This window comes from Papaver somniferum, unplaced genomic scaffold (genome assembly GCF_003573695.1).
Source record: "Papaver somniferum cultivar HN1 unplaced genomic scaffold, ASM357369v1 unplaced-scaffold_148, whole genome shotgun sequence".
In the NCBI taxonomy this organism is placed as follows: domain Eukaryota; kingdom Viridiplantae; phylum Streptophyta; class Magnoliopsida; order Ranunculales; family Papaveraceae; genus Papaver; species Papaver somniferum.
Window position 1 is genome coordinate 154,848 of NW_020624154.1, and position 72,089 is coordinate 226,936.

Consider the following 72,089-nt stretch of genomic DNA (forward strand, 5'->3'; position numbering starts at 1 on the left):
GGATGCAAACGACGTGCTTCTTCATTTTCCAGAATTTCAGACTTCAGGACAAACCATTTTTGCACAGGGATGGGATGTTGGGATACCGACACTATACTGCAGACTCCTTCCTAAACTATTGTCTTCCTATATTTAGTATTCTGCTAGTTATTTCCTTATTAAGTTTGGTTCCTTTTTTTAGCTAGGACTCTTGCACTATATAAACTCATGTTGTGGAACTAAGTATTCATTCAATTCAATCAATATAATTTAAGGTTGCTTAACTAGATGACTAATCCCCAATTCAAAGAATTTTTATCGTTCTTTGCTATTGTTTGGGTATACAACCCAACAATTTGATTCACGGATAGTTATTAAAAGATTTTTTCATTCTTTAATCATAGTTTAAAACTGTAACGTGCTTTTGTTTGAAAACCCATAATGCGTTTAAATTTAAAAATCATTTATGAATTTACAGAAAAATCTCTACGAAGAAGAGCATATACATAAGAAAATGGTCAATTTATCAATTTATTTGATTTGGTTAAGCTTGTTGTTCAAGAGATGCAAAGTTCTGCATACTTCTTCATTCATTTATTGACATCTTAGATCAATAGTTCATGGACTTTGTTGAATTTTCCATGACAATCATCAATACATTACATGATTCTTCAGAAAAAGCAAAACGAAAAACTTATACTTATGGGTCTAAGATAGATTGTTTACGGAATTAATGGCATTAATAATCATCAATACGTTACATGATTCTTAGGGAAAAAAGAAACCTATTTGGCTGACTGTTAAGGAGGCCTTCTATAGGGTGACTCCATTGGATTTTGTCCGTCACACTTCATGGTCCTCAAAATTGAATTTTAAGGAAAAGAAAAAAGACATTGAAATTGATCGTTTCCGGATCGTTTTTTTTTCCAGATTTTTTGCAGTGGAGCGCTATTAATCATTATATCTCTCGTAAATTGAAATTGATTTCGAAAAATATCATCCATGATCGAAGAGTTTCAATATCGAAAATTCAATAAAGAAAAAAAGTTTTCTTAAAATTTCAATTTTTCGATTTTGATCAATTTCTGATCGTTGTTCTTCAAATTTATTCCACTTTATGGTTAAATATGGCTATAATTTATATGGGTTGAAAGAAATTCCGAGAATTTTGATCAATTGTCGAAGATTTTTGATCTGAAATTTAACCCAGAAAAAACAGGTCACAGTCGGGTCAGATCGCGGGCGAAGAAGAAGGAGTCCATGGATCGATTTGCAACACTTATAAGGTTGTTATACAGTGACAGTGATGACCGTTATTAGAAACTTTAGTAACATTTTCCACTGTTTGTAACATTTATAATAATTGCTATTTGGTGACAGTGGTACTTCTGGAGCTTTTTCCTGCTAAGAGTATGAACTTTAATATCAACAAATAGTAACATATATATATATATCTAAATTTTATTTCCGTCTCAAAATGAAAGATAATTAAAATTTATTTCGAACAAATTGCTTCGGATTTTCGGTCGGTCAGCCACACCCATTGCTGCAGCAGTAATCTAGTGCTACCTTATGGGTCCAAAATAGATTGTTAATGAAATCAAAGGGCATTGATAATCTAGAAAATGAGTAGACAATGGTCACACAATCACGTAATCAGGATTTTGTGCTTCTTTTTATTTGTTGTTATTGGAATTATAGCCACAGTCTAACGACGTCAGATGAGCTGAAAAAGAAAGACGACGCTCTATTGTTGGAGGGCACAAAGGAACAAAATATTATTGGAACAAAGGATCCTAAGAGATTCCCCAAAAGGATGTGTGTGAGGATAAATATCCAAGTCCACATAGGATACACACCCATATTTTAAAATCTTTCTCAAATCCTGATGTCTTAAACCAATATATAGATGACTTTGGGTAGATATGCTAAAGTGAATGTCTAGATTTAGATATTCGCCTTGACAATGTCTCTAGACATTCACTTTAGCAATGTCTACCCATCATAGTCAGTTTTTATTTAATTAAATTGACTTTTATAAATTAAATAATTATTTTTAGCTTTAATCAAATTTAATAAAACCTAAAGTTATTGAAAATAAAATTTATATTAATAAAAAAAGATGTTAAATGCAATACCGTTGTAGATAGGATTTTTTTCTCCGTAATTTTAAGAAAAAATAAGATGGAAGATGTTTTGTTTCTGTTGCTACGTAGGAAATGCACATAATAACCAATGGAGTAGCTATTTCACAAGAGTACTCCAAGTTCATGATGGCAATAATGATACCCAATTAGGAAAAAATAAATGATTTGAATTTCTCTTTCACACAAAACCTTCAGAAAGCATCACCACTGTCCGTACAATTGTTGACGATGAAAATTGAAGTTGTAAATTATAAAGAATTTATAAATCTATAAGAAGAAAAAAATCTACAAGATAAAAATGATAACTAAACTTAAGAGGAAAGATGAATAAGGAATCTTAAAAAGATGTAAAATACATGACTAACGGATACAAAAATATAGAGAATAAAATATACACTAAAAAAGTATATCTTCCAAAATAAAGAGAGAAAAGAAATATAAAATTATATATTGCTAATCATGAGAATAACTAACAAAAAGAGTAACGAAAGGAAGAATCAAACTCTTTTACCGAGATTTGCATATTTAGACATGAATAAAAATCTTTACACGAATCATAAAAATCTGACTAGAAGTTGAAGCTAAGGTTATTTAATAATTGATGATATCCCGTAAATGACCAGTATTTTAGTTTGGTAAAACCATGATGAACCTTGAACAAAGGTGTCGTGCAGAATATTGTCACACCAACGGAAAAGACTTCCAATTTGGAAGTTGTTTTAGGATTTTAAGAGGATTTCCAAATATAATCAAATATTTATGTTTCAGTTTCTTAATTGTCAACTTAAGTCTAAGTATTAAGTTTTAATTTTGGTCTTATTTTATTATCTTAAATTAAAATGTAACTCTAATTAAGTTGTAAGACTGAATTAAGAATAAATTATAAGATTAATTTTCAACAGTACGAATCAAATTTTCAAATTCATTAAACTTCGAATTTTTCATTAATAGTCATTTACAAGACATAAAAGTAGACAATAATAATTTAAAATACAGATTTTAAAAATAAAAATCTGGGACAATGTTCATCATCTTGTTTGTCTTTTTCATTTCACATAACTTCCGACCAATGCGTTCATGAATGGAGTTTCCTTTCTTTATCTTCTTCTTTACCTTTAAATTAATTTTTCTTGATTTTCCTTGCCTTGAACTTTTCTTTTCCTTTTCTTAGCTGCAAATTTGAGTTGGTTAATATCCAAAAGTGGAAGACTTCTTTGTTTTTTACCTAATTCTTTATAACTATCACACATCTTCTTAAAAGCACCTTCAAGCACTACTCCAGAAAAATCAAGTTGTGTTGCCAAATCCAATTGGGTTTGAAATTCTTCAATTTGATAAATTTTGAAATAATTTAGATCGAGAAAGAGAGAAATAGAGAAAAAATTTGTGTAAATATTTTGGTGTCAAAAATTAGTTTTAAAATTAACTATTTATAGGAGAGAAAGAAGTAGTTGTTGGCGCTAGTCATTACAGCGAGCGATATAATGAATATATCCAGCGATATACTCTTTATCGCTGGCATCTTAGTTAATGTCGCTCGCTAGGGATTCTATCGCTCAGTTGTTTTCCCATAGGGGCGTAACTGATTTGCCATGCCACTTGGTATGTCAAACATTGTTTTTTAACCATGTGCATAGGAATAGGCCTAAGGGATTATATCTAGGCTAAAGATTGCATGTTAAAGTCTCTTTTTGTTTTTGAAGCATGTAGATAAATAAAAGGAGTTAGGTTACAATTTGTCGTGGGTATGTGATACCCAAAAAATCATGAAATAAAATTTGACTAATAAAAGATGGGATTTCCTTGTCTCATATTTTAGTTGATAAATTCCCCGTTTGACTTCCATCTGCTGCATGATTGACTAACCCGTCTGCCGCTTGATTTGCTTCCATGTAGTTGTGTTGAATAGCCGCCTGCGGGATTTGTCGAAATTTTATTTTTATTTCCTCTCTCATTACCGATAGGTACCAAGGTGGTGGGTAGAGGAAGTGATGAATCACAGAAGGTTCTCTGAATCGGTTTCAAAGAGAACTTCTAGCCATTGCCTTTCTATTGATGTTCTTGATTCTAATAGCAGAGCCCAGGTTTCTGCAGTTAAGGCAGTCGTGATTCCTAGTGGTTGATATAGATCCATTACACTTCGTGCGTCAGAATCTATGCATATGAATCCTGCCCTCGCAAATCCCGGGTGACCTCTAGCCGCTTCATCTGTATTAATCTTAATCCAATTGATGTGTGGGATAGACCATCCTATCGATATTGTTGATACTATATTGTCTCTCGTTGGATGGTTAAATAGTTGTGCATCTTTTGGTATGATTGGTGGCGAAGAGTGTAGTACTCCGTAGAATTCTTGTTGTAGTTTTTGTGCCCATGCTAGGATTTCTTTCGAAGTTGTTTGCTTTTTTTGGTATATTAAGTTATTCCTAGCTATCCATAAGGTCCTGAATAGAAAACAGAAATAGGAGATTACAAAAGTTGATGCAGGTTGTTGCAGGATTTGTGAAATTGTCGTCTGAGGCGTAATGGTGAAAGTGGAGGTGGGATTGGATTTTGATGAAATTGATAGTTGAGTGAGTAAGTTGTTCCAAGAGGTAGTTGCCGTTGGATAGTGAATTAGAAGATGACTTGCTAATTCTAGATCAGTGTTGTATCTGGGACATATGTCTGAGTTGGTCAAATGGATGTGATGTAAGAGAGAGAAGGTTGGTAATCCTTCATTGATGGCTTTCCACAAGAAAAGACAAATTTTTGGTGTACATGGTAAAGTCCATAAGAATTTGGTGGGTGGTAGAGGAGTGTGAGTTGGTTGATCATGGGTTAGACATTTGTATCCCGATGAGGTTGTGTAGTTTCCATATTTTGAGTGTGGCCAGATAATTTTTTCCTGAGGGGGATTTTGTGGTAGGTGGATGTTCATTATTTTTTTAGTTATGGTATTGGGAAGGGATCTTAATTTTTCGTGATTCCATGAGTGGAAAATTGGGTTTATGATATCTGCTACCATTCGGATTGGGTAGCATTGAGATTGGTCTAGATTTGTTGAATGTGGAATCCAATTGGATTCTATCGGAGTTGATAATACATTAACAATATGATGGAATATCGAGTGTTGTATGGTAGGGACGATTGCTGCTAGTTGTCTCCATTGAGGACCGGAGGATGATGGTATGGATTTAATGCCCTGTAGGATTGGTTGTTGGTTGAGATATTTTGCACTGGAGAGGCTTCCGCAGACAGACTCAGGTTGTTCATGTAGATTCTAGATTCTCTTCATGAGTAATGCCTTATTATGATCACTGCTCTTCCTTATTCCTAATCCTCCTTCGGAAATTGGTTTTGTTACTTTATCACATCCTATAGGGTGAAGATTTTTAATGGTTGAGTCATGTCCCCAGAAAAAATTTCTGGTGACACGGTCTATTTGTTTATGAATATTGCTGGGAGGATTTTGTGTTTGCATAATGTAGTTTGAGGTGGGAATTAGGGAGGTTTTGATGAGAGTGAGTCTTCCGGATGGAGTTAAGAACTTTTTCATCCATTCTTTGGCTTTTCGGGCTAATCTTTATAGTAGGGGAGCGAAGGTTTGGTTGGATTCCCTTCCTTGTTTGAATTGGACTCCTAGATAAACTAGAGGTTTTGAAGTAGCTGGCATATTAAAGAATTATTGAAGTTCGTTTACTTTTGTCGGGTCTAGATTTCGGTGATGGATGATTACTGATTTAGAAGTATTAATTATCTACCCCGCAGATGTGCTATAGGAGTGCAGAAGGGTTTAAAGGTTTTGGTTACTCTGACTGGAAGCTTTGTATATGATTAGTAAGTCATCCACATACATTAAATGAATAATGGGTGGTGCTTTTTTTGATATGTTAAGTCCTGGAACTGACTTTTGGTTTTGTAGGTTTCTCAGATTTGTAGATAATATTTCAGCGCATATAATGAAAATATAGGAAGATAGCTGGTCTCCTTGTCTGATACCTCGAGTTGGGGTGATGTAGCCATGGGGTGTACCATTGATGTTGATTGAGTATGTAACTTTTGTGAAGCATAGCATAATGTAGTCTATAAAGGCTGATGGAAATCCAAGTTTTGTAAAGGAGGTTTTGATGAATCCCCAATCTAAGCTATCATAGACTTTCTGGATACAAGTTGAGAGATATTTTTGGATCTTTGGTTATGTTATAGGTTTTGATATGTTGGAAGAGTTCTCCAGCAATCGCTATGTTACCGTGTATTGATCTTTGTGGGACAAAAACACTTTGGTAAGGGCTTATTAAGAATGGGAGAAGTGGTCTAATTCGGTTGACTAGAATTTTTGAAATAATTTTATAAGTGACGTTACAGAGTGCTATAGGTCTGAACTGAGATGGTTTTGATGGATGGTCGATTTTAGGTATTAGTGTTATGTTTGTGTGATTCACGAGAGGGTAAATATTTAGGTTATTAAGAAAACTTTGAACCATTGCTATCAATTGGTGATGAGTTGTTTCCCAGAAAACTTTGAAAAACTTACTTGTACGTGTAGCCATCTGCACCTGGAACACTTTCTGAATTTATGGAGAAGAGGGCTTGTTTGATTTCCATTTTAGTTACTTCTTTTCTGAGTAGGTCTGATTGTCTGGGAGTTAATCTTGGTCCGATATTTGTGAAAATGTCTTCATTAATCATTGTAGGCGGAGTTGTATATTGCTGAGCATAGTGATCTAGAATGAGTTGAATAACGTCTTCCTTCTTGTTAATCCAATTGTTTTGCGGGCCTTGTAATTGTTGAAAAGTCGAGGGTACCCAAATATACCTCAAGCTAAAACTTTTCCTACCTATAAGTCCTTTCTCCGAAAGTGATTGTCTATGGACTGAGTCGAGACAATACAACTAATCGGTTCACATTTCGTGTGATCGTATATGGATACGAGATCAAGACAATACAACAACGAAGTATGTTTACTTGATGCAAAGGTTCGGACTTAACCAAACACAATAGGATTGCTTATCAAGTAAATAGGAATTAACGTTTGTGCGATTTACTTTAATTATAATAAAACAATTATAATGCGGAAATATAAAGTAAATGACGCAGCAAGATTTTGTTAACGAGGAAACCGCAAATGCATAAAAACCCGGGGACCTTGTCCAGAATTGAATACTCTCAGGATTAATCCGCTACACAAAATTACACCAACTTCGTATAGTTAAGACCAAGCAACTAAACCTATAGTTCACCTAGTTCCGTCTGTATTCCCACGCCTCCAACTTATAAATAAGTCACATAATTGGAACAATTCCTTTGGTTCGTATTCCAAACAGTAAAGGAACAACAAATCAGTTTGGTATCAACTCTATTCAACCAAGTGATATGAGTCGGACAAAGGCTCTTACGTTTATCTTAACATAAACTCCTTCGTAAGGTCCTTAGATCTATCTTATGTTCAATTACCGAAGTAATCATTTAAGATTAAGCCAACAACACTCTTAATCCAAAGAATTGTGTTGATGCCGATCTACTCAATTAATCAATCCAATCTACCATAAGGATAAACCGATTATTAATTGGATCCTCTTTTACTAAAACAAGTATTGAGCACACCAAAGATTATAAAACCCAAGTCAGATCTTCAATATCTTCTTTGTCTTCAAATATTCTTAAATCTTCAATAAAGACCTGCACACAATCACTTGAATCTCTTGTGATCAATCATGCACATAATGGAGTCTGTTAACAATGGATTATCACAAGATCGTATTTAGAATTCACAACAGTCTAAAGATCCATGTCGAAACTCTGAACTAGTTCGAGTGAATCTTATATCAGAAGAGAAGATTCTCAAGAATAAAGAAACTAGGTGCAATCAGATTTCAACCACCGTTAGTCAATTAAATCAATCGAAAACAAAAGATAAACCGAAATTATCTAGTTTCCCACCAACGGTACACGCTAGAGCTTCTCAATCCCAAAGAAGACTTTAATTTGAGCGGACGTAAGAGATTTCGCCTAATTAGGTTACTCTCCTCTCCGAATAGGCGGCTACACCAGTAACAACAACAAAAGAGGAAGTCTGTTGTTACGAAGGATTAGTTTGCTAGAAAGGCAAATATCAAGTATTTCTAGACAAGGAAGTTTGGACACCAAGGAATTTCCAAAATCGAAAATATTCTCAAGATATTCGTTAAAGCACAAATTCGATTTTCATAATTCCTGGAAATGTTCTGTCCAAAAATAATGATCGAAATCTCTCGTAAAATCTAATTAATAAATGCACATTACTAATTCTGGAATTTCCCTAAAAAATGAAATTAATAACCTTAATTAGAAGATTCTTAACTTACTTATGTTTCGATCCTAGGATTCTCTTCCCTTAGCCGTTAAGGAATATCTTTGAACAATTAAAGAAATAAACATTCACAGCACATGTTCAAAGTATGTCGGCATCCTTACTTTGTAAGTTCTCTTTCACAGTTACAACCTTGAAACCGATTTGCCACACTTCCAAACAAGTTTAGAATTGGTTCATCTGACTTTCAAGAACTATGTGATTGATCAAACCAACATTCAATCACAATCATGGGTTTAACGGTTCTACCAAAAAAAGTTTCGGTTCTACCTCCATGTGAGTATTGTGCATAGTCACACTAGCTTTCCAAAATTCGGTTGACGTACTAGGATCGGTTCCCCAAATATATATGGTATCTAACTTATATGTGTTGCACATGTCCTTATGATCGGTTCCCCTTTGCCTAAAAACGTGTTGCATATGTCCATAGGATTGGTTCCCCTTTCTGCTATAAACCTTGATGCACCCCATACAAGGATCGGTTTCCCTTTGTGATGTACTGCACCTCTTGCTAGGATCAGTTCCCCTTTCCCATATTTGGTCAGACAAAACACAAACCCGATCATACCATCTCAGGTGCTTACTTAAGATCGTTTCACTAACAAAAGTCATACCAATACATAAGTCAGGCATTTGTGAATAGTTCTACCAAGAACACAAACAAGTTGTGAGCGGGTATACTCAATAACACATATTGGTTGTTCATAAGATATGCAATGAATAACAAAACCAGTAACACCTGGCAATTTCCTTTTCGGTTCACAAACAAGTTTATGAACTTACTTCCTTAGAACACATGTAAACATTGTTCCTTAGGATGAAATCCTCACCTCATAATCACAATAGCATTCAAATGATTATGGCGATGTCTTATCTACAAAGTTTAATGGTTAAGCAATAAACCTCGTATTGTATTTCTTAATACTATGTCTATGTAGAGTTCAAATATGCTTCGCACTTATGTTTTCAATATGCACGACTTGAAAGAACGTTACAGAATGAAACAGTTCAAGTCATATATCACTAACCTCAAGTGGAAGGATAATTGTTGTCGTTGTAGCTCCTTGCTTCTTCACATCTTCAAGTCTTCGCAATACTTGTAATGTCTCATATCCTAATACTTTCAAGCTAACCTATACGAAGTTGACTCTAGTACATAATCAAGCGACTCTTAACATGAGTTTTGATTCACTAAAAAAAAACAACCAAACTTGACATACCAACGTTTGGTGGGTTCAACCGATCCATTCTCTAACAATCTCCCCCTTTGTCAATTTTAGTGACAAAACTCTTACATCATATGGATAAACAAATTACAAGAATTCATTACACATCCGCTTGATTCCCGATTCAACAACACAGTAAAACTGCTTACATTCAATCGTTGAAAATGTCGCTGTTGACATTATAATAACAAAGTTATTACTCCCCCTAAGGAAGATACGTAAATATTCAATCCGAACGTCTTTGTTATACCAATTCATATGACATGTTACTCCCCCTTAGTCTGTGTTTTCACTCTTTCGTTAGATAAGCGTTCAAGCACCATTGTTCTTTTCCTTAGCGATACCAATCAATATAAAATCAATGCCAGTATCACCTGTTTACTCCATATATTTCTCCCCCTTTTTGTCATAAAAATGACAAAGAAACGAAAAAAATAAAGGACAACACGAAAATAATCTTACAAATCTCAAAATAGACTTGACAACCTGTAGAGTTAGGCACGAGGGTTCCACACATCATGTTCTGATAACCAATATCAAAACTGAAACTACAAGTAGTTTTATTTTGATATGTTACCAAGGAAAAAATTGTCCAAATTTTTTTTTCCAATTTATTTTAGCAAACCAAAAAATCAACTAAGCACTTTAGTCCCTTTGCTAAACCGATTGTTCAAAAACAACCGCTTAATTCGATAAGACCAAAATAAAGATAAACTCTATTTTTCTCATCCGGTTATAATTATCCATAAACTTAGACCTTTCAATTTTAAACTAGATAAGTACTAGGTTAGTTAACTAGCATTTCTTGTTAAGGCATTCGATTAGACTTGAATAACTGAAACCTCACTTCGATAAGTCTAACTAAGATCAGAATTAACTTAGTTTCTCTTATTCGGAATCGAATTGGATTAAACAACTCATCCCGTACACTTTTTGTTTTGTTAATCCATAAATAATTCATACAAACCAAAATAAACCAACTTGCATAATTATTCACCTCAACCTGAAGCAATTGAAACAACATAGACATTAAAAGCACCACAATTGCACCGAAATTTTGTAAGCCTAAACAATTGATACCATACAAAAGCAAGATAACAATAATTTTTCTTAACCAGAACCAATTGAATCACACATCCACACACATATCATGGAATAAACATCAATTGTACCGAAATTTTGTTAATCCAAAGCAACAAATATATATAATATAAACTCAGGCTTTTCTTAAACATGAATACAATTAACTAACAAGATTTTTACTTCAAATTTCGCAACCACTTCTCCAATATGTTTGCATCTTCGTCCAGGGAGAATTGATATCGAAATATCATCACGTTGTCATCCTTATGCATAAACAAAAGAATAACAACAACCCTCAACCTTAACCAGAGAAAGGTTGAACACCGGTTTTAACAATTGCAAGCAAGAGTTGAAAACCGTCGAAAACCATATGCTTTTATGCTAAACCAAAACCGATTCTACATATTGTGACTTTTTCACATATTGTTTCTACCAGAACCCCTCATGATTCTTTGATAAATCCTACCAACATGGGCTAGAACTTAATCCTGCTAAACCAAAAAGTCACCCAACCCATAAGGGTTCACAACATATGAGATCGAATATTAAGGTAGTAAAACTGAAATCAAACATCCCATAAACATACATAGCAATAAGATAAAATCATTCAAGCACAGGCTATGTAAACCGAAAACTATCACAAGAAAAATTACCAATCAAATAATTTTATTCATAATGAAGATAGTTTTATACGTAATAGACTTTATTGAAATAAATCAAAAACTACTGTCTATTTATCCTTTCTTTTTCTTTTATATAACTTAATCATTGCGAAGAACATTCCTTTGAACCAAGTGCCTTTTGTCGCTCTTCTTCAATTTTTGATTCTTGGTCCCAAAACTCTGATTCAAATTTTCGAATCCCTTTAAGAGTTTTTATGTCTTTTCGAGCAGCAAAGCCCAGCTGTTTCTGAAAACAGTCAAGTTGTTTACCTAAACTTTCAAGGTGAACAAGAAGAGTCTTCTTTGGAGAAATTCTTCTAACAACGTCATAGTGGGTTTATACCCCAATCATTTGACTTATTGTCTTATGAGTCACAGCATTAATGCTCATCATTTTGTCAAAATCTTCTCCTCCGACTGGTTCACAGATTTTGGTAATTGTGCACGGAAAACCGAGATGCCTCTTGATACCAGAAGATGAGATATAATCTGATATCTTGATCATTTGGCTGACAATGATACCGCAAAGATCTATTTCAGTATCCTTTTTTAACAAAAAATAGACAAATTCTGCAAACGTCTTATCCCAGACTGATTTTTCTCTTGTACTTGCAAATATGGTTGCTAAATCAAGTTTACCAAAAACCCTAAGATGAAAGGGTATATTCGTTGTTGGTAATATATCATTTTTCCATGCAACCTTCTTTCCAATGAGACATGTTGAAATGATATTGTGTTAAATTTCAACTCCGGTAATCAGGTGATTACTTTCCTCACTGTACTTAATAGCATTAGAAATGGTTTTACGATCAGTATAATATATACATCGACCAACAAAAGTCACAAAACTAAGTTTTTTGTGATCAACATTGTGTATATTGGCATAGAACACTCTTACCAGGTCAGGTGAATATTCTTCAAGATTAAAAGGATTCCCCCAGTTTCGATGTTGAACGAAATTCACATAATCCTTATTTTGGACATCTGGATCAAACTTCTTTTCGGAGGTAAAACCCATTCCTTTAAGTGCTTCGTATTTCCTGAAGCAGGAACTATCAACGAAACGTGCAGATTCATGCTTGTTGTCAACACTGTTAGGAAAACTGATTTCATCCATGTTTTCAATTCTGATCCGTTTATTAGCGGATTTAGTTCTTGATTTCCCCTTTTTCATACTTGCGAAAATATGAAAAACCCTAGTTACAGTTCTGAGCAACCTTCCGCAATATGTTTGAAAACATAGCAAGAGATTATTTTTATAGGAAGACTTGACATCAATGACCGGAAATAACTAGTTTTAGAAAACACACTCAAAATCGGAAACCGTGGCTTGTGGGGAAACACTTCCGATTTTGTGTCTAGATTTTTCTTTCAGAAAACAGGTTTTCTATGGACTGGATATTTATTTCGGGTTGATTCCATATTTTTATCCAATAGTTTGTGTACTCTTTTATTACCAGAATGTGATAATATCACTTGAAATTTATTCAATAATTTACTAGAGTATGCAGAGAAAAAATTGAACAAAATATGATATTTGATAAAAATACCATCAGAATCATAAACCATGTAAAATCTCAAAAGATCACTTGCTTCATTAAAACAGTTATGAGGTGCATGAAGCAATCCATTGTTAATAAGATTATTAACTGAAAACTTATTCCTTGTAGGAATACATATTTTCCAAAAACGCATTCTAGAACACGGAACATTGAGAATCGTTGATCTGAAAATGTACATGCGTATACTTTGGTAGGCCATCCAAAATATATTTAAGATTCCTAATTTTGCTGGAACACAATAGCCGATGTTCATAAAAATCTTAAGCAGAATCTCATGCATTTTCAAGATATGACTTGCCTCATTGGCCATTGTACCATTGTTACTTACCATAATGGTATACAATCCTACGATAACCAGAGGATAATGTAAGTCACTCAAGACATACATAAGCATAATTCCTAACATGTTTAGGAATAAGAGTATTACATACTTCATACGTGATTTCCACCACGATCTTATAAAGTAATCAAATCCTGCAACTATGTCAAATGAATCGAACATTAGATTCAATCTTATAGGTTGGATCGCACCAAACACAGATTGTTAGATCTTTTCGTGTTTTCCTGCTCTGATACCAATTGAAAAGGCGAGGGTACCCAAATATACCTCAAGCTAAAACTTTTCCTACCTATAAGTCCTTTCTATGAAAGTGATTGTATATGGACTGAATCGAGACAATATAACTAATCGGTTCACACTTCGTGTGATCGTCTATGGATACGAGATCGAGACAATACAACAACGAAGTATGTTTACTTGATACATAGGTTCAGACTTAACCAAACACAATAGAATTGCTTATCAAGTAAATATGAATTAACGTTTGTGCGATTTACTTTAATTATAATAAAACAATTATAATGCAGAAATATAAAATAAATAACACAACAAGATTTTGTTAACGAGGAAACCGCAAATGCAGAAAAACCCCAGGACCTTGTCCAGAATTGAATACTCTCAGGATTAAGCCGCTACACAAATTACACCAACTTCGTACATTTGATACCAAGCAACTAAACCTATAGTTCACATAGTTCCGTTTGTATTCCCACGCCTCCAACTTATAAATAAGTCACGTACTTGGAACAATTTCCTTGGTTCGTATTCCAAACAGTAAAGGAACAACAAATCTGTTTGGTATCAACTCTATTCAACCAAGTGATATGAGTCGGACAAAGACTCTTCCGTTTATCTTAACATAAACTCCTTCGTCAGGTTCTTAGATCTATCTTATGTTCAATTACCGAAATAATCGTTTAAGATTAAGCCAACAACACTCTTAATCAAAGAATTGTGTTGATGCCGATCTACTCAATTAATCAATCCAATCTACCACAAGGATAAACCGATTATTGATTGGATCCTCTTTTACCAAAACAAGTATTGTGCACACCAAAGATTATAAAACCGAAGTCATATCTTCAATATCTCTTTATCTTCAAATCTTCTTAAATCTTGAATAAAAACCTGCACACAATCACTTGAATCTCTTGTGATCAATCACGCACAGAACGGAGTCTGTTAACAATGGATTATCACAAGATCGTCTTTAGATTTCACAACAGTCTAAAGATCCCTGTCGAAACTCTGAACTAGTTTGAGTGAATCTTATATCAGAAGAGAAGATTCTCAAGAATAAACAAACTAGGTGCAATCAGATTTCAACCACCGTTAGTCAATCAAATCAATCAAAAACAAAAGATAAACCGCAATTATCTAGTTTCCCACCAACGGTACACGCTAGAGATTCTCAATCCCAAAGAAGACTTTAAACTGAGCGGACGTAAGAGATTTCTCTTAATTAGGTTACTCTCCTATCCGAATAGGCGGCTACACCAGTAACAACAACAAAAGAGGAAGTTTGTTGTTACGAAGGATTAATTTGCTAGAAAGGAAAACTTCAAGTATTTATAAACAAGGAAGTTTGGACACCAAGGAATTTCCAAAACCGAAAATATTCTCAAGATATTCATTAAAGCACAAATTCGGTTTTCATAATTCCTGGAAATGCTATGTCCAAAAATAATGATCGAAATCTCTCGGAAAATCTAATTAGTAAATGCACATTACTAATTCTGGAATTTCCCTACAAAATGAAATTAATAACCTTAATTAAAATATTCTTAACTTACTTATGTTTCGATTCTGGGGTTCTCTTCCCTTAGCCGTTAAGGAATATCTTTGAACAGTTAAAGAAATAAACATTCACAACACATGTTCAAAGTATGTCGACATCCCTACTTTGTAAGTTCTCTTTCACACTTAGAACCTTGAAACCGATTTTCCACACTTCCAAACAAGTTTATAATTGGTTCATCTGACTTTCAAGAACTATGTGATTGATAAAACCAACATTCAATCACAATCATGGGTTTAACGGTTCTACCAAAACAAGTTTCGGTTCTACCTCCATGTGAGTACTGTGCATAGTCACACTAGCTTCCAAAATTCGGTTGACTAGGTACTAGGATCAGTTCCCCACATATATATGGTATCTAACTTATATGTGTTGCACATGTCTATAGGATCGGTTCCCCTTTGCCTAAAAATGTGTTGCACATGTCTATAGGATCGGTTCCCCTTTATGCTATAAACCTTGCTGCACCCCATACAAGGATCGATTCCCCTTTGTGATGTACTACACCTCTTACTAGTATCGATTCCCCTTTCCCATATTTGGTCAGACAAAACACAAACCCGGTCGTACCATCTCAGGTGATTACTTAAGATCGGTTTCACTAACAAAAGTCATACCAATACATAAGTCAGGCCTTTGTGAATAGTTCTACCAAGAACACAAACAAGTTGTGAGCAGTTATACTCAATCACACATATTGTGTTCATAAGATATGCAATGAATAACAAAACCAATAACACCTGGCAATTTCCTTTTCGGTTCACAAACAAGTTTATGAACTTACTTCCTTAGAACACATGTAAACATTGTTCCCTAGGATGAAATTCTCACCTCATAATCACAGTAGCATTCAAATGATTATGCCGATGTCTTATCTACAAAGTTTAATGGTTAAGCAATAAACCTCGTATTGTATTCCTTAATACTATGGCTATATAGAGTTCAAATATGCTTCGCAGTTATGTTTTCAATATGCACGACTTGAAAGATACGTTAGGGAATGAAACAGTTCAAGTCAAATATCACTAACCTCAAGTGGAAGGATGACTGTTGTCGTTGTAGCTCCTTGCTTCTTCACATCTTCAAGACTTGGCAATACTTATAATGTCTCATATCCTAATACTTTCAAGCTAACCTATACTAAGTTGACTCTAGTACATAATCAAGCGACTCTTAACATGAGTTTTGATTCACTAAAATATGACAACCAAACTTGACATACCAACGCTTGGTGGGTTCAACCGAGCCATGCTCTAACAATTGTTGTATATTGTTACATGCTCTGTGGATGGTAGCTTTAGTATGGAAGAAGGTTGTGTTGAGATTCCCAGATTGTAACCATTTAAATCTAGATCTTTGCCAGTATGTCGCAAGGCATTGTAAGTGTTCTACATGATTTATTCCTAGCTGTTTTTCTTGATGTAGCCAGAATTACAGGTCAGAGATAGATTGGGTTGCACATTTATGTTGTGCGTGTTTTATCTTGGTTGTTTATTTTTTGATCATAGTTGGTAGGTGGCTAAAGGTGTGTTTGTTTCATTCTAAGAGGGTTTGTCCAGTTGTTATGAGTTTTAGTTGGAGGTCGAGGGTAGGTTCACTATCTTGTTGTTGCTCCCATGCTGATTCAAATATTTGTTTAAGTTGGGGCCGTAAGTGTTCAAATTTGTAGTTTTTTGTTCCTTACCAATCTATTGCTTTTCTTTGTAGTAGTATTGGGGCGTGATCGGATGTTATTCTTGGAAGATGAGTAACTGCCGCATGAGGATTTTCCGTTCGCTAAAGTTGGGTTGCTAAAGCTCTATCTAATCTTTCTAGAATGTTATCCTGCCCCATGTGGTTGTTTGTCTAGGTGTAAGGGTCTCCTCGGAATCCCATATCTATCAAACCCATTTGATCCATGAGAGTGAGTAGAGGTTGAGATTGAGCATATGTTACTTGTCTTCCTCCTTTTTTCCGATTGATCTAGGACGTCATTTAAGTCTCCTAGAAATAGCCAAGGAATGGAAGGATTGATGTTGCTAAAGATTGTTGGGAATTCCTGCCGCAGATTTTTCCTTGTATCCGGATGCGGATGCCCATAGATACTCGTGCAGAACCACGGTTGCTCGGGGAGTGGAGGTGTAACTTTTGTATGAATATAATTTTGAGAGTGAAATAGAATTTGGATATTTAGGTTGTCTTTCCACATCATACATAGTCCGCCTCGCCTTCCAATTTTTGGGATCGAGAAATAATTATTGAACTGGAGGGTTTGTGATAATTTCCTCATATGTTGGTCATTAGCTAATGTTTCAGAGAGAAACAATATGCTAGGTTTACAAAGAGAGACCAACCCTTTTAAATGTTGAATTGAGGATGGGAGGTTTATGCCTTGACAATTCCAAGCTAGAATAGTCATTTTGAGGATTAAATATACTGGTTTAATTGGGTTTTGATGTAGGAGGTTAAATGAGAAGATTGAGAGGGAAAGGGTGAATAAGGTTTTAATGGGCTTTCAAGGATGGAAATGCCTGCAAAATGAGAAAATCAAGTGAAAGGTTTCTGTTGCTAAGAAGGAAAAAGGAAGAAATATATAAGAAATTTTTGAGTTCACAACAAAAGCAAGGTAAGCATAGAAGAGAAGGATTTGAAAGAAGTTTTTAATTTCACTTCAGAAATAATGAGCAAGAAAAAAGAAAAATTTTAGAAGAGACAATGAGAATATTTAGAAGTCAACAGGATCATACGAAGGGAGAAAAATAGTGAGGTATTGTAAAAAAATAAAGAATAGAGAATTGCTAAGAAGTAAATATGGGAGCAAAACAAAAGTTACAGAGCTTGAATTTAGATTGCAATAGATTGCAGGAAATGAAAAAGAGAAGAGGGGGTCTAAAGGAATTGTTCAAATTTTCTGTTCCTTGGAGCAGAAACATCTCCTACTAACATTGAAAAGTAGAGGAAGTTTAACTAGACTAAATATGACATAAAGCAGAACCAGTGCAGAAAAAGAGAGCAGACACAAACAATTTACAAGTAATAGTTTAGATTATGAAGTGCTAAAGATGAAAAGGGTTGTTGTTGGCTGTTTGCTGACGCTTTTGTTAGAGCACTGCTCGGTCGAACTCGCATGCGTTGCTATCTCAAGCATATTTGTCAATGTTAGTGATCAAAACTATAAGTCTTGATTTCTAACCTATTTATAGATGTCTCGGACTAGGACATAGATAGTGTAGTTGATCTTAGATTTCACAGAGTTCATAATTTGAAGACGAAGAACTACTAAGGTGGAGCTTGTGGAACTTCTTCGACAAAAGGTATGTGGAGACTTAAACTCATCTATCATTTGGAAAGTCTATTTCTATTATCTTCTTGTTTTGGGTTAAAAACTGATTCTGCTGGTTTTGGTAAAGCCGCCGAGAAACGAATCTAAACCCTAAACAAATGCACTGCACGGGAGTACTTTATATTCGAGAGATCAATCTGTACAATCCTGGTCTAAACCAAAAAATGACCGTTCCAGACTTGCTTCGGTCAAAAAGTGAAGGAGAAGGATTGATCTTAGGAGGGAAGCGAAGAAGGTGTTGAGATCAAAATATTAAATTTTGAGGGTGTGGTTGTTTTATGACTTATATCAGAATTTGGAACTGGCTTGCGGAATGTAAGCTATCAGTTCTTGGTATTTTTTTGGATATTTGTATTGTTGCTAACCAAAAACTGTTTTTTGGTCGAAATCGGTAAAAACCTATTTATACAAGTCATAATGAACGCACCCTGATCTCGTAGGAAGTGGGAGTGATTGAGTGATGAAGAAGTGGGGTAATGTGTAAATGCTAGAAACCACGTCCCCACTATGAAGGAAACAGGATAGTTTACACCCACTACTTCTTGACGCCACTAACTGCCCGCTTTCCTGAAACTTTCTTATAATGGGCGTGTTCCATGCTGCACGTTGTAAACCGCTAGACCAATACCCTGATGAGCATCCCCCAGTTTATGACATGTTTGATGTCTCGAGTATTTTCGTGGAAAATGTGCAGCAGATTGCTGAGTGGGTCTTGTGTGCAAAACCTGGCTATTCTGATTAATCGTACGCCAGCTAAGTGGCGGATAATCATGTGTGGCAAGTTAAGTCATGATACTTGCCGTAGGAAAATGGCGTGTGACGCTATTAGGTTAGTCTTGGTTGGTCACCTGAGACTTGTTATAGGCCGGTTAACTCCGTGGTGAAGTTGGACGACTGAGATTGCAATTTATGAGAGAAGGTGGTCGTTGATTATGGCCACATATTGTTGGCGCCAGTAGTGGCATAATGGCACCTGTCAGTGGCATAGTGGTGCAGTAGCGCCTGCCTAAATTAGGGTTTGGCATGTCGCAACCCTAATTAGTGTGTGGCATGTGTGGTAGCGGCCCTGCCTAAATTAGGGTTTGGCATGCCGCAACCCTAATTAGCGCGTGTGGCATGTGGCGTAGCGGCCCTACCTCAATTAGGGTTTGGCATGTCGCAACCCTAATTTAGCACGTGTGGAATGTGGCCGCGGCACGGTGATGTTTTTTGTGCAGATGGTGTCATGGCCGCGTTAAATTATGGCAGGGCCATAATGTGGGAACGACCACAGGTGCAAGTATAGCCATGGCATGACGCCTTTTTTAGGGTTTTATGGGTCCCGCATGGCTCGTGGCATGTTGTGGGGCCAGAGTGGCGTAATTTGGGCCACGGACAAAAATTAGGGTTTCGACTAATGCCACTAAAGCAAGAATCGTGTTCTGATCGGAATACCCTAACTGGAATCTGTTATGGCGTTGGCCACGAACAAAAAGTGGGTTAGCACGTAGCTGCGCTATTTTTGGCATGTTGGAAAGTTGCTGTGGCGGAGTGCCGTGTTGGCATGTTGCTGTGGAGGAATGGCATGTTGGCATGCCGATTAACATGTTGGCACGGTTTGGCGAATTGTTTAACCAATTGACATGGTGGCCGTTTGGCATAGTTCGGCCTTTTAATGTGTGTGGCGGGTTTAGAGCGACCTGATTGGTCGATAGAAAAGGGGCCGGCCAAACATAGGGTGTGACCATATCTCTAGCGCGTGGCGCATTTAAAGCGACCTGATTGGCCGATAGGAAAGAGGGCCGGCGAGTATGGACCCGACCACATTCCATGTGCATGTGGCGGATTTAGAGCGACCTGATTGGTCGATGGCAAAGAGGAGGGGCGGCAAGCAGCATGGGGGCGTGGCTACATCTCTAGTGCGCGTGGCGGCTTTAGAGCGACCTGATTGGTCGATATGAAAGAGGGTGGCCAGTCAAGCAGCATGGGGCGTGGACGTCTGCGGGTGGTGCCTAAACTGGCCGACCATGTGGCATGGCCACGCCTCCTTTTGTTGCTGCTCCTATTTTCTGCGGATCCTCTTTTATTTCTTGTTTTCTGGTAGGACTTTGCTCCTACTAGCTCCATGGCGGATTAATTTCCTAGCTTGCCTAGGTTTGTCCTCGACCAATAGGGTTCGAGATATTTGCACAGGCGCAAAAGTCCTAATTTTTGCAAATTAATTAGGTCAAAACTTGAATTTTGTGAGTTATCACAAAATTGAACAAATTTAACAAATTCTGTGTGTTGACATAAAATCCTTTTATTCTCAGAGAGTAGTTAGCGCATCTTCTGATTGAGCATTTTCATGCAGACCTTAATTTTGATACTTCGGGAAATTCGTGCTACTCAGCTACGAGTGAACACTAATTTTCATGTCATACCAATACTAAGGGTTCAGCTGGGGAACATAGCATAGGAAAATACTTAATAAACCATAGACTAATGAATAATGTAGGTGAGAGTTTACAAAATGTTTGGGATTGTTGCTATATGCACCATTCTGAATAAATATACTGAATTTCTCAGTACATGTGTGAGTAGAGAGGCCCAGGCACTCATTACTTTAATATGGCTCAGTCTTTTTGCAGACGACGCATTAAATATATGGTTTTACATTTTTAGCCCTGAACTAAAAACCACCATCAACATTAAGTCCCCTGCTTAGTACGTAACAGTGACATTGTTGCGGGGTAAGCATTAGATGGTGACAGACAAAGCTAAAAATCGAAAAGGCAAGCCATGTAGAGGTTACCAGGAAAAGTTCGACCGACCTTTGGCAGAAAGTACGAGCGGCTAGTGATCTTTGTACTGGCGCGCTGCTAGCTTGGCCACGGAGCATTGCAGGTTGAGCGGCTGGTTTGGCTACGGAGCGTTGCAGGTTGATAGGCTGGTGTTCCTCATGTTGGCGCACTGCTGGTTCGGTCATGGAGGTTGGTTCCATGGAGCGTTGGTGCCGAGGGCCCAGCTGCCTTCTTCCGTGCATGGTCCAAAAGGAAAAACCTCCTCTACTCGAATTCCAAAAGTGTTATGCATTTAAAAGGGCGTGCTAACTTCCTCTCCTTTTATTATTCGCTCGTCTGCTTCTTGTGTGTGTTTGCAGCAGCTCGATCATAGGCGTGCCAATCGTTGGTGGCAAGGTAAGTTCATATTCTCTTCGTATTGTAGCTGTGAGTGTAATATCCATGAGTAGTTGATCAAAATTGGACATTTAGCTTGGTGTGAATGACTTTCTTTGTTAGCGGCGTCAACGGAAACAAAGCAATCTCCAATAGTTATAATCAGCAGCAAGGAGAGCTAAGAGAACTCAAGGTAGGTGTTCTTTTCTATTTTTCACATGTAGCCACCCAACAGTACCATCGATCTTCTCCAGAATGTGTACTAAGGTTATGACTCTAGAACAATGAGCATCTAACCTCTCCAGTGGATTTCAAAATTTACCAAACTCCATTGCACTCATGGGATGGACGAATGAAATATATGTTCGGCAATGATCATGTCAGTGCTAATCTTGGAGAGTGTAGCTGCGTTGTTGATCCATCCTTGACTTTAATTTATTTGGTGCTTGGACTGTTGAGCCGGTGTTTGGACTGCTGAGCCGAAATTAAAATGTTCTTTAAACTCCTGAGCATTGACCGAAATGAAATTGTGTTTATTCTGGCTCTTTAGCTTACAGGCTTATTCTTGCCTTTCTGATTGCGATGATAATATGATATGGATGCTTGTATGGTCGAAATCTTCCGGAGCCATTGCGTAAAGAAGACGAGCTGAGAGGCGTTCCGTTGCCGACGTGCTGTTATCAAGTCTGCAAGGACTTCATTCCAAACGGCATCCTTTGAACCATCTTCTGAATCTTGGATTATTGTATTGAATGGGGTGCGATCAGCAGTCCCAGTTACACTTTAGGTCCGATAGCGTGGCCGGATATGTGAGTATCTCTGCGGCGTGCTTTTGGAGTCTTTGATGCACGTGTACAGCTTCATGTTGAGAAATTCCTGTGGCTCGTAAAGCTTCGACAGTGACGATGTTGACATCAGAAATAATCTGGTTGAGGGAAGTGAAGGCATCCCATGCTCCCCATGTGTAATTATCCTGAGCCTATTTTCTCGTGGAAGATGTGCTTCTACTGCATTCGCTGGTAAGGTGGTGACTGCGTTTAAACTTCTAAACCAGAAGGAGGCTTCAGTCCCCAAGTATAGCCTACTTTGATTGTATCACCTTGAATATCCACGCCTCTGGGATTTGATACAAGCTTATTGTACTCCCCTGGATGCGATACTGGGATGCATTGGAACATCACATGGACGAAATATTCTGGATAACGAAGAGGCATAAGGGAGAGAGTTATGTTGTTAATCGTGGCTCCCCATGTTTTTTCAAGAAAACTGTTTCAGCCGCGTCTCTGGGGTTATCTCATGAATCTTTGATTGTTGTCGGGGATGGACTGCGATGAGCAGTCCCCAGTTGCATTTCTCTTTAGTTACTGAAGTTGTTTTCTCTAAGTAGGCTTTGGATCTGTCGCGGCCTCGTGAAGTGTTGCAGACGCCTTCCAGACAGAGAGGCGATGATATCCTTACATTATACCTTTGAAGAGTAGATGACCTTGTCGTGGCTATGACTTTTTGGTTGACCGTGTCTTCTGAGCTTTGACAATGAAGGGATTCCGTGTAGAGCCTCAGTCCCCAAGTGTACATGTTTCTGCCTTGTATGGTCGGTGCGTTGACCATGATAAAGATATCACCATCTTGCATCCGCACTGGTGACTCTATTAATTCTTCCATGTGAAACTAAAATATGGAGAAGTACGGATTACCTTTATGGATGTTGTTGCTATGGTGAAGCTCTGGCTGGTATCAACAAATGAGCAGCAACAGTTCTTGGCAGCAGCTATGATCAGAAGAGACTACATTGTCGTGGGAACAAAATAGGTCGGATGGAATTGCACGGGCGTCCATGGAAGCAAAGGGATTGGCTGGATGTGTAAGCGAGTAAAACTGTCCACGACCACGAGATTTGGCGGGATGAGACAAAAGGTGGCCACAACTACGAACCTTGGTTGGCTGCGATCACGATCCTTGACAGGAAGGAGTGTGGCGTCTACGACATGATATTTGGAAGGAAGAAGTGGCGGCTACAACACGATCCTTGGAAGGAAGAAGTGGCGTTGAAGCGGCTTAGGCTCCTGGAGAGGACGTTGAAGAGGCTTCTGGAGGAACATTGAAGCGGCTTCTGGAGAGAACATTGAAGCGGCTGCTGGGGCGAACGTTGAAGCGGAACGGCTTCTGGAGAGAACGTTGAAGCGGCTCCTAGAGCGAACGTTTAAGCGGCTTCTGGAGAGAAACGTTGAAGCGGAGCGGCTTCTGGAGAGAACGTTGAAGAGGCTCCTGGAGATAACTCCAATGAGGGTGCCATTAGCCCTTGATTTCGAAAAACGAGTTGATACAATATGGCAGATGGGAAGACGGCACATAAATAGTGGTGGTCAGCAAGTCGTGTTTTCTCCTCATGGGAAAGAATAAGCTTCTTCTGTTTGATTTTACCTTGCAACTCTCAGAAGTCTTGACGATTACAATTTTGAAGTCGGAGGCGTTACCGTCATAAAGGAAAATTAAGGAGATGAGTATCTCCTCGGGAGAGGAACTCTTTGCACATTAGGAGGATAAGGAGGTTGATGTTGGTGCATTTCCGCCGGGTTCTCTTTGCCTCAATTTTGGAGAAGTCGTTCCAGATCCTCACGTGTGATGAAATTGGATTGCTGGTTCCTTTCCAAAGGGCGTTCATGAGCAACATGAGCCTCTCCATCTACAAAGGTGCATCCTGCTGAAATGCTAATGCCGGGTATGTTAAAAGTATTCCCTGTCAGCTTCATCTTGGGTTGACGTGACTCTTGCGGTAGCCGCTCCGTTAGTGGCTTGAGGAAAATAAGTATCTCTTTCTGGTTTGTAGCCATGTCTGTCTGAGCCTTAGCGAGAACTTCTTGTATTTCCATGAACTCAACAATGGTAATAGGGGGTTGGATTCCTCTGAAGGAGTGGCAGTAGCTCTGGTAGCAATCGGGGGCGTTACGCTCGAAAAAACATCGGGAAGGGTGGCAGCGGCTCTGGCTCTGGTGATAGGAGGCGTCACGCCGGAAGGAATGTTTCCTACACCTCTGGTGTTGGTACTAGAGGATGTAACGCCATGGGACGTGTTTCCTGCGCTTGTGGACGGTACATTGGTGTTGGCCATTCACTTTTTTTCTCGTCCGATACGGCCCCATACTCTGTTAGCATCGTCGTTGGCGGAGGCACAGGCCTCAGACAAGGATTCAACATTTTTGTGTCATCTCTGAAATTGGTAGCATTCTCCAAGCGAATGTTTTATTGGCTCTTGCCGCAGCCGGTACGCCATACTCTTTAAGAGACAAAACGTCTCATTTTGCAGATTGATAATATCATCTTGATTTGAGACAACATCTTCTAATATTTTTGCCATACCTTCCATGGTGATTGGATTTCGAGCATTGGCGGCTTTGGAAATGTTTGGATGGCCGGGATGCGTCATGAAGTGGAAAGTTGGGTTGGTGATTGGAGTCAATTCTGGTTAATGCTTGAATTTAGACCTAAGATCCACCATCTTGAGTTTGGGAATATTGGAATGAAAATTGAGAAATTAACTTCGCAACCGAGAGATTAATATCCCACTGTGGTCGCCAGTTGTTTTGGGGTAAAAACTGATTCTTCTGGTTTTGGTAAAGCCGCCGAGAAATGAATCTAAACCCTAACAAATGCACTGCACGGGAGTACTTTAGATTCGAGAGATCAATTTGTACAATCCTGTCCTAAACCAAGAATGGTCATTCCAGACTTGCTTCGGTCAAAAGTGAAGGAGAAGGGTTGATCTTAGGGAGGGAAGCGAAGAAGGTGTTGAGATCAAAATATTTAATTTTGAGGGTGTGGTTGTTTTATGACTTGTTTCAGAATTTGGAACTGGCTTGTGGAACGTAAGCTATCTGTTCTTGGTGTTTTTCCGGATACTTGTGTTGTTGCTAACCAAAAACTATTTTTTGGTCGAAATAGGTAGAAACCTATTTATATAAGTCATAATTGAACGCACCCTGATCTCGTAGGAAGTGGGAGTGATTGAGTGATGGAGAAATGGGGGTAATGTGTAAATGCTAGAAACCACGTCCCCACAATGAAGGAAACGGGTTAGTTTACACCCACTACTTCTTGCCTCCACTAACTTCCCGCCTTCCTGACACTTTCTTATAATGGACGTGTTGCACGTCGTACGCTGTAAATCGCCAGACCAATACCCTGATGAGCATCCCCCAGTTTGTAACATGTTTGATGTCTCGAGTATTTTCGTGGAAAAATGTGCAGCAGATTGCTGAGTGGGTGTTTTGTGCAAGACCTGGATATTCTGATTAATCGTACGCCAGATAAGTGGTGGATAATCATGTGTGGAAAGTTAAGTCATGAGACTTGCCGTAGGAAAATGGCTTGTGACGCTATTAGGTTAGTCTTGATTGGTCACCTGAGACTTGTTATAGGCCGGTTAACTCCGTGGCGAAGTTGGACGACTGAGATTGCAATTTATGAGAGAAGGTGGCCGTTGATTATGGACACATCTTGTTGGCGCAAGTAGTGGAATAATGGCGTAATGGCGCCTGTCAGTGGCATAGTGGTGCGGTGGCGCCTGCCTAAATTAGGGTTTGGCATGCCGCAACCCTAATTAGTGTGTGTGGCATGTATCGTAGCGGCCCTGCCTAAATTAGGGTTTGGCATGCCGCAACCCTAATTAGTGCGTGTGGCATGTGGCATAGAGGCCCTGCCTAAATTAAGGTTTGGCATGCCGCAACCCTAATTAGCGCGTGTGGCATGTGGCCGCGGCACGGTAACGTTTTTTGTGCAGATGGTGTCATGGTCGTGTCAAAGGAATTATGGCAGGGCCCATAATGTGGGAACGACCACAGGCGCAAGGATAGCCATGGGTGGCCATGGCATGGCGCCTTTTTTAGGGTTTTATGGGTCCCGCATGGCCCGTGGCATGTTGTGGGGCCAGAGTTGCGTAATTTGGGCCACGACCAAAAATTAGGGTTTCGACTAATTCCACTAAAGCAAGAATGGTGTTCTGATCGGAATACCCTAACTGGAATCTGTTATGGCGTTGACCACGAACAAAAAGTGGGTTAGCACGTAGCTGCGCTGTTTGTGGCACGTTGGCATGTTGCCGCGATGGAGTGGCGTGTTGGCATGTTGTTGCCACAGCATGGCATGTTGGCATGTCGATTAACATGTTGGCACGGTTTGGCGAATTGTTTAACCAATTGACATGGTGGCCGTTTAGCATAGTTCGGCCTTTTAATACGTGTGGCGGGTTTAGAGCGACTTGATTGGTCGATAGAAAAGGGGTCGGCCAAACATAGGGTGTGGCCATATCTCTAGCGTGTGGCGCATTTAAAGCGACCTGATCGGCCGATCGGAAAGAGGGTCGACAAGTATGGGCCCAATCACATTCCATGTGCATGTGACGGATTTAGAACGACCTGATTGGTCGATGGGAAAGAAGAGGGCTGACAAGCAGCATAGGGGCGTGGCCACATCTCTAGTGCGCGTGGCGGATTTAGAGCGACCTGATTGGTAGATATGAAAGAGGGGGGCCTGTCAAGCAGCATGGGGCATGGCCGTCTGCGGGTGGCGCCTAAACTGGTCGACCATGTGACATGGCCACGCCTCCTTTTGTTGCTGCTCCTATTTTCTGCGGATCTTGTTTTATTTCTTGTTATCTGGTAGGACTTTGCTCCTAATGGCTCCATGGCGGATTAGTTTCCTAGCTTGCCTAGGTTTGGCCTCGACCAATAGGGTTCGAGATATTTGCACAGGCGCAAAAAGACCTAATTTTTGCAAATTAATTAGGTCAAAACTTGAATTTTGTGAGTTATCACAAAATTGAACAAATTTTTTGTGTTGACACAAAATCCTTTTATTCTCAGAGAGAAGTTAGCGCATCTTCTAATTGAGCATTTTCATGCAGACTTTAATTTTGATACTTCGGGAAATTTGTGCTACTCAGCTGCGAGTGAACACTAATTGTCATGTCATACCAATACTAAGGGTTCAGCTGGGGAACATAGCATAGGAAAATGCTTAATAAACCAGACATTAATGAATAATGTAGGCGAGAGTTTACAGAATGTTTGGGAACATAGCATAGGAAAATACTTAATAAACCATACACTACTGAGAAAATTGCCGAGTAACATATTTCATGGTATGTGTGATACAATCATTTGATGTAGGCTTGGAATGTTTCGATAATGATTATTTCAATATCTTGAAATTTGCTTTGATGCTAATAGTGTGTGAAAACGGCTATTGTCATGTTTCAATGATTGAAATAAAGAGTTGAGAATGTAACCATGTTTGGATATAAGCATATATAGCGTGTTCGCACATTAGTGTATAAATCCATAAACCGGGAGCCAAGTGTATGCATATGTGTGTATACGAAATTAGTGAAGGAGACAGGAGTTTTGGAACCGAAAATTTCTGTTGAGTTTGGTTTTGACAAACTCATAACTAGTCACCTTAAGTATGCGTACTCGTACGCATATTGGCGAAAGTTTTCGAACAAAATTTTTTTGCTGAGTCTGGAAACTTAACAAACTAAAATCTGTTTGCTTAAGTACGCATACTTAATCGGTCAGTTCATGAACTTAAACATTTCAATCGTAAGGAATTGAATCTTTGCAAACCGTGGCTATAATGTTCATGATTTATTCAAGTGAATCAAACCGATTTGATTTTCAATTGTGTTTTCTATTGCAATTGAACAACTCTTTAACTAGTTTCATTTGAGTCATTTGAATTAGTTATGGTTGAGATGAATAAGGTTGAGATGAGAGTAATCATATGGATAACCTTGGTTAACTATTTGTGAACCAACATGGTGTACACGTTTAGGTACAGTTACATAAACCTAAATGAGGGTACATTTCATTTGTGTGTAACAAGCTAAGTTCGATCTAACGGTTGAATGATATTAGCTTGGTCGAATCAGGTTTTTCATCTAACGGTGAATATTGAATACTTTGTTACCAAGGTAACTTGGATTGCAAACCTTGATTTGAAAACTATATAAAGGGGAACTCTAGCAACTGGGAAACCTAATCCCCACACCTCATGTGTTTTACTAGTTGCATAACTAGAGTGATTCTCCTTTAACCTTAGGTTTCTTCTCGAGATCCTGTAGGTTAACGACTTGAAGACTTCATTGGGATTGTGAAGCTAGACCCAACTATTATCTTTGTAGTTGCGTGATCTGATCTTGTTGTTTCTATCGTGTTGAGTACAATTTAAATAATTGGCTCGAGATTTTATATCTCCGATAGGCAAGATAGAAAAGTAATCACAAACACTTCGTCTCATCGTTTGTGATTCCACAATAACTTGTTTCGCTAGTCGATTAAGTTTATTGTGAGGTGATTGATAATTCTAGGTTGCTTTTCGGGAATATAAGTCCGGGTTATAATGATAGGTTCTTGTTCACCTTGGTTATTTCTGTGGGAGACAGATTTATTCAATCCTATAGACTTTTCTGTGTGAGACAGATTTGTCTATCAAGTCTTCGACTTTGGGTCGTAGCAACTCTTGGTTGTGGGTGAGATCAACTAAGGGAATGAAGTGCGTAGTATCCTGCTGGGATCAGAGACGTAAGGAGCACAATTGTACCTTGAATCAGTGTGAGATTGATTAGGGTTCAACTACAGTTCAATCCGAAGTTAATTGGTAGTAGGTTAGTGTCTGTAGCGGATTAATACAGTGTGGTGTTCAATCCGGACTAGGTCCCGGGGTTTTTTCTGCATTTGCGGTTTCCTCGTTAACAAAATTCTGGTGTCTATGTTATTTCTTTTCCGCATTATATTTTGTTATATAATTGAAATATCACAGGTTGTTTGTTAAGATCAATCAATTAGAATATCCAACCTTGGGTTGTTGATTTACATTGATTGACACTTGAACATTGGTCTTTGGTACCGTTCAAGTTACTCCTCTTATTCAATCGGGCTCGCAGATTTCTATTTGCTGACTGCGGATTGAATTAAGAGTTAGAGATATTAAACTCTTTGATATACTTTACTCTAGGTTGAGTCTGACTGTCTAGTTGATTCTCTAGAAAGTATATTGGAGTAAGTCCTCTCAGATTGCTAAACGAATTGTTGGGTGTGGTTGTTAGACCCCCGCATTTTCAATTGGTAACATAGCAGTCAAACACATTAAAGACCTCATAAGTCTGTGTTTGTAGCGATCTGATATGGACAAAGATGTTATCTCTATAAACGTACCACCAGTCTTCGATGGCTCCAATTACTTGTGGTAGAAAATTTCTACGCGTGCCTTTCTTCGAGCGCGTGATTTTCAATCATGGGTTTATGTAGTTAATGGCTATGATGCTCCCATTGTGGCAGTAGGGAATGCAACCGTTCCAAAGAACATTGGTGAATACAATGCTGCCGAGATACTTGTTGCAAAGCAAAACTCCGACGGTTTGAATGCCATCATACATGCCATTACCCCAGATCTTCAGCACCATGTGACAACGTGCACTAGGTCTAAAGATGATTGGGATATCTTAGAAACCGTATTTTAAAGAAATACCAGTGAAAAGGAAGCAAGGCTCCAAAACCTTAATTCTGATTGGGAAAACCTTCATATGGCAGATGAAGATTCATTTGATGAGTTTAATCACAAAGTGTCTGAAATTGTTAATGCATCTTTTGCATTGGGTAAGACTATTCCTGAAAAGGACATTGTGATGAAAATTCTCAGATCACTGCCATCTAGATACGATTCTAAGAAGCATGCCATCGTTGAAGAAAATAACCTTGATGCTCTCTCCAGAAATACGTTGGTTGGGAAGCTAAAGATCTTTGATCATGAGCATACATCCAAAATAGGAAAGGATGTTGCCTTCAAAGCACAAAGGAACACTACATTACTTGACAAAAGTAAAAGTGTTTATGTCTCTGAGGATGATCTTTCTGAGACCGATTCATCAGATGAAGATCTTGACAAATCAGTCTCTATGATCACAAGACAATTTAGGGATCTTCTATTGAAGATAAGTAAACGGTTTTCCAGAGACAAACCTAGGTCGTCAGTTAAACCTCACAATCGCATTCCTCTTAAAAACATGGATGTTGACGAGGCTCATGACGAGGATATGACAAGGATATGCCTCAGTGCTTTAAGTGTAAAGGTTTTGGTCATTTTGCAAATGAATGTCTGAATCGTAGAAAACACACTGGAAACAAAGGTCTTGCTGCAACTCTTGATGAAATGTCTGATCACTATGATTCCAATGAAGATGAAAAATCGAGTGTTGCACTTCCTTGTGAAGATACTGATTTTGAGAATTGTAGCAATACATATATCAATCTTGATATTCTTCCATAAAAAGACTCAACCAAATCTGGAAGTGAAAATTAACCTTTCTGTTGGAAATTCTATGTCTGATTTTTCAGGTTCCACTCTGTGCCTAGCAGCTTGCACATCTCGTGTGTCTGAATCATCTTATCCAGGGATATGTTCTTATTGTTCACTCAAGGGTCATGAACTTTCTAAGTGTTACAAGTATAAACACAAGATGAGACATGTCAAGAGACTTCAACGAAGAGAAAATCGTCTAGCAAACAAGCTCAAACTTGTTCAAAAAACCGCTGAGGTATGTAAGATTTTATCCTCTTCAAAGAAGTTGGTTTCCAAGGATAGGTCAAGACCACTAGAGAAAAGAGTATGGTATAAACAATTTGATAGACATGGTTCTATGAATTCCTTTTAAAGAGGCTATGGTGGACAAATTGTGGTTCACCGCAGCACAACTTGATTGTGTTGTTTTAGTGCATGTTGTCTCATGTGCCTGATTAAAAGAGACAAGATTTTGCACACCTCAGGCTTAAAGAAAACAAAAAACTTTTAGTTTTTTTCTTCTTAGTTTTGTTGTATGTTTTGGAATTCTTTCATATCTAATTGATATTGGAAGGGACTTCCTTGTGTATTCAATAAAAAGAGGGTTATTCTTGTCAATTCCACTCTCTTTAGGGTCATGATTTGAATTACGTGAACCTATCTGGTTAAAAGGTTCCATAACCCTACATCCTTTTTCCTCTCTGAAACTCTTTTCATATTAAGACTGCCTGTTGAGTTTAAATTGTGATTTCCTCTCACAAACCCATACAAGTAAGGAGACTCCAAGCATCATGTATTCTGATGGAAAAGATGTTAATATGATTGTTAAGCCATCAATCATGAAGGAAAAAGAAAAATCTCTGTTACCTCCAACTTTGAAGAGAAAAAGAAGGAATGTGAGGAAGCCAAGAGTTGTTCCTTCAAATTCTCAGAAGCTTTCTGATGTTCTTGAAGAGTTGAAGGAAGCAAGGAAGGAGATTCAGCAAAAAAAGGCTTTTGTTATGAGAACTCTCGAAATTCAGAAGGCCCTGATTCGACATCATCATCCTAGAAGGTTTGTTGGAATTGACTCCTTTCTCCATGAACCTTATGTTCCCATGGCTGTTGACGGCAAGGAGTTCGGGGACGATAAAGAATTCTTCAGAGATCTCAATAGCTAGTAAATCTTCTCTTTATGTTTTTGGAAGAATAACTAGGGTTTGGAATATCCATTATTGTGAGTACACATAGCTATGTCCAACGATTTTCATCTTCTATATTTTTAGATTTATTTATTTAAATTCTAAGTTTTTGGAAGATGATTTTTGCAATTTTAATCTTTATGATTTTATATATTGCAAACTGTTATGGGATATGTTGTTTATGTCCGTGAACCTGTGATTGTCCCATACTTTCTCAAAAGTTATCTCTATTATGTCGGTATGAATGTATTGATAGAAGATAGAATGAACTTTTGACATTACAAAAGTTAAATCCTTTTATGTCATTATTTGATGGAAGAAAGGAAAAAACTTTTGTTTACATGGATTAAGTCTATTATATGTCATTGTGCAAATGGTGATGGAAAATAGAATGAATCCTTGTTTATTCCGCAGTATTGGTCGATCTCTGATCCACATCTTTGTGCATATACTGTATTGCTCCGTAAGGTTCCTTATGTTTGAGCATGATCAACTAAATTGATCATTCTCTTTTGGTTATTTTAGTTGTTGCTCCGTAAGTTCTCTTATGTCGAGCATGACCAATTGAATTGATCACTTTTGTGGTTAATTTAATTGTGCATTTCGATTGGATTAATCATGAATTCTTTTGTGGATAATTCAATTGAATACTTTTGATCCAAAATCATGTTTTCATGTGATTTGATTTTGTCCAAAGAAATCCTTCTTTTCTTGTAAAAGCAAGGTCGCCTTTGTTGTTCTTTCGGGAATGACATTTTATGGGGGAGAGTTCTTTTTGAACTTGTGCTTAATTTCCAAATCTTTGTAGGGAGTGTGGATTTGGAATATTAAGGGTTATCTTGTATCTTTATAAACTCCTTGATGAATGCATTTAGCTTCGGCTTTATGATGGCATCTAAATAAGTTGATATGGTATTCTCTTTTGGTCATGAAGTATCTCTGTGAAAATTTCATGAGGATCCCACTAGTTTTCGTATCTTTGCCAATTTATATTGACAAAAAGGGGGAGAATTAATGTGTAGCGCAATGTAATTGATTTCGGATTTCGGTTTGTCTCGGTCCTGAGCGAGACACTGGTACAATGTTGTTTCGGGGAGATTCCGTTTTCAAATTTCGGTTCCAACTTTTATACATATAATATCATATGTTAAGATCCTGTGAAATGTTGTTAAATTAACCAAAGCGGACAAATATTCATTAAAAAAACACACAGTGTAAACACTAAGCACCAATATTCAAAGGAGACTTATGATGAATTATCATAATGTTTAGTTAATACGAATACAGTAATGAAAACGAAACATTTAAAGTTTAGGTGGAATATATTAACTCTTCCAAAAAAAGAAAAAAAGAAAAAAAAGAGATGGAATATATTAAAGAGAGTTGCAAACTAAGTACCGATTTAGTGGTTTACTTTTAGAGGCTTAGTGTCCTGGCCCTGGGTTAAAAATACACACCAAGCATTTTGTAATTAGAGAGGCTCAACAACATGGCAAATTCCCAGACGGGTCTCCCACTCCACGAGTTGTTATACGGAGAAAACGTGTTAACATATTTCCAAGAAAAACGAGAACTTTATATTTTCATTCAAATCAAACATAAGTCCTAGGTTTTTCCGCAAGAGTCTTTCCTCTCGCTGCTAAACCAAAATTGTATCTCAGTAGGTAAAGAAATTTTTGGAAAAGAACTTTCCTTGGTACTTTCGGTTAGCTATGAATGTCAATGACATGCTGTTTTTATTTCTTTTCTTTTTTGATCGGCAATTGCCCTTGTTTTTTTTTCTTTTTTGTATGATGGTGTTTGTAAGTGGGGATAGATATTTGTGATTTGGATAAGAATATAAAAAAATCAATCCTCAAGTAAAAGATGGTTTATCATCTGTTATGTTTTGAGTGAGGTTGCTTGGGAGGTGATTAAGGAAACAATTACAGCAACTGGGTGGGTAGAAATGGCTACATAACCTGATTGAAGAAATGGATTTCTTTTCTTGAATCATATATACAGATTGTCTCAACCCATCTCATATATTTCCTTTACACTTGAATCAAAGCATGTGATGATTTCTTTTACTTAAATACCCTCGTCTCGGTGACCCGTATCGGCTTGATTTCGGCCAAGTCAAGCGAGATTTCCATCAGATTTCCGGCTCAGCGAAATCAGCTGTCTCATTAAGTTGTAAGCCGAAAACGAGAATCTCGGCGGAATCTCGGCCGAGATGGCCGAGATTGACTACATTGGTGTAGCGTGATGCTACAAATACATATGGTTTACGGATCATTATGTAATGGGGAGTGGTTTTGATATGAGATGAAGTATTGACTAAGGGGGTGTGATACATATCACCATAGTATTATTGTCAAAGTTGTGATACAATTAAACTTTGATGTTGTGTAATAATACTATGACACCGTATAACAATGATTTAGAGCATTTTTGTTTTCTCATTGTTATCGTTACGGATCTTCAACAACTGTGATGCTGAACTTACAACCTTTAGGATCATGGAGTACTTGGAAGTGACGAATATTTAGAGTCGCGTTGAAGATGCCAAGGAGATCAAGCATTTGGATGAGAAGATACAATTTCTATCTATTTTGTAATCCATATGTATTGATAGTTTTGTCACTAAAATTGACAAAGGGGGAGATTGTTAGAGCGCTGCTCGGTCGAACTTGCATGCGTTGCTATATCAAGCATGTTTGTCAATATCAAAACTATAAGTCTTGATTTCTAGCCTATTTATAGATGTCTCGGACTAGGACATAAATAGTGTAGTTGAGCTTAGATTTTACAGAGTTCATCATTTGAAGACGAATAACTACTAAGGGGAGCTTGTGGAATTTCTTCGACAAAAGGTATGTGGAGACTTGAACTCATCTATCACTTGGAAAGTTTATTTCTGCTATCTCCTATATTGAGACATAAGTCGTGTTAAGATATAGTTTTCTCTATACACATTTGAGATTTCGAGCTGAGTATATGTCGCTTACATATTTCTCAAAATATGTGTTGGTAAGCTTTCGCTTCGACCAAGTTCATCTTATATCATGAGAAAATTTCCGAGTAACATCTTACATGGTTTGTGTGATACAATCATTTGATGTAGGCTTGGAATGTTTCAATAATGATTATTTCAATATCTTGAAAATTGATTTGATGTTAATAGTGTGTGAAAACGGCTATTGTCATTATAGAAGAATGTTTCAATGATTAAAATAAAGAGTTAAGAATGTAACCATGTTTGGATATAAGCATATATAGTGTGTTCGCACATTAGTGTATAAATCCATAAACCGTGAGCCAAGTGTATGCATATGTGTGTATACGAAATTGGTGAAGGAGACAGGTTAAGTATGCGTACCCGTATGCATACTGGCGGAAGTTTTCAAACAGAAAATTTCTGCTGAGTTTGGTTTTGACAAACTCTTAACTAGTCGCCTTAAGTATGCGTACACGTACGCATACTGGCGGAAGTTTTCGAACCGAAAATTTCTGCTGAGTTTGGAAACTTAACAAACTCAAATCTGGTTGCTTAAGTACGCATACCCGTACGCATACTTAAGCTGGTTACTTTGTAAAATCGGTCAGTTCATGAACTTAAACATTTAAATCATAAGGAATACAATCTTTGCAAACCGTGGGTATATTGTTCATGATTGATTCAAGTGAATCAAACCAATTTGATATCAATTGTGTTTTCTATTGCAATTGAACAACTCTTTAACTAGTTTCATTTGAGTCATTTGAACTAGTTATGGTTGAGATGAATAAGGTTGATATGAGAGTAATCATATGGCTAACCTTGGTTTACTATTTGTGAACCAACATGGTGTACACGTTTAGGTATGGTTACATAAACCTAAATGAGGGTATACTTCATTTGTGTGTAACAAGCTAAGTTCGATCTAACGGTTGAAAGATATAAGCTTGGTTGAATCAGGTTTTTCATCTAATGGTGAATATTGAATGCTTAGTTACCAAGGTAACCTGGATTGAAAACCCTGATTTGAAAACTATATAGAGGAGAACTCTAGCAACTGGGAAACCTAATCCCCATACCTGCTGTGTGTTACTAGTTGCATAAATAAAGTCGATTCTCCTTTAACCTTAGGTTTCTTCTCGAGACCATGTAGGTTAATGACTTGAAGACTTCATTGGGATTGTGAATCCAGGCCCAACTATTATCTTTGTAGTTGTGTGATCTGATCTTGCTATTTCTATCGTGTTGAGTACAATTGAAATAATTGGCTCGAGATTTTATGTCTCCGATAGGCAAGATAGAAAAGTAATCACAAACACTCAGTCTCTTCGTTTGTGATTCCACAATAACTCGTTTCGCTAGTCGATTAAGTTTATTGTGAAGTGATTGATAATTCTAGGTTGTTCTTCCGGAATATAAGTCATGGTTATCAATTGGTTCTTGTTCACCTTGATTTATCAAAATACGGAACAAAAACTCTTGGGTATTTCTGTGGGAGACAGATTTATTCAATCTTATAGACTTTTCTTTGTGAGACAGATTTGTCTATCAAGTCTTCGACTTTGGGTCGTAGCAACTCTTGGTTGTGGGTGAGATCAACTAAGGGAATCAAGTGCGTAGTATCCTGCTGGGATCAGAGACGTAAGGAGCACAATTGTACCTTGAATCAGTGTGAGATTGATTAGGGTTCAACTACAGTTCAATCCGAAGTTAATTGGTAGTAGGTTAGTGTCTGTAGCAGATTAATACAGTGTGGTGTTCTATCTGGACTAGGTCCCGGGGTTTTTTTTGCATTTGCGGTTTCCTCATTAACAAAATTCTGGTGTCTATGTTATTTCTTTTCCGCATTATATTTTGTTATATAATTGAAATATCACAGGTTGTGTGTTAAGATCAATCAATTAGAATATCCAACCTTGGGTTGTTGATTTACATTGATTGACACTTGAACATTGGTCTTTGGTACCGTTCAAGTTACTTCTCTTATTCAATCGGGCTCGCAGATTTGTATTTGCTGACTGCGGATTGAATTAAGAGTTAGAGATATTAAACTCTTTGATATACTTTACTCTAGATTGAGTCTGACTGTCTAGTTGATTCTCTAGAATGTATATTGGAGTAAGTCCTCTCATATTGCCAAATGAATTGTTGGGTGTGGTTTTTAGACCCCCGTATTTTCAGATTTGGAGATTTTAATGGATGAGAATGGTTTTAGGGAGAAGGAAACTCAGTTGATACCTAGGGATGCTGATTTTCCAAACGAGCATTCTGGAAAAAGGGAGACCATGATGAGAACTGGTGTAGTTGTGGTTACTAAGAAGATGAATTGGAATCAAGTTGCTTCTTTGATTAAGAAAAAAAATGAATATCTCAAGATATCTGGAGATTAAGGCCCTGACAGATAATGCAACCCTTGTTAAGTTGGAGGAAGATGAATGGCGTAGGATTTGGTCCCCATTAAAATGGATTTTTAAAAATGTGGCTCTACGTCTTTCACAGTGGACTGGTAAGGCCTTGTTTAATAATGGGAAGGTGGTGGAAGCGAAGAAGAAACAAGTTTTGTTTTCATTATAAAAAATGACTAAAGATATACAATGGTGGAACATCAGAGGATTTCCTAAACAAAAATGGACATCTGAGATGTTAGTCAATACAGTAAAGGAAATCTCCCATGGTGGATTCTCAATGGTGGCTGTTGAAACATTAATGTTAGAGGGTTTTCATTTCTTCAGGATTGGTGTTGCCGGTTGTATTAATCATGTGTCAGCGGTGTTGGTGACGGAGGTGGATGATGAGAAGGTGGTGTTGATTATAGAGTAGGGTCCGAATTATGAGGAGAAAATCAAGCTCAATGAGATGGATTATAGCAGCGAACTAAGAAAGATGGATGAATTATTGTTTGAATTTCAAAATTCTGGTTTACATTTTTTGGCGAAAAATCAGTATTTGTTAAAAGAAAATACACCTAGGGTTGACATGGCAAGTGGGTCAGTGGCAGATGAGGTGATTCGTGAATCGACTCAAGAAGTAGTTTGTGACTCAGTTCATGCATCACCGGTTTCTAGTACTGATCTAAATCGTAACCGGGGTTCAAATGTTGGTTCTGGTAGATGTATTTTTATTCCAAGGATAAAGCCAATACAAGACTCGAACCAAATAGTTCAATTTAATTATAACTCTACTGTTACTCCAGGTACGAGTTCCAGGGTTCATGATTTAACCCAAATTGAAGATATCACTGGTGAATGGGAAGATGAAGAGATTGGGGAAGAGTTGGGTCATCATACTTACAATCATATCATTGAAATCAGTCTTCTTTCTGACATCGAAAATAAAATTGTCAAGAATTTGGGAGATATTCAATTGTCAAATATGGAGAGTTTGGAGATGGTGGTTGAAGCTGCGGAACTGATGATACTGCATTTTTGTAATCATGGGAACATATTTGATGGCGAAAAAGAGACAGTGAAGAACAATATCATGAAGCAGTTGTTGAGATACAAGGACAGATTTTGTAAGGTGAATGCTGAAAAATCAACAAGGGAAGATGAGGGAGTTTTTAATGGCTCTAAGAAAAATAACATGAATGTTCATGGAGTTTTACAAGATAGAGTGTATCAGCTAGAGAATGCTAATGGATTATAAAATCATATGCTGGAACATAAGAGGTTTAAATTCTTTTGACAAGATTACTGCTCTTAGGAATTCGATTTTTGCTCAGAAGTGTACAGTTTGTTTGATCCAAGAAACCAAAATTATGAAAATGACTAATTGGTTTATGAAAAACTTGTTGTATGATGAGTGTTAGAGCACTGCTCGGTCGAACTCGCAAGCGTTGTTATCTCAAGCTTGTTTGTCAATGTTAGTGATAAAAACTACAAGTCTTGATTTATAGTCTACTTATAGTGATGTCTCGGACTAGGATAGTGTTGATGGTGGATTTTCATTTAAGGCTAAAATTGTAAAAGCCAAAACTGTGCGCTAACATCCTGCAAAGGATAAATCCACTGATAAAGTGGAGAATACTTCTTCAATATAAACTTATAGCATTACCAATTAATGCATGACCAGCCTTGTATTTCCTGTACTACTCCATTCTCATTATTGGTGCGGCATGACGACTGAGTGATCGCTCTCAACAGAGAAACACGAATCTCCAAGCATTAAATAAGAGGCATGTACGAAATACCCGTACATGCTACAACTCTCGGAGTGTTATACTAGCCCGATCGAGCATCTGGACTGTCCGTATCAGTCTCAGAAACGATCACGACCATCCAACTTCACCAGCATGATTGGATGGCTTAGATCAGATCCATAACCCCCAGGCAGGTATTGGAGTATTCACCACAGACCCAATACGGGCCCCGCATGGTCGGCCTCCCCAAAAGGGTAGCATGGCTTGCCAAATCGTCCAACCAAAGAAGCGCGGACGTGAAACCCTAATTTAGGGTCTGCGACACATTACATGTGTCGCAAAGCAGTCTCAACCATCCATCTTCGCAGGCATAGATGGAGGGTGTAGATGTAGATTCAAACGGCACAGAGCATGTCAACACAATCAACATGGGCCCGCCAACACACATGACCGATCGGTCAGGACCAACTATAGTTGATCGTTCCAGTTCGTGCGCCCAAACAAGGCATGACGCACGTCCGGTGAAACCCTAATTAGGGTTTGAACATAACGAGCGTCCATTTTCTCCTGCACGAACGAAGAGTCCAGGAATAGACTAGGCAGGTCCGGTGCGCATCAACATGATCACCGTGGGACCATCTATCTCCACACCCGATGGGCCAAGGCATATCATGCCTGGTTTCCTCGATTCGCACGCCCAAACTAGGCGTGATCACACCTCCCAATTGTAAACTAATATCGACCACTTAACTTTGCCGGACAAATTGAGTGGCTTAGATCACGTTTCTATGGGACAATGAAATACAGGCGTGTACACCATCCCGTCATCTGCACACCAGACTAATCGGCCAAGACCGACCAGGCTTGGTAGCCTCGAAACGCGCGCCCAAAGTTGGCATGATGCGCGGCCTTTGCGGCACATAATCTCTGTCACAAATCAATCCTAGCCGCTCCTCTTTTCCGGACAAATTGATCGATCTAGATTACACTTTCATGAGACAATGAGGTATGGACATGTACACCTGCATGCCGTCTACACGCATGCCCAATCGACCTTGCTAAATCGTGTCCCAAGCTTGGATTAGACCAAGCTGAAGAGTGATGCTTGCGCACCTCTTCATAAACCCTAATTCCAATTACGGTCGCAGATGAGTGTCTCAAAGATCATCTCGTCCGTTCAACTTCACCTGCTTGGTTATACAACCCTGGTCAGGAGTTAACTGGTCAATGAGGTGTCGTGGTGATTACCATCCGTCACTCTACCACACCAAGTGATCGGCCAAGTCAGGACTTACCTGTACAACACCATACGATCACTTGAAGATGGCTATACATGCATCTATTTTAAGACGCTTAATCGTGACTTACTCCATTAAGCCTTAAAACAATGATGCTTCACTTATGCTAAATACATTCGATGCATTACATGCATAGGATTCACACGATATTTCATAAATATCGATTTCCTAAATAACTTAGTTATTTAATCTAGCATTACATGCTACTTTATGTGGGTCCACATACTCGAGACATCAATCATGTCACAAACTGGGGGATACATACTGGGGTATTGGTCTGGCGGTTTACAGCGTGGAGCGCACAACGCGCCATCACAAGAACGTGTCAGGAAGTCATGAACGGTTAGTGATGATGGGAGAAGTGGGCAAGACTTATCGTGTAACACTAACACACTCAACTCCACTACTCCATTACTCCACTTTCTCCACTTCCCATGAGAGACGTGGGTTAGGCTCAATGACTTGTATAAATAGGTTCTCCTCCCTATTTTCAAAAAAGACAAGACAACAGAAACCAAGTGTTGATACAATCGTATTCCAACACCAGAACTGATAGCTTTCATTCTGTAAGCCAGTTCAGCTTTCTGATACAAGTAATACACAACCAATACCTTCACAATCTCAACACCTTGTTCGCTTCCCTACCTAAGATCAACCCCATCTCCTTCACTTTGTGACCGACACAAGTCTGGAACGACCATTTCTTGGTTTAGGACAGAGTTGTACAGATTGATTTCTCGAATCACAAGCACTCCCGTGCAGTGCATTTATTTATGGTTTAGATTCATTTCTCATCTACACACCCCAAATTATCAAAACCGGCGGAAATAATTTTCACCCATAAACAATTGGCGATCGCAGTGAGAGATTAATCTCTCGATTGCAAAATTGGATTCTCAATATTCATTCCAACCTTCTCAATCTTGGGATAGATCTTGGATCCGATTCAATCATTAACTATCCATTTTTGGTTTTTATCTCGGTCTTCATCTCACGATGTATCCTCGCATGCTAGACTCTCCGGAAACCATAGATGATTCAGGTATCATGGGAAGTGTGGCTAGAATGCTGGAGGACATCCTGGAAAATCAAGCTGGTATCGCTAAAAGGAAGAGCAAAACATTCCTACTTTTGAATGATATAGCAGCTCAATTACAAGAAGGTTCGGCAAGCATTTACCCAGACGGTGTAAGAAACGCTGAATCCTTATCTAGAAGTCATGCCTTTACCAGCGGAGATGCAGAGAGAGCGCGTAGCCACAGGGGACTCAGGAGAGACGAACAACATGGTCCAGCTGGCGACAGAGACTCGGGACAACTCCGTGAAGAAAAGACTTGTCCGGGATGCCACATCTGCCGGATAAAGAAAGGGAGCCTGCAGCTTACGGAGCCTTGCTGGAAGATTTATATCTCAAGACTCTTGTCGAATCTCAGGAAACTTCCCGATCCACAGCGACCTTTCAGCCAAGTGAAGAAATGCTCGAGGAGGGAGAAATCAACCAAAGAACGCGTGAGTGTGGCGGATGGGAGCATTCAACTCATTCACTCAGCAGTGATATTAAAATGCCTTCCGCATTCCGTCACCCAGTCAAGCGAGTCGCGGATATGATGACACATGCTGGTTTACCAACTCCATCTCCGAAGCGTGCTCCATATCAAAACCACAGAGAGACTTCACGACGTCCACTAACGCAAGAGAAGCTAGACTCAAGATATCCAAGTTTCCCGCTTTCAATGGAGAAGATATTGGAATTGCTGGAGGCATGAGTACGAGACGGAGAAGTGCAACTTCCTTCTGTGTGGCGTCCGCCGACTAATCAATAAATGACAGACCCGAGGTTTTTTCATTATCATCGATTCCTTCATCACCCTACCAGTGAATGCAACGCCTTGAAGCGCATCGTTCAGGAGAAGCTTAATTTGGAGAAGTTGCCTTCCCTCTCTGGAAATTAATGCGTACGGTTTCCTTGAAGAGGTTGCTCGGGAAGATTCAGTTTCGTACAAATGAGACTCCAAAGAGCAAGTAAGTTCTATCAAACAATTTTACGAGAAAGATAGTTTTAGAATTTACTTGGGACTTGACATCCCACACATGAGAAAGAGATTTGATAACCAAACACCATGTTTGTTTCCCTTTCATACTTCCCTTTTCGTATGATATTTGGAATTTCATATGACATGTGCTATCATTCATAACCAAGATATAAATTCCATTTAGAATAAATCTCTTTCAGAAAAGTCATTCACAAAACTATCTCAAAATAAACCAATTCAACCACCTATTAGTTAAAAACCTAAAATCAAATTGTGAAAGGAAATCCTCACAATCACTCAAAAACATCTAAAGAAAGAAATCAAGTAGGCAGCACGAATCCTTCAAGGAAAGTCCTTCAACATCAACTCGTCTTTCTGATCAAGAGAAGCTTTCATCTTCTAGAGCGTGTCCTGTTTCAGCTTCAACTCCTTAGACAACCTCTCAACCTCTTCTTCCTGGCGAGCAACACATTCTGTGGAGGGAAATTCACCTTGCGATTTCTGAAGCTCCTGGATTTCGGAAAACCCTTTGAAGAACCAAGGAGCGTTGAAGTCATACTGGACAAACACGTCTCGATGGCACTTCCAGTATTCGATCATCTCCTCAGAAACGGCGTGACCAGTCGTGACGCTCATCCCTTGAATGGAGAATAAAGTTTCTTGGACGCGATTGACTAATGCAAGGCGACTTTTGAGCTTCGTGGTGGTAGCAATGTGGTCGTGCTTCTTCCATATCGCCGTGTACAACTCCTCGAACTGAGCTGGCACACTGAACCCCCCAACCAATACATGACCTGCACGAGGGACATCAAAGGGAGGATCGAAGATATCCCCAGGAACAACAGGTTGCCTTGCCAATGCTTCATCAGAAACCTTGTCAGCTGCAAGAGGCCTTTCAGAAAAAGTCACCATGGCTGCCTTATCAATGAAGACCGGCTCAGGAAGATCTTTAAGGGGATCCGCCTCAGCATTAGCAGATGTTGCCTCTCCTGCATTCCTCCAGATGTCCACTTCACTCTGAATGCTGATTTCCGTCACGACCTCTTCTACTCACTAAGGTTACCACTTGGGGAGGCATTCCGTTCAGTCGATCTTGCACAATCTTTGTCATTATCTTGAAGAGGATCAGTATCACCAGACCTCTCCTTAAAAGCATCGCCAGACTTCTCATGAAGACCAGCATCACCAGACTTCTCATGAAGACCAGTATCGCCAGACCTCTCATTATGACTACGATCCAGTCTTGCGAAAGCATTTTCTTTCGAGATTCCTTGATCGCCAACAAAGGATTACCTTTACTGAAATTTGCTTAGGAAGAACGAAACCAAGGGATCAAACAGAAAGAAATTTAATACCTGCATATTGGAGGAATTGAGGATCACCGAACCACATGCCTGCTTCTTAGACCTCACTACTGCTTGGGGACTGCAGTCATCAGCTCTGATTCGTTTACCTGAGAGTGGTTTCAACCGAAAATGCTCCTTCAAAACGTCAGAAGATGGTTCGCCGCGGGAATCTGTCACAACCTCCTCCGAGAATTTCTGAAAGGTTAACAATTGCTCCCTCCAAAATTCCTTATACCTGTCGGTTACTGATGGTTTTCTTCCGATAGGCCAGAAAGGAAGACTCTGCACTGACGAAAATGTGTCAGCATTAAGAATGTCCAGGAAAAGTTCTATTGGAGCCTTCAACGGACGAAGAAATGGAACACCCTGGTCAAATCCCATTTGCCGAGCAGCCCTGTCAATATTGTACGGAGTCACGGTAAATTTTTCGTCAAATAAAGACGGGACATATCCCGGAGTGCAGCTTCGCAAGTAAATAAGTTCCCCAAGACTCGCGGTTTCGGCATTAGTACGCAACACAGCATCAGGAACAGTAGCAAAAGTCTTTGGCTGAACAATGGAAGGGTGGACCGGCCCCCATGGACGAAAATTTATGGAGGAAACGTTGTCAAAAACATCCACAAGCTTCACTACGGTTTTTGGACGTCTCTTCTGCCTACGAAGTATTCTCGAACCACCATACAAACTGCTGAGTGAAGTTGCAGGAACAAGAGCATAGCTTTTGAAATGTTCCCACAAAAACGCCTGAAGAAAAGCAATGTGGATATGCGACTCCACCTTCTTATACCTATTGGAAGCATGCATGTCCATCGCTAAGGCGTCCAGATGAGAATATAGTGATCCAAGAAACAAGGCACCTAAGGGAAGGACCTCACCTTTTGCCAGCTTTATAGAAAACATGACGAGGTCACCTATTATGGTCTTCCTTCTAGAACCATCGTCAAATATGTCTCTGGATAACCACAAAGACAGGAATGCAATCACGCTAAGCTCGTCTTCCAACTCCTGACCGGGTTTCGGGTCTACAGGAGACCACTCTGACACCCACCAAGTGTAAAAGAATTTCGTGTCTTTCTTCTCCTTCTCAATATCATCGAATTATCCCGCCTTTCGAAGTATAGCATTATAAGACCGACGTTCTGCATCAGTAAGTTTGTAAAAAAAGATTCCAGCAACAAGCAAGTTCATCAACGCAGCCACACTTTCCAGAGAAATGGTCATCTCTCCCCATCTGCATATAGATGTATGAGTAGAAGCACGCCACCGAGAAATGAAAGTGATCAAGCCTGCAACATCTTTCTTAATCTGAAGAGTGGCGGACGCCATGACCGCATCAAGGATTTGCGCCTTAACTAAATTAGCCTTAATCTTTTTATTACTCAGCATGCGTCTCATCCATCCTTCGTAAGAGCTCAGCGGAGTGTGACAAATCTTGAAGTCAATAGGTGAAGGCGGATATTCATTTCTCCGAAGACAGAACCTCATCACAAGTGCTGAAGAAGAGGATGGACCAGCTTCCATATTTTCTGAACCAGAGAGCAGGACTATCTTGTGACTAGGATGTTTCCTAATGTTCGGAAAAGGCACAGTGAACAACTCATCATCTATGTTCGGCATATCTTTGAAGATGTTAACACTCCCTGACTTGGCACCAGCATTATCTTCAGAAGACATTTCAACATGAGTCTTTTTGTTCATCCTACAAAAGACGAGAGAGTCAATGCTTGTATAAAAATGCATGAGATGTGTAGTCACACACGACAGAAAAAAATTCACGTTGGAGTACACAAGGATGGTATTGGGTCCAAACATAGGAATTGAGCCACGTCAATTAATGAAACCGTTGGTCAATTCTACAAATCCAGGGCTAGTACCCCCAAATGAGGTTGATATCACGTAGTCGAGCAGGTATCGGGCCACGCAAGAAAGATTGATATCATGTTAATAGGCTGGTACTGGGTCATGTCAAATCCGTATTAGTCAGGGCCGGTCAAGGTCACCAGTCTGGTATTGGGCCACGTCAGCAAAGGACGATGTCACAAGGTTGGTATTGCTCAAGTTTCAAGTCTGGTATTGATCAAGTCACAAGGATGGTATTGCTCAAGTTTCAAGTCTGGTATTGATCAAGTCACAAGGCTGTTATTGTTCAAGTTTCAAGTCCGGTATTGATCAAGTCACAAAGGCCGGTATTAATCAGGACATAAGGCATGTATAATATAGTAGGTGCAAGATCGGTTTTCAGTCCAAGCACATCGTCCACGTTCAATCGATCACATATGGTGGGTCCGCACTCATTCGCACACATCATAACACGGTTTCACTTTGTTCATGGGGGTCGTGTCTACGAAATTCAAGGGAAAGGTTTTTCAAGCCATGACCTAAAAGCTAGGATTTGCATGCAACAATGGAAGAAAAGAAGCCAAAACAATATATTCATGGATTCACGACTCGTTAAGCAATCCTAGCAAATATCGGCGGTTTTTGCTATCAATTTCGATGGAAGAACTAATCATGATATATCTTGCCAAAGGGTTTTTACCCTAAAAAAAAAAAACTTACCTTGCTGCGGACGGACGGCGGCGGCGACGACGGCAAGCTCCGGTGGCAACGTTGGCGGCGGCGAGAAGATCACAAACGGGAGCTGGACACAACAAAAAGAAATTCGTGAGAAAAGAAAAAAGGGGTCGGTCCCTTTTATAGACAAAAAATTGGAAGAATCCCAATAGAAAAAGGATTCCTCTTTTTGGATTCTTCTTTTGATTCAAACACCCAAGGAAGGAAACCGGTCCCACCAAAGGATTCCATGCTTGCACGGCGGTGTTTACATGAACAATTACTAGCGGTCGGTCAAAATTCTTCCGGGTAAGCTTCCTTTATCTTGTCTTTCTCACATATGTATGTCACCATCTCATGCCTACCCACACAATAGTGTAACCATTATGTGCTAGGCAGGGGATTTAATGTTGATGGTGGATTTTCATTTAAGGCTAAAATTGTAAAAGCCAAAGCTATGCGCTAACATCCTGCAAGGATAAAACCACTGATAAAGTGGAGAAAACTTCTTCACTATAGACTTATAGCATTACCAATTAATGCATGACCAGCCTTGTATTTCCTGTACTACTCCATTCTCATTATTGGTGCGGCATGACGACTGAGTGGTCGCTCTCAGCAGAGCAACACGAATCTCCAAGCATTAAATAAGGAGTCATGTACGAAATACCCGTACAGGCTACAACTCTCGGAGTGTTAGACTAGCCCGATCGAGCATCTGGACTGTCTGTATCAGTCTCAGAAACGATCACGACCATCCAACTTCACCAGCATGATTGGATGGCTTAGATCGGATCCATAACCCCCAGGCAGGTATTGGAGTATTCACCACCGACCCAATGCGGGCCCCGCATGGTCGTCCTCCCCAAAAGGGTAGCATGGCTTGCCAAATCGTCCAACCAAAGAAGTGCGGACGTGAAACCCTAATTTAGGGGCTGCGGCACATTACATGTGTCGCAAAGCAGTCTCAACCATCCATCTTCGCAGGCATAGATGGAGGGTGTAGATGTAGATTCAAACGGCCCAGAGCATGTCAACACAATCACCGTGGGCCCGCCTACACACATGAGCGATCGGTCAGGACCAACTATAGATGATCGTTCCAGTTCGTGCGCCCAAACAAGGCATGACGCACGGCCGGTGAAACCCTAATTAGGGTTTGAACATCACGAGCGTCCATTTTCTCCTGCACGAATGAAGGGTCCAGGAATAGACTAGGCAGGTCCGGTGCGCATCAATATGATTACCATGGGCCCATCTATCTCCACACCCGATCGGCCAAGGCATATCATGCATGGTTGCCTCGATTCGCACGCCAAACTAGGCGTGATCACACCTCCCAATTGTAAACTAATCTCGACCACTCAACTTTGCCGGACAAATTGAGTGGTTTAGATCACGTTTCTATGGGACAATGAAATACAGGCGTGTACACCAGCCCGTCGTCTGCACACCAGACTAATCGGCCAAGACCGACCAGGCTTGGTCGCCTCGAAACGCGCGCCCAAAGTTGGCATGACGCGCGGCCTTTGCGGCAAAAAATCTCTGTCACAAATCAATCCTAGCCGCTCCTCTCTGCCGGAAAAATTGAGCGATCTAGATTACACTTTCACGAGACAATGAGGTATGTACATGTACACCGACATGCCCTCTACACGCATGCCTAATCGTCCTTTCCAAAATCGTGTCCCAAGATTGGATTCGACCAAGCTGAAGAGTGATGCTTGCGCACCTCTTCATAAATAATTTATTATTATTTAACCTGAAAGCACTGTGTGCTGATTTTAGCGGCAAGTCACATGACTTGACCCATTCATTCGAGACATCAAACACGTCACAAACTGGGGGATACTCACTGGGGTATTGGTCTGGCGGTTTACAGCGTGCGGAGTGCAACGCGCCCATTATGAGAAAGTGTCAGGAAATACGGACAGTTAATGAGAGTAGTGGGTGAACGTGTGATCAGTCTTCCCTCATAGCGGAAACACGATGATCACTACCTTCCGCACAAATCCACTTCTCCACTACTTAACTTCCTCCACTTCCTAAGATATCAGGGTACGTTCAATGACTTGTATAAATAGGTTTTCAATCTATTTCGAAGATAGAACACAAGTGTTATCAACACAAGTAGCCAGAAACCATTTTTCTGATACAAGTCATAAAACAACCACCCCTTCATAATTCAGCATTCTGATATCAAACACCTTCTTCGCTTCTCTCCCAAAGATCAACCCTTCTCCTCCACCTTGTGACCGAATTGAATCCGGAACGACCATTTCTTGGTTTAGGACAGAGTCTTACAGATTGATCTCTTAAATCTAAAAGTACACCCGTGCAGTGCAGTTTTTTAGGGTTTGAATTCGTTTCTCATCGACATACCCAAATTTACCAAAAACAGCAGAATCAGTTTTTACCCCAAAACAACTGGCGACCACAGTGGGAGATTAATCTCTCGGTTGCAATATCAATTTTGAAATTCATATCAATCTTCTCGAATTCAATAGGGTGTATTTTAGGTCTAAACACATTCGTTAACCCAATTTCATTTCAATCACAAATATCAACTTCCACTCTGTGATACATCCTCGTCAGTCAAGCTCTCCGAAAGTCATGAATGATCGAAGCGCAATCACCGCGGAATACATAGCTAGGGTGTTAAAATATATCCTCACAAGTCAGGTTGATATCTCCAAACGGAAAAACGAGATGTTTTGTCTTTTAAGAAGTATGGTAAACCGGTTGTGGAAGGAGACGACTAATATTCGCCCGGAGAACACCATTAACGATAAAGATGATGTCGGGTCTTTATCTGAAGTTCGTGCTTCCGACAACAGTGATATAGACAGGATACGTAACCACGTCGGATATGAGCCGAAAGGAAACAGTCGACAAAATCCATCCAGTGATGAGGGGCCGATGCAGTTTCACAGGGAGGCGGACTCGCCAGGAGTGTTGCAATACCCGCATAATAAGAACAAAGGCCCGACTTATGAAACTCTGTTGGAGAGTATATATCTCAAGACACTTGCAGAAGTTCGGAGAGTTGTTCAATAATCCACAGCCCTAACCACCACGACTTTACCAAACAAAGAAGCGCCAGAAGAAGGGGAAATTTTCCAAGACCACCACGAAGACAAAAACTTCACTAACGAACGGTACTCAGTTCAACCGCGTCGCAGTGATGTGGGACCCTCGGGAGGAGTTACACTTCGGCAAAACCTCCAAGCTAAACGGTCTGCGTCTATGTCAACGCACATCTCAGCCACGCTCTCGAAACGAGCCTCGTATCAAAACCCACAATAATTCTCACGACAACAGCTGTAAACACAAGAAAAGATAGACTCAGTGTACCTTCACTTCCCGTTTTCAATGAGAAAAGTTCTGGAGTTGTTGGAGGCTTGGGTGCAAGATGGAGTAGTTCAACTACCTCCTGTATGACGTTCACCAGCTGATCAAGAGATGATTGATCCGAGATATTTCCATTACCACAGATTCATCCATCACCCCACCAGTGAATGCAACGGCCTGAAACACATTGTATGGGAGAAAATTAATTCAGGGGAGCTGCGCCTATGAACTGGGAATCTTCCCTCTCTCCACAAGCCGACATGCGCAGTTTCACAGGAGAGATCGAATCATCTGGCGACTTTTCATTAGCATAGGTACAGTAACTGGGGTCGCAACCTGGACCTTAAGCAATTGCCTGGGAGAACCTAATTTCGTTCGTTGGAACCTTGTCAACAAGTAAGTCTCATTAAAACAACTATTTGTACGAGAGATCTTTTGAAAATTTGCTGGGGACTTGACGCACGCGTCCCATTTTGAGAATGAAAACAATATCGTTCTCAATTTCCACGCTATATTTTCCTTTATGTGTTTTCCCTTTTCGTGTAATGTTTGCAATTTTCATGCAACATGCACAATTTCTCTAAGTTACATTACTTAAATTAGAATTTAATACTCGACCCGAGCATACTTCCTTTCAGAAAACTACTCATGAATTATTCCTAAATCAAATTCAAATATCTTCATAAATAGCAATCACTTGCTAGTTCAAAAAAAAACAACCATCAAATCATAAAAAGAATTCCTCATGTTGTTAGAGCATTGCTCGGTCGAACTCGCACGCGTTTCTATCTCAAGCATGTTTGTCAATTTTAGTGATCAAAACTATAAGTCTTGATTTCTTGTATATTATAGCTAAGATCTCGGACTAGGATATATTGTGTAGTTGAGCTCAAGAACTCCATGACAATAATCATACAAGACGAAGGACTACTCAAGGAACCGGTGGATCTTCATCGACTAAAAGTTCTGTGGAGACTTGAACTTATCTACCACTCAAAAGTATATTTATCTCCTATCTTGAGACAAAAGTCGTTTTGCTATATAGACTTAGATTATACACATTTGTTATTTCGAGCCGAGTTTATCTCGTCTATCTATTTATCGAAATATGTGTTGGTAAGCTTTCGCTTTATCCAAGTTCATCTTTACCTAGTGACGAAAATCATGACAAGTTTCAATCACTTTGAAAATTGCTTACTTTGACGAAAAATAGTTTGTGAATAACAACTATAGAATATCAACGCCCTCTGAGAATGTTTCAATGATTGAAATGAGAGTTTAGATTACATAACCATTGGAGGATATAAGCATTATTCTAGAAACACATATATGTATAAGTCCTTATTCCTTGAGCCGAAGTTTGCGAACTTTGTTGATCAAGAGAACCGGAAGTGTGGCGTCATCCAAGTTCGCGAACTCAGTCCACGAACTAGCGGAAGTTCTCGTCCCGAGAAATTCTGCTGAAGTTTGTGAACTCCGTCCGGGAACTTAAGTCCGCGAACCCAGTCCGCGAACTTGAGTAGGTTATATCTAAAAACGATGTTTGTGAACTTATTCTTATATAAACTAAGGAATATCAATTGCAAACCGTGGATATATAGTTCATGAACCGATTCGAATGAATCAAATCATTTTTGCTTCAATTGTGTCTCGTGTAGTTACATAAGAATTCCTCGGAACAACTCTCTAACTAGTTCATTTGAGTCACTTGAACTAGTTATGGTCAAGAAGAATATGGTTGATATGAAAGTGATCATATGGCTAACCATTTGTTTGACTATTGTTGAACCAACAAATGTACAAGTTTGGGTACGGTTACACAAACAAGCTAGTGTTCGATCTAACGGTTGAAAAATATTATCTTGAATCTAATCAGGTTTTCATCTAACGGTGAATATTGAATGCTTTGAAAGACTATATAAGGGAGAGCTCTAACAACTGGGAAACCTAATCCCCACACCTTCTGTGTGATACTAGTTGTGTTAAGCCAGAGTCGATTCTCCTTTAACCTTTGGTTTCTTCTTCTAAACCAGGTTAACGACTTAAAGCCAGACCGATACTACTTTCTTGTAGTTGTGTGATCTGATCTTGTTGTTTCTATAGTACGAGTACAATTGTAATAATTGGCTTGATATTGATATCTCCGATAACAAGATATAAAAGAAATCACAAACACTTCTTATCATCGTTTGTGATTCCGCAATATCTTTTTTCGATGCGTCGATTAAGATTATTGTGAGGTGATTGATAATACTAGGTTGTTCTTCGGGAATATAAGTCTGGTTTATCAACTGGTTCCTGTTCACCTTGATTTATCAAAAGACGGAACAAAACTCGTACGTATATTCGTGGGAGACGGATTTATCTATTACCATAGACTTTTCTGTGTGATACATATTTGTTTATTAAAGTCTTCGACTTTGGGTCATAGCAACTCTTAGTTGTGGGTGAAATCGGCTAGGGAATCAAGTACGTAGCATCCTGCTGGGATCAGAGACGTAGGAGCATAATTATACCTGGGATCAGTGTGAGATTGATTAGGGTTCAACTACAGTCCAGACCGAAGTTAATTTTGAGTAGGCTAGTGTCTGTAGCGGCTTAATATAGTGTGTGTTCAAACTGGATTAGGTCCCGGGGTTTTTCTGCATTTGCGGTTTCCTCGTTAACAAAATTCTGGTGTCTGTGTTGTTTCTTTTCCGCATTATATTTTGTTATATAATTGAAATATCATAGGTTGTGTGTTGTTCAATCAATTAGAATATCCGACCTTTTTGGTTGTTGATTTAAATTGATTGACACTTGGATATTGGTATTTGGTACCATCTAAGTTATCTCTCTAGTATTTGATAAAGACTCGCAGATTTCTATTTGCTTGAGTATATATCAAATCGAGAGATTGAGATATAAACTCTTTGATATACTTTTTATCTAGATTGAGTCTGACTGTCTAGTTGATTCTCTAGAAAGTATATTGGAGTTTGTCCATACAGATTGTTAAGCGAAATATTGGGTGTGGTTGTTGTACCCCCCACTTTTTAAATTGGTGTCAGAGCAGGAAAACACGTTTAAAAGATCTTACAAGTCTGTGTTTGTGGCAATCTGAGTCTGAGGACAGAATCTCTGACATATACGTATGCCAAGATGTCTTCTAAAGCTTTTGACTATGCCAAATGTCTTGGGAATACCTCAAAGGATTACTCCTTAGATGATTCTTCCGAATCCCGAGGTAAGAAGATTGTTTCATCTTGTGATGACATATATCTCTCTGATGAGACATAGGGCACTATGACAAAAGCTGAAATGAAGCTCACCAGAATTTGAAAAAATTCTAATGAGATCATGGGTTTTTAGGATCATGATCATATTATTGATGAATTTTAAAAGTCTCTTGATCGAGAACATGAACTCTATAGCATTATTGAGTTCTTCTCTAATAATATTGAAAAATTACTCCAAGAAACTACTCTACAGCGTGAAAAGATTAGTGTTCTTGAGGATATAGTTAAAGAAGACTCAATTAGATAGAAAAGTTTGATCGATACGCATTCATCAGAGCTTAACAGGCTTCATGTCGAAAAAGAGAAACTAGAAGCATCCCTTACGCTGGCCGATGAACAATGCAAATCCTTGGAAAAGGAAAACTGTCTTAAGGAGAAATTCTTCTGTACAAACTAATTCTCAAGGATTGCTGTACATGAAGGATCCTCCATAAGAAGGTTGTGTCAAGAAAAGTTTACATAACTTGCAATCTCCTCATATGGCTATGAAATTAAAACATATGCCGTTTATTGCTTCTCCTCCACGAATCTGTACATTCTGTGGGAAAAAGAATCACTATGATATCCGTTGTTTTGCCAGAAGGAAACAAATTTATAAACTTCATAATTTTCTTCTCTCCACTGTCAATGGAACCAATAGTCGGTCGACTACTGCAGTGAATCACATACCCACAGAATACCAGAAACCTTATAAATATGATTTTCTCTCTAGAAGTCATCACAGGGTTCAAATGCATTCTCGTGATATAAATTCTTGTGCTGCTGATAAAAGCATTCCCTGTGTTTATAAGACTATTTCTGTAAAATCTAAGTCTAGAAAATGGATTCCTCTTTATCCTGATCCTCTTGAACCAGTTCCAAGAGGTCCTAGATTTAGTCCTCAGAAAAAGCCTTCTGCCGGATATGTACAACTCCTTTCTCAATAATCATAGTGGGAATATTTCTCACCCTATCACCTGATTTCAGGCACTCCTTTTCCTTGTGTCTAGCTTGAGAGATGCAAGGATAATTGTTGGGAAATGCTCAAGTAAGTATGTTGTACACTATTTATTTTCTTTGTGTTTATGTACCACCAGTACACGAACGTTCGCATCTTCTTGTGAGTTCAAAGGGGTTCCAAAAATAAGAGTCTCCTTCTCCTGTTTACATACACATATATATTTCTCTGTATTGTGTCTTTCCATCCCTAACAAAAATTATGGAGAACTCTGCATCTCAAGAGATTGTGCATCTTGATATGGAGGAAGACGCTCAAGGACGTGAATCAATTCAAGAGGTGGTTCTTAAGGAGATGCTTGAAAGAAAGAATCACAACTCCTGGATTGATGATTCCGTCAAGGATTTATCTCGTTTTCAGAACGATTCAAAGGTCGAGTTTGCTAATCTTCAATTGAAAATAAACCAACTCCTAGATTGTCAGGCCAGAATCCTTGTTAATCAGAATATTCTGAAACGGAATCAAAAAAAGCTCATCATGGATTGTGTCAAAGCTAGAAAGCTTGCTAGGATTGTTGATCGTAAATTTGGTGTTCTAACTCACGAACATGGTGTATCTACGGTCAAGAGAGTAAAGGAAACCAGTGACACCTTCTTTGATGGATTCATTGAAAGATATGAAGTTCTCAATGAACTCTGATTTTTCCTTTAATATGCCTAGTAAATCTTCTGTGTTTTTCTTGTTTTTGTTAGAAGAATAACTAGAGTTTGGAATAGCCATTATTGTGATTACACATAGCTATGTCCAACGTTTTTATCTTCATGTTTTTAGATTTATTGGTTTAAATTCTAAATTTGTTTGGAAGATGATTTTTGTGTTTTATATATTGCAATATTGTTATGGGATATGTGTGTTTACATCCGTGAACTATGATTGTCCCATACCTTGTCAAAAGTAAAGTCTTTCGTATGTCGATATGCATATATTGATAAAAAGAATGAATATAGTTTTGACAAACACAAAAGTTAAGCCTATTATGTCAATTATTAATGGAAGATAGGTTAAAATCTTTTGTTTGCAAGGATTATGTCTATTGAATGTCGTTATGCGAATAGTGATGGAAAATAGAATGAATCCTTGTGTATTCCGCAGTATTGATCTTCCCTGATCCATATTTTATGTATTACTGTGAGGCTCCATAAAGTGTCTTATGTTGAGCACTAAACGGCCAAGTTGATTATTTTCATGATTATCTTAGTTGTTGTTCCGTGAGGTACTTTATGTCGAGCATATTCAACTAAATTAATCATCTTGTTTGGTTATTTAGTTGTTGCTCCGTAAGTTTTCTTATGATGATCATGACCAATTAAATTGATTACTTTTGTGATTAGTTTGGTTGTGTATTTCGATTAGATTAATTATGGGTTCTCTTGTGATTAATCTAACTGTATTTTTTTAGTCTCCATAAGTTCACTTATGTTGAGCATCTTTCGATTAAATTAATCATGGGTTCTCTTGTGGTTAATTTAATTGAGTTTTTTGGATTCAAATTCATACTTGTATGTGATTTGTTATGTCGAAAGAAATCCTTCTTTTCTTTCGAAATTAAGGTCGCTCTTGTTGTTCTTTCGGGAATGACATTTTATGGGGGAGAGTTCTTAATTGAACTTGTGCTTAATTGCCAAATCTTTGTGGGGAGTGCGGCTGTGGAATATTATAGGGTTTATCTTGTATCTTTATAAACTCCTTGATGAATGCCTTTAGCTTCGGCTTTATGATTGCATCTAAATAAGATGATATGTGTTTCTTTCTTTTGGTCATGAAATGTCTCTTTCGGAAATTTCATTAGGATCTCGTTCTTGTACCTTTGCCAATTTTATTGACAAAAATGGGGAAAATTAATTTGTAGTTCACACTACAAATACATATGGTTTTCGGATCATTATGTAAGGGGGAGTGGTTTCCATGTGAGATGGAGTATTGACTAAGGGGGAGTGATACATATCACCATAGTATTGTTGTTGAAGTTGTGATACAATTGAACTTTGACGTTGTGTAACGATACTATGATATTGTATAACAATGATTAAGAACTCTTGTTTTCTCGTTGTTATAGCTACAGATTTTCAACAACGATGATGCTGAACTTACATCCTTTGGGATCATTGGAGTACTTGGAAGTGACGAAGATTTCGAGTGATGTTGAAGATTAGTCATATGGAATAGGAGCTACAGAAGTTAATTTATTTATTTTTTGTATTCCATATGTATTGATAGTTTTGTCAGTAAAATTGACAAAAGGGGAGATTGTTAGAGCATTGCTCGGTCGAACTCGTGTGCGTTGCTATCTCAAGCATGTTTGTTAATGTTAGTGATCAAAATTATAAGTATTGATTTATAGTCTACTATAGCTAAGGTCTCGGACTAGGATAGATTGTGTAGTTGATCTCAAGAACTCCATGGACATCATCATACAAGACGAGGACTATTCAAGGAACCGGTGGATCTTCATCGACTAAAAGGTATGTGGAGACTTGAACTTATCTATCACTCAAAAGTCTATTTATCTCCTATCTTGAGACAAAAGTCGTTTTGCTATATAGACTTAGATTATACACATTTGTTATTTCGAGCCGAGTTTATCTCGTCCATCTATTTCTCTAAATATGTGTTGGTAAGCTTTCGCTTTAGCCAAGTTCACCTTTACCTAGTGGCGAAAGTCATGACAAGTTTCAATCACTTTGAAAATTGCTTACTTTGACGAAAAATAGTTTGTGAATAACAACTATAGAATATCAACGTCCTCTAAGAATGTTTCAATGATTGAAATGAGAGTTTAGATTACATAACCATTGGAGGATATAAGCATTGTTGTGGAAACACATATATGTATAAGTCCTTATTCCTTGAACCGAAGTTTGCAAACTTTGTTGATCAAGAGAACCGGAAGTGTGGCGTGAGCCAAGTCCGCGAACTGGAGGAAGTTCTCGTCCCGAGAAATTCTGCTGGAGTTTGTGAACTCCGTACGGGAACTTAAGTCCGCGAACCCAGTCCGCGAACTTGAGTAGGTTATATCTAAAAACGTTTTTTGTGAACTTTTTCTTATATAAACTAAGGAATGCAAATTTCAAACCGTGTCTATATAGTTCGTGAACAGATTCGAGTGAATCAAATCATTTTTGCTTCAATTGTGTTGTGTGATCCGATCTTGTTGTTTCTGTCGTACGATTATAATTGTAATAATTGGCTTGAGATTGATATCTTTGATAGGCAAGATATAAAAGAAATCAGAAACACTTCGTCTCATCGTTTGTGATTCCGCAATATCTTTTTTCGCTGCGTCGATTAAGATTATTGTGAGGTGATTGATAATACTAGGTTGTTTTTTGGGAATATAAGTCTGGTTTATCAATTGGTTCCTGTTCACCTTGATTTACCAAAAGACGGAACAAAACTCGTAGGTATATTCGTGGGAGACGGATTTATCTATTACCGTAGACTTTTCTGTGTGATACAGATTTGTTTATTAAAGTCTTCGACTTTGGGTCGTAGCAACTCTTAGTTGTGGGTGAGATCAGCTAAGGGAATCAAGTACGTAACATCCTGATGGGATCAGAGACGTAGGAGCATAACTGTACCTTGGATCAGTGTGAGATTGATTGGGGTTCAACTACAGTTCAGACCGAAGTTAATTTGGAGTAGGCTAGTGTTTGTAGCGGCTTAATACAGTGTGTGTTCAAACTGGACTACGTCCCCGGGTTTTTCTGCATTTGCGGTTTCCTCGTTAACAAAACTCTGGTGTCTGTGTTATTTCTTTTCCGCATTATATTTTGTTATATAATTAAAATATCACAGGTTGTGCGTTGTTCAATCAATTAGAATATCCGACCTTTTTGGTTGTTGATTTAAATTGATTGACACTTGGATATTGGTCTTTGGTACCATCCAAGTTATCTCTCTAGTATTTGAAAAAGACTCGCAGATTTCTATTTGCTTGAGTATATATCAAATCGAGAGATTGAGATATAAACTCTTTGATATACTTTTTATCTAGATTGAGTCTGACTGTCTAGTTGATTCTCTAGAAAGTATACTGGAGTTTGTCCATACAGATTGCTAAGCGAAATATTGGGTGTGGTTGTTGTACCCCCACTTTTTCATACATCACTCAAAAACACCTAAGAATAAAGAAAACCATGAATTATTCAAGGGAAGTCGTCCAGCAACAACTCGTTCTTCTTGGTATAGGCGTCTTTCATGTTCTGTAGAGCGGTCTGCTTCAGCTTCAACTGCTGGGACAATCTCTCGATTTCTGCCTCTTGCTGAGTAATGAAGTCCATGGAGGGAGCATCATCCATTTCTCATATCAGCTCTTGGATTTTAGAAAATCCATCACAGAACCAGGAGGCGTTAAACTCATACTTCACGAACACGTCTCGATGGAATTCCCATCTTTCAATTACCTCCTCAGAAATAGTGCGTCCAGTCACGCCGCACATATCATGAATGGAAGATATGGCTTCTTCAACATGCTTAACCAATGAAAAGCGACTCTTAATCTTCTTGAAAGTGGCAATATGGCCGTGCTTCTTCCATATTTTGGTGTACAACTCTTCATACTTAGCCGGCACGCTGAATCCTCCAACTGCATATGATCTGTGTAAGGGGCGTCCAATGGAGGATCAAAACTGGCTCCGGCAACAGAATGCACAACTAATGCCATACCATTTCCGAGAGTTTCTTTGGGGACGACCACATCTACAGCCATGGACGCAGTGTCTCCGTTCTCACCAGGAGAGGCAGAGACGTTCTCTGCACCATTAGCCACCTCCATCTCAAGATTGTTCTCTATGACGGCCTCCTCCTACAACATAATCGATTAATGTTTGTTTTACAACAAAGAAAGAAAAGTAATCATCTCCAGAGAATATGTAAAAGACGTACCAGTTCAGGAGAATTAGATCCTCTACTACGCTTAGAAACACTTCCTTCATCACCGTCAAATCCTGAATCTTCCTTGTCCTCATTTTCCTCTTCGAGAGACTCAGTATCACCAGGCCTCTCTTCTGGAAACACCATGTTGTGGCTACGAGCGAGTCTAGCAAAGGCGTTCACAGTTCCAAAACCCTGATTTCAAAGAAAAGAGATATTCAGTAAGACTGCTTCGAAACAGAAAATTCAGACTATTTGGGAACAGGGACGTACACAACTGCATATTAGAAGAGTTGAAGATTACCGGAGCAGTCGGAGTCTTTCGAGCGCCATCTGCACGCGCCTATTTTTCCTTGGGACTGCGCTCACCTTGTTTAGAACTGTGGGTTCGTTTACCCGAGGGAAGCTGCTTCAACAACTTATGTTGTTTCAAGATCTCAGAGGAAGGCATGCCACGCGAGACTGTCACAACGTCTTCTGCAAATTTTCGAAAATCCAAGAGCTTTTCTCTCCAGAAATAATTATACTTACGAGTCTCCACTGGTTTCCTCCCTAGGATCAAGAATGGAAGGCTCTTCTTTGCAGCGAAGAGGTTAGTATCAAAAACAGGCAGTAAAAGCTCCGTTGGAGGCATGGGCGGACGACTGAACGGAATACCCTGATCAAATCCCATGTGACGAGCGGCCCAGTCGATATTGTACAAAATTATAGTAAAGGATTCATTAAAGAAAGACGGAACATATCCCGGCGTGTAGCTTCGCATAAAAATGATCTCTCCAAGACTCATTTTCTCTCTAGTGTGCAACATCGTATCAGGAAAAACGAAAAAGGTTTTTCGCTGGACCACAGAAGAATGAACCGGCGCCCACGTGAAAAAATATATGGCATGCACATTATCAAGGAAATCAATGATCTTCAACCCAGGCTTTGGACGCCTCTTCTTCCAACGAAGTATTCTGGAACCTCCATATAAACTGGAAAACGAAACCGCAGGGACAGGAGCATAATCCTTGAATTGCTTCCATAAGCATGCCTGGAGAAAAGCGATGTGAATATGTGATTCCACCTTCATACATCCATTAGAAACATACATATCCGCTGCCAGAGAGTCCATATGAGAGTACAAAGACCCAAGGAACAAACTACCTAGGGGAAGCACTACGCCTTGCGCCAGCTTGATAGCAAACATGATGAGTTTCTCTCTTATGTTCTTCTTACCAGAGCCGTCATCAAAAACGTCTCTAGACAACCACAGAGATAAGAACGCGGCAACACTGAGTACATCATCCAACACCTGGCATGCTTTTGGCCGTGTAGGAAACCATTCAGACACCCACCAAGTATTAAACATTTTTCTAAACATTCCTTCTGATTTACCCCTACGCCTTCTTAACTAGAGCGGCGAACATCACCTTTTTTTCAGTGGACAACTCAAAGTGAAGATTTCCCGCAATTGGAAGACCCAGCAACACGACTACACTTTCCAAAGTAATAGTCATTTATCCCCATCTACATATGGTCACGTGCGTGGAAGGACACCATCGAGAAATGAAAGTGATCAAACCTGCAGCGTCTTTCCTGATGTGAAGTGTTGCAGATGCCATGATAGCCTGAACGATCTGCGCCTTAGTCAAGTTGTTTTTGACACGCTCATTGCCCAACATGTGCCTCATCCACCCTTCATAAGAGCGTAGCGGAGTATGGCAAGCCTTGAAGTCAATGGGAGAAGCTGGATATTCTTTCTTTTGGAGACAGAACCTCATCACACGTTCTGGAGAAACCGACGAAGCAGCTTCCTTATTCTCTGAGCCTGTAAGCAAGGTTATCTTATGACCAGGATTAGTTCTAACATTCGGGCAAGGCACGACAAAAATTTCGTCATCCATATCCGGCATATCTTTAGAGTTGTTAACATCTCTCGACTTGGCGGTAGCATTATTCCCAGGTGACATCTTAACAAGAGCTTCTTAATTCACTTTCAAATAACTATAATGAAGCACAATGAAAGAGAGTTATTATTTCATGATAAGAGTGGATCATATGCATAACCTGTTAATTCAACATGATCACTAATTGTCGAAGTTCATGGAAAAAGAAATGGCCACTATATGCTCGATCGTCCTCATGGCCACTATATGCTCGATCGTCCTTATGGTCACTACATGCTCGAACGTTCTATTGGCCTCGAGGAAAGCATGTACAGCCGGGCCCAATAGGATCTACACCCACTCGGACACCAAAAAAAATGAAGGAGGTCGCAAAAAGCCGTGTATTGGCTGTGTGATGTATGGCCATGGTCAAGTTGAACGCACAGACAGACGAGGTATTATGATCACGGCCGAAACCTACAGCTGAGTTTTGCATCGATCACAACCTAAAGCTAGGTTTTGCATGCAAAAAAGAAAGAAGAAATAAAGCAAATGGTGGCATCCAACTTAGGTTTGCTCGTTTATTGGTGATCTTAGCAACTTTAAGTACTCTGCTATCGATTCTACTGGTGGAATTCACTACAATGTCACCAAGAAGAAGTTTCATTCACAATGGGATGATTCTTTGGAGATTCAAATAAGCTACACCTAAAATTAGAGCAAACGATAAAAAAAAGGGGTCGACCCCCTTTTATACAAAATCGTTTTGTGGAGTTCTAACAGGAGGAGGTTTTCTCTTTCGATTAGAACACGAAGGGAAGCAGCCGGGCCCACTACACCGACGCCCCACGGCCGCGCCAGTATCGTCCCGCGACACCAATGTTTGGCTTTTCCCGGTTAGCCTCTTCTATTTTGTCTTCGTCCTATCTTGTATGTCACCATCTAGTGCATACCCCGCAACAATGTCACTGTTACGTTCTAAGCAGGGGACTTAATGTTGATGGGGTTTTTAGTTCAGGGTCAAAATTGTAAAACCATGTATTTAATACGTTGTAATCCTGCAAAGGAACAAAAACCATTTGAAAATGATGAGTGTTCAAACCTCTTCATTTTTATATGTATTGAGCAATTCGACATATTTATAAAATTTATTAGAATGGTGCATCAATCCCAGATATTCTATAAATTTCAACCTGTCGTATTAGTTACTAATGCATAAATCACCTGATATTTTCCTATGCTATGTTCCCAGCCGAACTCCCAATATTGGCATGACATGACGATCCAATGTTCACTCTCAGCAGAGTAGCATGAGTCTCCCAAAGTGTTAGTATTTAGACCTGCATTGAAATACCCACATGGGCTACACCACCCTCTGACAAAGAGATTAGCGAGTTAACACGCCTTTAATTGAAAGATAGAGCGATCGAACGCGTTTAAATTCCTTAAGGAAAATCTAGACTGCTCATGTCGGTCTCAAAAAATAATCACGGACACACGATTTGGCCGCGCGATTTAACAAGCATAGCTTACTCCTAACAGAACTAGGCAATCACCATAGTGACCACCGGCGGGCCCACTAGTGCCCGAGTCGATTGAGTCCCATTCCTCTCAGACACAAGTGCTTCGAACGCGGACCCCAAACATGGGTGATTGCGTTGTATAAAAATAGCTCGAACGAGCTGAGACTGTTAAAAAGAGTCTCAAAATGCATCACGGCCGTCCAACTTTGCCAGCCTAGTTGGACGGCTTAGATCTTTCTGCAAACGATTCAGGAAGTGACGGCATGTTCATTGGCGGCCCAATTTTCCCCTTTGTCAATCGACTTGACTGCGGTAATCCTATAGGGCACTCAATCGTTTGCCCAAACTCGAGCAAACACGCCGTATTCAAAATACTAAATTGGGTCGCGGCAGTATACAACTGTCGCAATCGATCGTGTTCGTCCAACTTGGCTAGCCTAATTGGACGGCGTAGATCGCATCTCGAACGAACGAATAAGCACCAAAGTATTCATTGGCGTCCCAACTCCTTCCTTGGTCGATCGACCTACTCACAACAATCCCTTAACGCATCAAGTCGTTCTATCGAACTAGGGAAGACGCGGCCGTTTTTAAAACCTAATTGGTGTTTGCTTCAATATGTTACCTCCGCAAATCGATCACGACCATCCACCTTCGCCATCCAAATCTAGTGGCTTAGATCTAATTTTAGGTGGCCTAGGAGATACCAGCACGCCCATCGACAACCCACCTTTGCATAAGGTCGATCGACCTGCTCGAACTGGAAGGCAGCGCCTCGAATCTCTCTCCCAAAAAGGGGTAGCGCGGCCCCTAAACCCTAAACATTGGCGTCAATGGCAGTAGATAACTGCCGCAAATCGATCACGACCATCCAACTTCGCCGTCCTTGTTGGATGGTGTAGATTTATTTTTAGAAAACTAGCAAAGCAGCATTGTGAATACTGGCCATCTCTCCTCCACATGGAGCGATCGACCAAGTGACAGCTCGACCGTAAGGTCCTCAAACGATTACCCAAAGGTGGTTGGTCGTGCTACTTTTAAGACGCTCAATCCGTGACTGATTCGATCGAGCTCAAAAACAGCGATGCTTCTAACACATCGATTACTTTCAGCTGCTTATTCTAAAGCGATGCTTTACATACATCGATTATAAGCAATGCTTTATAAATATCGGTTTCACAAAATGATTTATTACTATTTAACCTGAAAGCACTATATGCTGATTTTAGTGGCAAGTCACATGACTTGAACCATTCATTCGAGACATCAAACATGTCACAAACTGGGGGATACTCACTGGGGTACTGGTCTGGCGGTTTACAGCGTGCGGCGTGCAACGCGCCCATTATGAGAAAGTGTCAGGAAAGACGGACAGTTAATGAGAGTAGTGGGTGAACGTGTGATCAGTCTTCCCTCATAGCGGAAACACGATGATCACTACCTTCCGCACAAATCCACTTCTCCACTACTTAACTTCCTTCACTTCCTAAGACATCAGGGTGTGCTCAGTGACTTGTATTAATAGGTTTTCAATCTATTTTGAAGACAGAACACATGTGTTATCAACACAAGTATCCAGAAACCATTTTTCTGATACAAGTCATAAAACAGCCACACCTTCATAATTCAGCATTCTGATCTCAAACACCTTCTTCGCTTCCCTCCCTAAGATCAACCCTTCTCCTTCACCTTGTGACCGAATTGAATCCGGAACGACCATTTCTTGGTTTAGGCCAGAGTCTTACAGATTGATCTCTCGAATATAAAAGTACTCCCGTGCGGTGCATTTGTTTAGGGTTTGAATTCGTTTCTCATCAACACACCCAAATTTACCAACAACAACAGAATCAGTTTTTACCCCAAAACAGTTGTTCTTCGGGAATATAAGTCTGGTATATCAATTGGTTCCTGTTCACCTTGATTTATCAAAAGACTGAACAAAACTCGTAGGTATTTCTGTGGGAGACAAATTTATATATTCCATTAGACTTTTCTGTGTGAGACAGATTTGTTTATCAAGTCTTCGACTTTGGGTCGTAGCAACTCTTGGTTGTGGGTGAGATCAGCTAAGGGAATCAAGTTCGTAGAATCCTGCTGGGGTTCAGAGACGTAAGGAGCGAAACTGTACCTTGATCAGTGTGAGATTGATCAGGGCTCAACTACATTCCAATCCGAAAGATTCTGCACCTGATAATGGTATTGGCTCCTCACTAGGACCTTCATCGAAATGCGTATTTATCTTTCTAGCACGTATTCATGAAACTTAGTATGATGCCCATGCTAATAGAAATATTTGTTGCTTCCTACGTTGCACTCTCGAACCCTTAGTATCTTTGTAACCTTGAAAGTACAAGATAAGCTTGTCGATGTGTTTATAGCAGTAGCCATGTGCATATATTGTTTTTGCATGCTCTTGCTAACAGAATTAACATCAGACAAAAGATCATTCCTGATAACCACAAGAAAAAACTCAGAATTCTTAAAGTAAAGTCCATTTAGACCATCAACAATACATTTTTCACTATCATCGTCTGAAAAAATTCAAGTGCTTTAGAGCTTTTAGTATCTTCATGGCTTGAAATATAATTTCTTTGATGCTTTCCACACGACTTTCCCACATTGTATCCGATAAGTCGTATAGCTATATAGACTTTTACATTGTACACATTTGATATTTCGAGTCGAGTTTATCTCGCTTATTTATTCTCTAAATATGTGTTGGAAGATTTTTTCTTTAGCTATGTTCATCGTATTCTTGACGAGTTTAGTTGGAAACAATCTAATTGTTGAAACTAACTGTTAGCTTGGGAAGTTTCGTATTGATCAGTAGATCACTTGAAAATTACTAGAATCCAATGGTATGTGCGATATTACAATTGTCGTCTTGTTGTAGGATCAGAATCTCGCAGCAATAATGACTCAGCGAAATTATCAACAACACAACAGCGTCGCAGAACAATTTTAGAAGTGACATAATAAGCGACGTCAGCTAAAATCATGAGAAGAATGTAATGATTCTGCGAAAACAAGAGAGTTTGCGAGATTAATATTTGTAAGGTTGCGAGAATGTCGCAAGACATATCCGAAAATAAAGGACAGATTAGCTGTCATCCACTAAGGTACTTCCCTATAAATAGTTCTTCAATTGTAAAGGAAAGGGAGAGGTATTTTTTGAGTAAGAAACAAGTAAATAGGAGAGAGAAAATCTAGAGCAGTGGTTATTCTTGATTCCTTTATCTTTTCTTGTAAGATTGTTCAAAGATTAATCAATAAAATTAAGATTGTTAATCTAAAACTGAGTTGAGTGTTAATGAAATCATATGAGGGGTGTAGTGTAGGATTTCCTGCAACTACATAATGGCGCTAGAAACAGGGACTACTGAAGATTATTCTAGAAAAAATTGAAGATTAATATTGAGATTTGTGAAGATTTGGAGTGATTGATTAAGAATTTTACATAATTTCTTGCAATTCGTTAACATTGAAGAAATGGCTAGAAGAAGAAATACAAGAACAACCAACTACTGTTAGAAGAAGCAAGAGAATTGCTGGAAGGGAAAGAAGTGAAATGGGAGAATCTACTAGAATGAGAATAATAGAGAAAATCAAATTCAACCACCAGTTCAACAAACACTAGTACAAGGGAGGAATACAGATTATGATAGGGTGAGTATACACACTTGGCAATCAAATTCACAGAAGAAGTAGAAGAAGAGCAACAAACCAGAAACCATAGACAGGTAGAGAGAAATCAAGAAGCAATGAAGGAATAATTCATGGAGATGAGGAAATTGGAGCGTTAGAAACGTTGAGACGAAGAATACACGAAGAAAGAAGAGCTGAGGCAGAAGAACGTGCGAATTAACAAGGCAAAATCACGAATTGAGGATGGAAAATATGAGACTACAGAGTAGAAGATCGAGAAGTATTACAAAATCATATTCAAGATCGACTAGAAGAAATGAGGCGAAACTCACCCACAATTAATGCTGGAAACAATATTCAAGAAGAAATATCAAATCCTAATGAAGAATATCGCGAAAATAAGAAAGAACTGATGATCGTTACGTTCCACAAAATGAAACTTTTGATGATAGGCAAAATGGTAGAAATCAAGAGAACGGACAACGTCAGGGACGAAATGACCAAGATGGCGAAGGAAATCGAGAGGAAGAAGGAGAATTTTACATGAAAGAGAAACTCAAAGAAATCAAAACGATTGAAGAAGAAATTGAAAGACATTATGCTGAACAAGCACGTTTAATTTGCGAACGTGAAAGATTGAGAGCGGAAATGGAAGAACAAGAGCTTCAGGAGACAATTCGCCAGAACAATCACGACAATCGAGAAAGAAGGCGTACACAAAACCGGAATAACGGTAATATCAATGAAGAGTATGATAGAATACAGAGGATGGCTGAAAGACAGCGAATGGAATTAATAAGAAATGAAAAAATCATGAAGGGGAAAATGAGAGACATAATCATATGCGAATTCAAGATAGAGATGAAGAAGAGACTCGCAGAAGAAGACTAGATGAGGATAATGAAGAAGAAATGCAAAATTTCGCGAGAGAAGAAAGACATGAACGCAGAAGGGAGGCGAAATTAAAAAGACCAATGGATCAAAATTCAGGTGTAAATAAACAAATCTTGAAAGAGTTAGAAGAAATGAGAGGAATGCTAAATAATAGAGGAGAAGTAGGCAGAAGACAATTGGATGAAGCTATAGAAGAAGCTGCGAAAACTCCATTTACAAGGGAAGTACAACTAGGAGGAATACCACCGAAATGCAATTTGCCCGCATTAACCAGCATTTTTGATGGAACAACTTGTGCAATTCAACACATTAAAGCCTACGTGAGGTGCATGTTGCAATGGGAAAATCATGATTGTATTATGCAAGTATTTGCATCCAGCTTAACAGGGGAGGCGTTAAAATGGTTCGAAGGTCTACCAAAGAATACAATAACATCCTTCAATCATTTGCAGACTACATTCCTGGGGGCATATATAAGTAATAATTCTTCGCGACCTGGTATTGAAGACGTGTTTGGATTAAAACAAAGGATTGGCGAAAGTTTGAAGCACCTAACTAAAAGATGGAGGACTATGTGTAGCGAAATGGCTGGCCGTGTAGATGAGAGATATCTTATATTATCATTTATCAATGCTATGTTTGCAACCAACCTATTGTATGTCCAAATTTTCAGAGTCAAGAATACGATCACAATGACTGAATTGCGAGAACTTCAAGAAGAATATATTGCTCTAGAGGAAAGGCAAAATGAAATGGAATCATACCCAGTTGCGAACACCAGTTCACAAACAGCGAATGCAAGCTTATTACCCAAGCTAATAAACACAGTGGCGAACTTCGCAAGTACAACAAGAGAAGGTGAGGTAACAATCAACAGAAACTGGTGGCTATGGGAAGCCGAGATCAAGAGGAGTATGAAGAGAAAGAAATTTCTACAATCGTGGTGGAAATAACAAGATTCAAAGACTCGATCACCACAAGAAACTTATGGAGGTCAAAGACAAAACTATAATAGAGGACAAGGAGGTCACAAAGGTAGTATGGGAAGAAATCAAGATGCCACCTCTAAATGCAAGTGTGGAGAAAATATGGGAAGCTATAATTTTGATGGAGAATATACCAACACCATGGAACATGGGAACGGAACCACCTCCAAACCACAGAAGTCATGAGTTTTGTTCTTATCATCATTTTCATGGACATATACAAATGATTGCAGAAATGTAAAAAGAATTATTCTGAGAATGATAGATCAAGGAAAACTAAACCACTTTTTGGTAGGGCACCCACAATCTCAACCATTGCCACCACCACCAGAGCATCACAAAGTAAACACGATGAAAAAGAAGGAAACATTCTTCATAGAAGTTGGTGCAAAAGCAAAGAATCTATTCTGTCACTCTATCGTACATTCATACAAGACAATTGAAGATTTTCATGACAATGTTTTGAGTAGAGTGTTCGCAAGAGATAATGATGGAAGAGAATTATGAATATTGCGAAAATCTCGCCACTAGAGGAATGGCAGAAACAGATATTTCTTTTACCGCAGAAGAAATCCCCGAAGGTGAAGAGGTACATGATAATCCATTGGTAGTAAAATTAGAAATTAATCCAAAACCGAAAGAAGATGAGGATGATGAAGCTGAAGATTCATGGGCAATTAATAGGATTCTAATCGATACTGGAAGCTCTGTGAACATCTTATTTTATCATACTTATAAAACTATGGGAGGAAGAGATGATGATCTTATACCATCAACATATAAGATATATGGTTTTAATGGTACTGCCAACAAGCCTAAAGGGGAGGTTACTATGCGAATTCCATTGAAGGGAATATCTTCTGAAATCCTATTCTGTGTCGTTGATGTAGAATCACCCTACAATGCATTAATTGGTCGACCTTGGCTACATGGGATTCTAGGTGTAGCTTCAACTTTCCACCAGTGCATCAAATTCCCTCACCCCAGCGGTGTAGGAATCATAAAGGGAGATTGGGTTGAAGGAAAGAGGTGTTACGAAACTGAGATAGAATCTTGCGAAGGAAGAGCAAACAAGAAGGAAAATTGGCGACACAAAATCAAAGAGACACAAAGAAGTGAGAGGTTGATGGTGGATGCAATCGAAATAAAATAAGAAGAGATGTTGCGAAACTAATGCTAGCTCAGAATAAAAATGATGAACATACCACTACCAAGGAAGCAGTAGCAGAAAATAATAAAGAAGCAGAGGATGGCAAAGGTAATAAAAACAAGAAACGTATGAATGATTAATTTGTTGCGACACTCCCGCAATAAGTAAAATTCTCAAAAATACATTTTATTGAATGGCAAAATTGAGATTGCGAAATGCAAATACGATATGATGATGTGCGAGAATCTCGCAGAGATAATAAATTTTACAGAAGACAATCAGAGAACAATGACAAAAGAGAAAGGGGTGAACCTTTATGGCGTACACCCTAGTTCGCGAATACAATTTCGCAAGAGGCAAATGTAAGACCTAAAGTACGTCATATAAGGGAGTACCTGTTGCACGGCTCAGGGAAAGGCTACACCGCCACCGGAACCTGAGTCATGGAGTCCGGGAGAGGAACCTTGGATTCTCAGCTTAAGCATATGACTTAGGTTGGCCGACTAAGGTAATAAGGACTCTCCCAAGGAGTGCAGAATTTGATCAAGGCGCCGAGGTACACGGTTGAGTCAAGAGTGCCAGGGGTGTTTGAAGCGTACCTTGCCATTCTTGACAAGTTTTGGCTTATACTACACTCGGCCCAAAGAAAACCCCACTTAGGGTGCAGTCTCTTAACCATAAACCCTATAGGTAAAAGGGATAAGAGGATGCGAAAACAACTGGTTGTTGTTAAGACCGTATGGGAGGATCCAACCTTGTATGGTAGAGGTACGCCTCCTTGAAGGGGCAACCAGGGGGAAGATAAGGGAGGCACCCTCCATTAGGGAGATGATAAGTGTCTTAAGACGCAAATGTCATGAGGCTTTTTACTCGCAAGGGTATTAAGGCTTGTCATATTTGTGCGACAATCCTGAAGAGGCAATAATACAAAAGAAAAAGATAAGACGAGATCAATGGGTTTTCGCATGAAAGTGCGAAGACGTCCTGCGATTTCGTCGCATGACGGCAATGTCATGGGGCTTTATTTTCGCAAAAATATTTAGGCCAGTCATATTGTCGCAACATTCCTGAAGAGGCCATAATACAAAAGAAAAAGTTAAGGCAAGATCAATGGGTTTTTGCATGAAAGTGCAAGAACGTCCTGCGATTTTGCCGCAATGACAAGAGGTGGCATAATAAGACCTTTAATTAGGAAGGCAAAATAAGACCACACAGGAATGAGATTTTGAAAAGAATCAAAATTCACTTCGCATAAGATTGCGAAATTATACATAAATAACTGCAAAGTTGAGGAACAAAATAAGAAAAGTCTGCAAAATCTCTCATTTGGATACAAATAACAGAGGCAAGTATGGGAATGAATGAAATCAGAAAATGTTATTTGTCTCCATATGATAGATTTACACAAAAATTCAACTCATATGATTATATTGATTAACTGTATTGCAAGGAAGAATTGTTTTAATGAATGCAGGTCAAAATGAAAGAAACTCATATATTAAGGAATATGGGGAACCAAAAGAATTCGCAAATATACAGAAAGAAGGAATAAATGTACAAGTATTAGAGAAGATCAAAGAAAGAAATACAGACTACTTCTTAGTTGATCCTTCATCATCTTCATCAGACTTGTTCCCTTCTTCGTCTGTATCAGAACTTTCATCTCCATCAGAACCTTCATTACCATCAGATTCTTCATCATCAGCTTCGCTATCAGAAATAATCATACTGGGAATATTCTTTGGGATCTCTTCCAAGAGACAAGGATAATCAGAATGAGGGATACTACGGTCATCACAAACCATTCAGATAGTTTGATTGCGAAAATGCATAGCATCATTCTTAAAAATCGCAACAGTGATCTTGATTTGATTCTTTAATCTAGAATACTTGTCGTTGCGAGAAGAAAGATTCTTTGCGAGTTCCTCTTTTTCAGCTTCAAGTTCCTCAATCTTTTCACGATATCTACTTTCAGAATCTGCGATCAAAAGACAATCAATTGTTAACTTGATGAAAATTCATAAGAAACAAAAGATTAGTAAAGAAGAACAGTTAATAACCTTCTCTGTCAGAAATCATATCTCTAATCAAGGATGTATGCTCAACTTGGAGACTAACATTTACACCTAAATCTTTTCTGGCATCATCTAAGATTTTCGCAGCCCAAGAAAATTCATCCTCATTACTTATAAGAAGACGAGAACGAATTTGGTTTTCTCTTTCGCAGAGCTCGATGTTCTTGCGGTTAGCTTCATCTCGTTCAAGTTGAACTTCAAGAAGAGTCTCTTGGAATTTCGCCAAAGCCTTAGCACCTTAATCAGAGATGCGATCCTTATCATCTATGAGACCGCTAATTTTGGTTCTCAACTCATTGATTTTCTCTTTAGAATTAAGAAGGAGACGCTTAAATCGGTTGGCCAAGCCTAAACTAGATCTATGGTCAATTTCTAAGAGGCTAAATTTGGATCTAAGTTCATTAAGAGAAAGAGATGAAATTCTATCATTTGAGAAACTATTTAAAGATTTATTAAGACGCTCGAGAAGGGTATCATTATCCAAGGCATTAGGAAATGAACGAAGAATGGTAGCTTCATCAGAAAGACCATAAATGTCTGCAAAAATGATCATTTAAATAAGATAAAACAACAGGATGAATGAATGAAGGGAAAGGAGAAAAGTAACATACTATAGAGATGATTATTAGCTTGCTGAAGGCTAGAGATTTTGTTCTTATACGAAGAAGAATCAATTTCTAGTTGTCTGTTTTTCTCGCGAAGACATTTGACTTCAGCTTCCAGTTCTTCATTCTTTGTACGAAATTGAAGATTCTTCTTGTCAAGTTTTTCGCGTCTCCTCTCTAGATCTGAGGTAACAGCGAAAGAAGCTTTTCCAGCCTGCGAGAAAATTTAAAAAGTATTAATATAGAAAGAGATTTTGAGTTACAACAATGAAGAAGTAAAAGGATGAAAGTATACCAGACTATTAAGAGAATGCAGGAAATTGGGAGTCACTGATCTAGAAACTCCACGAAGAGAATTATCACCATCCAACAAAGGAACATCGCAAATTGTAGCG